Raw genomic sequence first — 72,089 nt, 5'->3', positions numbered from 1 at the left:
TATGTTATTCTGGGGCTTCCCTGTTGAAACCTCATAGAAGCGCAATTCACTGGCTAACTCCTAGGTGGCCACATCCTTTACATGGATGAACAGCAAGATCTTAAGCCAGTGATGGTAAATTGCTCAGTGACCTGTGTTTGTGTCTTTTACCATCATCACTGAACCATAAGCCCCCCTGCCAAGCTTCTTTATGACCTGGAAGTGTTCCTGCAGCTCTGTATGCTGCAGGCTTTGGGATGTTAAGGTCACCAGTCCTTCCAGGATAAGCTCAATATCTGACACATTTGAAGCCATTGTTCACACCTGTAAATGAAGGAACTGTAATTAGTTATATTTAATCAGTAGTTTTTATAAATATATTTATGGGTGGAAACCTATCTTATTTTTTAACATCTGTGTTATGATCATGGAATATTTGTAAATCGGTATCGCTGACCTGAGGGAGAGAGAAAACTCTCAAACGCTTGTCTTATATTGTTAATTGTTTGTCCAAATAAAAAAAGGTTATCACCCAATACTGAAAGTACTCATTATGGGTGGGGACCTTGTAAGTCATGTGACTCACACATTAGCATGCTAGGCATTGTTAAAGAAATGAGGTGTTAATGTAACAGATCTGCAGTGGGACCCCACCATTATCACTGAATTGTGCATATTAAGTATCCATTGATTAATGATATTAGGAGTGGCCCAAACTGTTAATGTTTCTATAGAATGGCTGTTTCTACACACAAATAATATCTGGTAAGACATTTCTTATAATTATACTGTATGCAGGAATCAGATTTTATGGTAAGATCAATTGGATATAATAATTAATAAAAAAAAATATTGAAAAGACAGCCCAATGTTATGATACATTTTGGAACCAGCACAAGGGTTTGTAACAAATTAATTTTTTTATAAGCTTTCAAAATCCTCCATTTATCTTCTTTAGGCAGAGAAGCTAAAACACCAGAATCAGAGACTTGCGGACATTGCAGAATGATGAGGAGACAAATCTATGAAGAGTTCTTATGTTGGTCCAATAGAGTACTACACAATTGTATATAATTGCCGTACTGCTCAGGGTTGTGAAACCGATGCTTTCTATAGGTATGACAATGTTTATGTTGGTTTGTGATTAATCTTGATTTCCTTATTGCCTATGAATTTGTACTTAGTTATGAATATGATCATTGCTGATACCTCCTACCTTCCATGTTCCTGTTTGCTGCTGGTTTTACCATATACAGTACTGCCAGTTTTTATATGAACATTACTATTCACTATAGGTTTTACTATTTCTATTTCTATGTGGAATGTGCTGCCATGTTCTTCATACCGTGCTGTGCAGATGTAACACTAACATGCAAAACAAATATATGATCACCTGCGCTTCATCCATGTAAGGAGCATGTAGCTAGGCGAAAAAATTGGCCATACAATAGTGAAAAACGGAAAGTGAATCCCTGCGCTTCTGCCTAATGGGTTAACAATATATCTGAAAAAAAAATATATACATGATGTGCAAAGCTATGAGATAAAGGAGACTTTTAGTTACATCCTTTGATCAAATAATGCCTGAGCCTACCACCAAACGCCAAGGTAAGTCTCATAGGCAGGTCCCTACACTGACTGCAACTAATGATATGTGAAAATGCCCCAAATGGGGTTAAAATGTCCAAGCATGTGCTTATATATCTTGTGCAGTTAAAAACTGGTTAATACCAGTGAGAACACTTACATGTGACGTGAATGGTGGTAATCCAGGGACCATACTGAGAAAATATCTAGAAAAGGGAGGGGTTAGTCTCCCACAAGTTGCTTATATATGCACTTGCAGGCAATTAGGCCAAATATATGTAGCCCTGATGTAAATTTTCTCTTTCTGGCCCCCCTCCGCGAGTGCCATGCGGTAGCGGGTGCCGCCGGAGGCTTTGACGGACCCGCCGGCACTTCGCGAGGGTGGGGGCTAGAGCAGGGAGCAGAGCGTTGCGAGGTGCAGGCCGGTTGCCGGGGACGCGATCGGGCCGTCGCTAAGGCCGCGATCGCGTTGCCACCGGCCTGGCTGCTTGCAGAGAGTGCGCCGCCATTGCGCGGAGGTTCGCGCATGCGCAGTAGGGCGGAAGCGCGCGATAGGACTCCAGGGATAGGGAGAGGTCGCGCGAGAGTAGGGAAGTGTAGAGGGAGAGTGAGGCGGCCATTAGGGGTTCGCGCATGCGCAAGGGAAGTGCGCACGCGGCCCCAATGCTTTAGGCAGCCCCTGGGAACTACAATTCCCAGGAGGCTTAGGGAGACAGGCATCAGGTGCCTGAGTGTAGCCAATAGGGCTGGAGGAAGCTCAGCCCGGGAATATAGATACATTTCCCGGGCTTTGCAACAGGAGTCAGGCAGAGGAGAAGGAAGGAGTAGGAAGGGTGCAGGGAGCGCGGGGCTCCTGCATCAGGTAAGGGTTCTCCCTAGATTCCCAGGCAGGCCCCAATTCCCGGGTAAAGGGCAGGGGGTAACTGAAGAGGGACGCCTTAACTAGGGAGGTGACCCTTGAGTGTGGAAGGTGCTGGTTTGGCAGTGTCGCAGCGGAGAGAGCTGTGGGCACTGTCAAAGAGGCACAGTGTGCTAGCAGTGTGTTTGCTGCGGGATCCAGGGGCTGTGTGTGATTGCAGCTGTCTGTGAATAGTGTCGCTGTATGTGCTGGGCGCAGTGCATGCAGTGTGTGTGAAGTGTGGATCCCTGCAGGCTGACAGCGTGAGCGGTGTGTCAGCTGCAGGTGCTTTGGGAGTAGCTAGTTAATAGCTAGTAGCAGTTACAGTTAGGACTGGGTAGCTGGGGGAAGGGGGGCAGGTTATGTTCACAGGCCCTAGGAGTTTTCCCCAAGCCATCCCAGGTTGCGGTTCTTCAGGGACAGGCCCTAGGTTAGGGTTGCTGTCACTCTAGCAGTAGTCAGTGATAGGAAGGCGGTTGCTGTTCCCATGCGGTTGGTGTTGCTGTGATCCGGTTGCAGTTCCCGTGAAGCGGTGGGACCCTCGTTGGGGTCCACCGGCAGAGTACCTGGAAAGGATCAGACGGACGTCTGACCCTTTTAGAAGAGAGTTGCGGTCCCGAGCATCGGAGTGCTCGGAAGGTATCTTCAATATTATAAAGTGCACCAACTGGGCCCTAGCTTAACATAGTGACTGCGCAGTCACCCACGACCTTTCGCAGGATTGCGGGACATTGGGTGTGGGGTGATCACAGGACACTGGGTGGGGAATACCAGACATTGGGCTGAGGTGATGCGGATAGAGCATCCGGTTATGTTATGATGTTATGTACTGTGTTATGTGTTATTAAGTAAAGTGTTAGCTATTGTTTTATATCTACGTGTGTTATGGTATTTCTTACTCAGGGCTATCTTTCCTAGCGGGGGATCCTGGGTAAGTGGAGGCGCTGCACCAGGTAACGTTAAGGGTTTCCCCAGGCTCCCAGCTAGCGGATGCTCAGATCTCCTGGAGCCACACAGGTTATGCAGTACCAGTAGTCCTTTAGAGCAGGTGTGTTGCAGGGAAAGGGACCGGTTAGACCACGAGGGGCCAATGTGAGATTGGGTGGGTCGGCCGGTTCACAAAAAGGGTTACATTTGGAGGCGCTGCTGAGAGATCAGACCTGGGGTGCCCTGTACATGTTTTTCTAAATTTGTGTCCTATTTTTGTTCCGCCTTGGGGAAGCCCTCAAGGCGGAGGAAGCCACGTGCTAAGTCCCCGGCCGCGCGGGAAAATGTTGCCAACAGTCATCCAGGACTGGCGGGAAAACCCGAGCCCCGCCCCCACACTTTGAGTGACTTAGTACAGAGCTCGCAACACTCCCTGGAAGAGAGTACTGGATACAGAGAAAATTGCTCGCCGTCGTATGGATCCTGGCAGACCAAGGATGGGAGCGTATCCTTTTTGTTGTGTCCATGTACAATACAAATATTGAGTATCTGGGGTAGTATGGACCTTAATGTTTTGGCGTGCATGGTAAAAATGCGGTTGGAAGACGCGAACGAGGAGGGGTACCTAGACTGTTTTTGTAACCAAGGTGACTGCTCGTCTTGTAATTTGGCTTGGGGGCGTGTATGTGGCTACTGCAGGGTACCGACCCTGCAACCCAAACTGCCGCAGCCTACAGAACGGCCAGTGGGAGGGGACACTGTTGTAGAAATGGAGTGTCCTTCCCCTGAGAAGGAAATAGACTGCCAGGGGTTACACCCCAATGTGTATATGCCCTGGCAAGCGCCAGGAATAGATGAAGTTGTGCTAGCGTGTCCCTGCCTGCAAAAAGCCCATGCCCAGGGAGCTGTCCTGTCGCAGTTACCGCTCGACTTCAAGGACATCGAGTTGGATGGAGAACTGGGTATCCAGTGTTTTATGCCAAATTGTGACTGTCCTAGGGAGGCACTGGAGTGGGGGCCTCAATGTGAGTGTTGCGGGGCCTGGTTCCTACAGCCTATCCTGCCCCAGGCGGCGGAACCAGCCGATGAAGAAGAGGAGGAGCCGGACCTCTCTCCTGAAGTAAGTGATGCGTGTCCCCAGTCTGTTCTACTTCCAGAGGCCGCCGAGGACCCGTGTGTCCAGACCACTGTGGCAGACCCTCTCAAAGGGGATGTGCAAATGGAGGAGCAGGAACCTCTGATGGCGGAACCTGCGGAGGAAGAGGCGCCTGATGGTGCTACCGAGGTGGGTGAAGCCGCTACTGATTTGTCCACTTCAGCCATGGAGGTGGTGGAGGGCCAGTGTGCCCAAATGAACTTTCTAGATGCTGAGCCAGAGCCGCTGAAGGCGGAGCTCCAGATGTCGGAACCCCAGATGTCGGTTCCAGACCCGGTTCCCGAGCAGGAACCACCGAGACCAGAACCACCGATTCCAGAAGGCCAGGGTAAGGTGTTTGTACCCCCGCCCATGTGCGATGATCCTAGCGACCCACCGAGCGTGGTGATGCGCCTGCCGGCGGACCACTCCAGTGAGGTCACCGAAGCGACCGTCTCAACTGATCCAGACCATGATGTGGGCCCGTGTGCCCTGCAACGGCCAGTCCGGCCTACCACCGAGGTACCAGCGGTCCCAGGCGTGGGATCAGTACCTGCCAATACCGACCGGGGTAAGTTGACTGCCCCAGGGGTGTCGGGTGTGAGCTCCCCGGTGATCGTGGAGCCTGGTGACTCCAAAGGTAGGGTCACCCGGGCGATGGGCTCACCCCGTCATCGCGTCCTGGTGGAGGTGTCTCCCCCAGAAGATCTCTGCGGATCGTGGAACGACTCCGACCTCATCAAGGGATCCGGTGTAGCGGACCGGAGCGACCCTTACTCCTGTGAGAGGAGTCTCCAAACGGGCCTACCCGAAGAAGTGGTGCCGTCCGCGGACGAAGTCACCGTTAAAGGGATTGTTGGAGCGGACAAAGACTCTGTTGAGACCGCTCTGGTAGTTGTGGCCTCTCCCAGGTGCGCGATGAAGCGCTATGTTCGCCATGTGGTGGATCGAGGAAAGAGACTGAGCCTCCCTGTCTCCCGTGAGACGAGACCGGAGGAACCGGAAAGGGTCAATACCCCGGACCCCTTACTATTTTTTTTGCGAGGGGGAGAAGGTGGGGTGGCGCAAGGGACAGGTCTAGAGTTCCAAAAGACTCGCAGGAGTCAAGGTGGGATACCCTCACCCAGTCTGTTAGGGGCACTCCACTCTGAGACTCAGCTGGCCTCGGGTATCCATATGAGGATTGATGACAAAATGCATGTTACATGTGATGTGATTTATGCCATGTATTTTCCATTATATAATTCTCTGTACGGTTGCTACCCAAGCGAGGGCGTTGGGATTCTGCGAAGGGGAGAATGTAGCCCTGATGTAAATTTTCTCTTTCTGGCCCCCCTCCGCGAGTGCCGTGCGGTAGCGGGTGCCGCCGGAGGCTTTGACGGACCCGCCGGCACTTCGCGAGGGTGGGGGCCAGAGCAGGGAGCAGAGCGTTGCGAGGCGCAGGCCGGTTGCCGGGGACGCGATCGGGCCGTCGCTAAGGCCGCGATCGCGTTGCCACCGGCCTGGCTGCTTGCAGAGAGTGCGCCGCCATTGCGCGGAGGTTAGCGCATGCGCAGTAGGGCGGAAGCGCGCGATAGGACTCCAGGGATAGGGAGAGGTCGCGCGAGAGTAGGGAAGTGTAGAGGGAGAGTGAGGCGGCCATTAGGGGTTCGCGCATGCGCAAGGGAAGCGCGCACGTGGCCCCAATGCTTTAGGCAGCCCCTGGGAACTACAATTCCCAGGAGGCTTAGGGAGACAGGCATCAGGTGCCTGAGTGTAGCCAATAGGGCTGGAGGAAGCTCAGCCCGGGAATATAGATACATTTCCCGGGCTTTGCAACAGGAGTCAGGCAGAGGAGAAGGAAGGAGTAGGAAGGGTGCAGGGAGCGCGGGGCTCCTGCATCAGGTAAGGGTTCTCCCTAGATTCCCAGGCAGGCCCCAATTCCCGGGTAAAGGGCAGGGGGTAACTGAAGAGGGACGCCTTAACTAGGGAGGTGACCCTTGAGTGTGGAAGGTGCTGGTTTGGCAGTGTCGCAGCGGAGAGAGCTGTGGGCACTGTCAAAGAGGCACAGTGTGCTAGCAGTGTGTTTGCTGCGGGATCCAGGGGCTGTGTGTGATTGCAGCTGTCTGTGAGTAGTGTCGCTGTATGTGCTGGGCGCAGTGCGTGCAGTGTGTGTGAAGTGTGGATCCCTGCAGGCTGACAGCGTGAGCGGTGTGTCAGCTGCAGGTGCTTTGGGAGTAGCTAGTTAATAGCTAGTAGCAGTTACAGTTAGGACTGGGTAGCTGGGGGAAGGGGGGCAGGTTATGTTCACAGGCCCTAGGAGTTTTCCCCAAGCCATCCCAGGTTGCGGTTCTTCAGGGACAGGCCCTAGGTTAGGGTTGCTGTCACTCTAGCAGTAGTCAGTGATAGGAAGGCGGTTGCTGTTCCCATGCGGTTGGTGTTGCTGTGATCCGGTTGCAGTTCCCGTGAAGCGGTGGGACCCTCGTTGGGGTCCACCGGCAGAGTACCTGGAAAGGATCAGACGGACGTCTGACCCTTTTAGAAGAGAGTTGCGGTCCCGAGCATCGGAGTGCTCGGAAGGTATCTTCAATATTATAAAGTGCACCAACTGGGCCCTAGCTTAACATAGTGACTGCGCAGTCACCCACGACCTTTCGCAGGATTGCGGGACATTGGGTGTGGGGTGATCACAGGACACTGGGTGGGGAATACCAGACATTGGGCTGAGGTGATGCGGATAGAGCATCCGGTTATGTTATGATGTTATGTACTGTGTTATGTGTTATTAAGTAAAGTGTTAGCTATTGTTTTATATCTACGTGTGTTATGGTATTTCTTACTCAGGGCTATCTTTCCTAGCGGGGGATCCTGGGTAAGTGGAGGCGCTGCACCAGGTAACGTTAAGGGTTTCCCCAGGCTCCCAGCTAGCGGAGGCTCAGATCTCCTGGAGCCACACAGGTTATGCAGTACCAGTAGTCCTTTAGAGCAGGTGTGTTGCAGGGAAAGGGACCGGTTAGACCACGAGGGGCCAATGTGAGATTGGGTGGGTCGGCCGGTTCACAAAAAGGGTTACATATATTTACACCTTAATAGTGGGGCCCCCATAGGAGCGCGCAGCTAAGAATTAAAATCGGCCTAACAGAAATGCAAAACAAATATATGATCACCTGCACTTCATCCATGCCAGGAGCATGTAGCTAGGTGAAAAAATTGGACATACAATAGTGAAAAACGGAAAGAGAATCCCTGCGCTTCTGCCTAATGGGTTAACAATATATGTGAAATAAATATATATACATGATGTGCAAATGTATGAGATAAAGGAGACTTTTAGTTACATCCTTTGATTAAATAATGCCTTATGCCTAAGCCTGCAACCAAACGCCAAGGTAAGTCTCATAGGCATGATCAAAGGATGTAACTAAAAGTCTCCTTTATCTCATAGATTTGCAGGGGGTGGAGGAGGGAGATAATTACTAAAATACCATGAATAAATTGCCACAGCTGACAGGAGTAAATGATTGGTGCACACTGAAGGAAACCTAGTTGGTAGGTAGGTAAGTATATGTAATACACAGTGGGTGCGCTGCATCCATAATGTGTCAGTAGTAATCTGAAGTGTCAGATAACTGCACACGCTGTAGGATAGGGTGAACCAATGGTAGCAAGCGTGTGAGCAAAGATTTTTGGTGTAGGTAGTTGCATACACATGGAGTTAGTATGTTGTTGGTAAGCCTGGGGTGTGCCTGATCCGTCGGGTGACAGCACCCCACCTGTAACGGATCCTTCTATGTGGGATATCCCCGTTATAGGACCCCATGCAATAAAACACACACTGGTAAAAGTAACAATTTTACTGCATGCACACGAAGAACAATAGTAACAGTCCCACCAACTAGGCCACGCACGGCTGAACCTTCACCGTGCCCTCCAACACCTTGTCCACACCTGGTAAAACAGTCCCCAAAGTCCCGTGGGGCCCTTGGGCACCCAACCACCCTGGTGTCCATGTGACGGGGAAGGAAGGGGTTCAACTTATTTGCTATGCATTACTGTGTTTGCCCTGTCCCAGCCATTTTTATTCTCCATTTGCAGGCCATTCCCTGCCTGCGAGGGTAAAAGACAAGATACATTGCTTGCCATACCCTCTAACCGACACATGGCAGTATAGAAGCCGGCATTTCAATGAGAAATACTAATTCTAGAATGAAAGCACCCAGAAATCTGATTTTTGAGGTGCAAATACAGTGAACCCTACATGCGCGTACATATAATTTTTACAGTTATGACGCAAATAGAACGTGGCGTTTTAATAAAGTGTGTATAAACTGCAGATTGTAAATGTAAGGCAGGAGCTATTTTTTGTAAGTCCAAGCAGGAATTACTTGGACATCCAGCTGTGATATGGGTGACTGAGCTGGGGGTATTTTTATGACGGAGTCTCAAAGGGATCGCTGAATTAGCATCTCCCTGTCTAAAAGAGTGTCAGTTATGAAAAGACCTAGCAGACCCATAATGTATACAAAACTGACATACTGATGCATAGCAGATGTCAGGCTAGTGACCCCTCCGCATCAAAAATCATACTTAGTGGTGCCAAGATATGGGTGTAGCCCAGGTATGCTAAGTGGCATGGGTGTCAACCTGACCCATGCGCCCTGCCCACTGGACAGCCCTTTTGACCAGTCTTATGAACTGTGGGTAACTTGGCTATTCGTGGTTTTTTTGTTCCCACGAGGGGGATTGGATCCACATGTTAAAGATAGCTTTGGGCAGTCTATAACTGTGGCTCCCCAGGTATCCCCAGTGTGATTCCTGAATTTTGATCCATGATGTAAAGATGCAAGTCTTTGTTCCAGCACAGCAGCAACCAGTCCAGGAGTGAAGGGGTTTAATAACAACATAACCACAGGACTTTTAAACCAAGGTTGCATTTCTGGTGCTTGCAAGCAAAGGACAATTTATTTTGTTCCAAGGACAATTTATTTCGTTCCCTTATCCCAGTAAGTGTTGTTTTAAGTGTATTCTGCAGATGTCGTGTGTTTGTCTATTAAGGAAATAAATCACAATTTATTTTGCAACTTGTTCTGTTCAATCAAGTACCCAGAAATATAAATGTGTTGATAAAGTTGGTGTCATCGTGAGAGTCCACAAGTAGCAACCCACCCATTGTGTGAGACAGTGCTGCCTCCACTAACGTGTGTAGCGTTGGTGCACTTGTTGGTACCTGCCATGTGCTCCAACACCCAGTGAAGCAGACAGGAGATAAAGGGGCTGTCCCATCCCACGCCTTAGTCGTCAGCGACGAGTCCGCCTCCACGTTGGGTGGTGTCCACCTGGAGGGTCCCACATATGTAGCTGATGGTCTGACCACCGGAGGCAAGGATGCAGCTGCGTTCTGGCTGTGTCCCTCACACTGGTACAACAGGGGCAGTGTCCCTAACTGATGGGTCTGTCCCTGCAGCAACCACAAGCAGGTCTGATCTAGTGCAGGGGTCACAGATGCCTGCACATATAACCTACCCTCTTCTTGTTCCAGCTCTGACTGCTTGGTGTGGTCCCAGTGCGCAAAATGTATCTCTTTGGAGAGCAGGGGATTCGGGCAGCCCTATTGGCTTTTGCACTACATGTGACTCCAGCCCCAGCGCATCGTGGAACCCTTTGCTTGTAATTGCCACCACAATTGCTGTCCTTCTGCGCATGCGCAAGCACTGTGTAATAGTCGCACAACTTCCATCAATTCTGCACATGCAAAACTCACACTGAGCATGCGTGGCCAACCTCAATATGGTGGCACCCTGCAAGGGGAACCGCCATGTACCTCGACGTCCTGCTCGCAATCCTGAATGCTCCCTGCACTGCCTCAGCCACCTCCCCGCAACGCCGCCTGCAGTCGCTGCACTGATGGGTCCTCCGCCAGCTCCAGTGACGCCTGCATTCCCCGTAGCAACCGGAGGTATGGGGAACCAAGGGGGTGGGGGGGGGGGACAAGGGGGAGCCCATAGGAGGACCTATAACACTTGTATGAATACTATATACAATTGTGTGAGCAAGGATCTCCAATTAGTAGATTTTTGCTGACACTGGTGCTCCTAATATTAAACAGCTGCATTGATAATTGATGAACTGCTGGAACTTCTAAGTAAAAACAAAGGAGACCGCAACTAAACGGTACACTGTATTAGGCAGTGGTGGTAGAGTTCTCTGGTAAAGAAGCCTGCAACCCTAGTAATATGGTGTAAATATATACATGGCCAGGAATAGGCACGTCAGGGGTTAATACATATAGTATAGTCCCTGAATAAAATAGCACAGTGTAACCTGCAAATAGGATAATACCCCCCAAATAGGCTAGTATATTAACATTAAAACCTATTGATAATATGATCACTGTTCAGCATAGGTATAAGCTAATGCCAGACTATAATACTGATGTCTGGGGTGGATACAGTGAACGAGGAGTATGCAGGTAGGCCAGGTACATGTTTAACCAGTTACAAGGTAAAGGGACCATAAGTGCCGTAAATTATATCTCTCCCCCCTTGGAGGGGTGCTCTGTAGGACCGTCGGATGGTAAACAGAAGCATATAATGTGCAGGAGCAGGGCAGCGCGAGCACTCCCATTTGGAGTCTATATCTGCGATCAGAAGTGTCACATGATAAGAAGTAACGACCGCACGTTTCGCGAGGAGAACGCTTTGTCAGGGCCAGTAGGAGGAGGGTGTCCCATAGCACTAGGTGAGTTTAAATAGTGACGTCAATTGATTTTTTTGCCTGCTTTGTGACGGTTGTTGCTAGCCACCTGCTAGTTCCTCACTGATACCCTATGTGCTTTCATAGTGCTTGTGTAGCAATTGGTAAAGGCTATTTTATCCTTCCTGTGCAGTTACACCTGCGGCTGTGCCGGTACGTCCTCCGTCTTGTTGCTTATGCAGCGCAATGGTGATGTGATCAGCTACCGCCCACTGCAACGTCGGAGCCCACAGAGGAAGGCTCCATCATCTCTGCGGACGTCGCCCATACACCACCTGTGAGAGGAGGCTGCTTCTCTAAAGTATCCTGACGATCGGATCCAGCAGCTGACGACACTGTCCCTCTGCGGTAGACGCTTACTCACTGTGGTATCACCATGCTGACTGTTGCATGATATGCTTTAAAGAACTTATTTTTTGTACGCGCAATACTTACCCTTTTTATATCTCCACCAATATAATTTTTAATTTACTGTACTACACCATGAGTCGTGCGCTTGTTTTAATACCTGCCACGGCTGTTGGACCTCGGAGAGTGAGGGGTTAATACCTGCCTGGTAAAGGCCAGGTGATTAACGAGCACAGCTGAAGCCTGTCAGAAAGGCCTTTAAAAAGCTAGACAGCCGGAGCACACTGCCTGCTGCTGGGAAGAGAAAGCTGTGCTGCTGAGGCTGAGTGCAGATCCCAGGTCTGGGTCCCTGAGCAGAAAAAGGGAAACCCACTATTATATATATATATATATATATATTACATTACATTATATTACATATATATATATATATATATATATATATATATGAAGGAAAATTGCAGTAGCGCCACTCGTGAAACACAGTGTTAAATTAACCGTGTAAATATTGTGTATAATATTAATTAAATATAATTAACAATCTGACAATATAAAAAAACCATGAAAGTGAAAAAATTGTTAAAAATGTAAAAAAAATGTTAACAAACGTGCCAATAAAAATAATAACATATAGCAAACAGGGAAAAAAAGGGGGGAGGAGGGGAACAAGAAAAATGGAGGAAAGTCCAACCCTTAGTACAAGTCCAATGGAAGTTCAGGTAAATTTAGAATTGGTGATCAGGGATCCACGGCTGCTCTCAGAAGGACTTTGATAAAGTCACTGTCATGACGAAACGCGTCAGGGCACGCTACCACGACACTACGTCATCACGCAGAGTGCGCTTTACGGCCGGAGAGCGCATGGAGCTGATCTGAGGCTGAAAAAACTCCAAATAGCATTGAGGCAAAGGGACACTGTTTCTGATCATCCTACAATTGCTGGAGGTGAACCGGAGGGACTTTTCAACAGCTGATGTGTTCCAGGACGGTGTGGCCTTGTTGGTGGTGATTATATCACAAATTGCCTTTTTATCTTCCACTTTTGTGAGTGTTCTTAATCCCCTTGTCCATTCTTTTTATTGATTAAAGGTACTGTTTTACACTTTGGGACGTGCGCTCTCTGTTTTTCTCTTGATGTGTGTGTAGCCCTCTTACCCCTTTATGGGAAGAGTCTACGGGTGCTGATATTACCTGTTGGCTCACAGAGACCTGAGCCTCCGCCGCTGAGGCCTGGGGAACACCTGAGCTACTAGATGACAGTGCCTCCACCTGTACGGAATCCCTATTGTTGGGGATAACACCGTGCAGGAACAAATAATAGTACCACACAACATATCAATAACCTTTTACTAATATGATATGCAAGCAGTCTTATACTGTAACAGGATTACCGATATGAAATACCCCATTCCCCCTAGAGATAAAACTGGCCAACGCACCTCGCAGGGCGCAACCCACACCGTGTCTATAATACTGCCCGAGGCCCTTGGCCACTCTACCACATGTGTCCCCAAGTAATACCCCCACCCTTTAGGCGTGATCAGCGGTGTGTGGTACAGTGTTGGTGCACTTGTAGAACGATACCAGCCCGGGGCTCTTGCACCCGGGTATCGCAGAATACACAGGGGACCGTCCTGTTCAACATCTTCATCCGACACCGCGTGGGGTGAATTCCGGCGTGGATAATATCACTGTATAGTCTGTGTTCTCGGTGGCGTTCTGATCCCAGAACCCACCTTGCAGGGAATCAGGGAATGAAGAAACCTACGGGTTTCGAAACGCGTTGGAAGACCTTAGAGCAGTGTTATTCCTAACTTTACTGCCTTACTACGACGAGCACACCCAGTGTAACCGGCGCCAGTATCGGCGTGAAACCCCGCGGTGACGTCACCAACCCGGAAGCGTTCCAACGGAGGGGTGTGAGAGAGGTTCTCAGCTGGTGTGGAGCTTCGTCTAAAGCAGCGATCGAGGACAGAGCTGCAAACGTGTTGATTCACTCTTGGGAGCAAGGACTAATAAAGACTTCCCACTTACCTGGTTGAAAGGAACCAGCCTCCATCCTTATGTGAGGACATCTGATCCGGCTTCCACGTGGTGTTGGGTAACATTATCCCAAAATTGCCTGTTTATTATTACTTTGATGTACGCTTAATACTCACCTTTAATATTCTTTATGTCAATATAATTTTTAATGCACTATGAGCGTCGTGCGCTGTGTTTTTTGTGTTTTCCACATATGTAATAGACCTCCATGTGCTGGGCTGTCTTCCTGAAAGCTGTATGCTGCGGGCGCCCTGTTTGCTGGATAAAAGCCTTTACTTGTTTCACCGACTCCCAAGTCTCCTGGACTTACTTCTGCTTGCATCGCCTACAGGTGCTTTACCTGACATCCGTCTATAAGGCTCCACAGGTAGTGACATACGTCTCGTGACTCTTATGCTGAGGATGTACTTACTGTATACTTGTTACCTGTAGTAAGGGATACATTGGCATAGAGTTAGTAATGCCCCATATCAAATGGGCCTTATCAGGAATACACTTCAGGCTGCTGAATTAGTAACCTGCTACTATATGCCGGGTACCGCATACTTCATCCATACCTATCGGATCAGGATTGCACTAGGAACCTTCCGGTTCTACCGGTCCAAACATACTCCAGAGTTACTATGCTGAGAACTCCTTACTAACAGCATGCTTCCTCTCGTTCAATAGTGAGAACAGTCTCGGACCCGTAGTACTGGCGCTCCCGTAAAGGGGCAAGTTCCTTAACGGAAAACAACAAACGGTGACAGGACACAACTTAATAACCTTAAACTATACACACAAACCTATTTACAGGACTCGCGCTGAGGACCACAGTCTGAACTCTGATGAACCTGTTTCTAGAACATTAGGTGGAACTATATATATCCTTCTATCTCCCAATGGTGACATCACAGTCACGACATACAAGGGAGTGACACTCCTTTCTGCATAGTCATCCTACATTACATGGTGGGGAGGGGAGTAACCTGAGTGAGCCCACCCGGTTATCCCATTAACTCCTTATATAAATAGCAGTCCCCAGAGGGGGGCTCCACTCACATCAGAGTTACCTTAATAATCTTCCATACAGATAGATAACCAACATACAGAATAAGTAACACATTCTTGGTAATAGAGAGGATGTTGCAGTAAATGTAGAGTCCAGCAGGGGGAGACACAAACAATGCAGAATGTAGGAGCTTCCAAGCTACATAATGAACATTAACAGGCAGCAAAGAGATTTTCTGCACTGTCTCCCAGGGGACAATTACTTTCTTACTTCCTGTAATAACTAAACTGGGGCACACACGCGATTGAATAAAATACAGTATTGATAACCCAACTCCCTGTCATCAGGACATTAACAAACCCAGTCACGTTGTTTAGTCTCCCCGCTCCACAGAAAGGCTGTGCTGAAGCATTAATGCACCGGGGTGGGAGTCTGAAACACAAACTGGGTCAGAACCTCACAGTGACAGGGAGTCAGATTGAAGAACATTATACAGTGCAATGCGTCAATGTTAAAAGTGCATAACATGTGCATAACGTGCAAATTAATACATGCGGCAGGCTCCCTATATTTGGGTACTTAGCCTGAATAAAGGGAAGTGAATATTAGAGTGCGTGATGGGGAATATTATGTAATAGAGGCAGCCTAAGGGGGTCCTCTGATTGATCAGATCCGGGAAGCATAAAGAAACACGAGGAACTTATCAGGCGCCTCCTGACAAGAAAATACTCTGTCAATTTGCCATAAATCTATGTATCAAATATCGAGATTAAAGCCCAAATCGGATGCTATACGCCTGTCCCAAGTTTGATAAACACACTCAACCCGTGAGATGATAGAAATGTCCTGGTACGGATATCAGAGTTGACGGTGGCTCTCCAGCTGTCAGTCAGACGGACATCGGACCATGTGAATAAAGATGGCGGAAAGAATACATAGTGTAATACTGTATGATGCGATTGGCTGATGGAAGGAAGGGGAGGGGTGTGGGGGGCACTGGGCAGACAAACAAGGGAAATGGGAAAACAGATGCAAAGCTATATCCCAATTTAATAAAACTCGTGAAATAAAAATCCATTGATAAAAACAGATTGCAGAGAGTCTCAGGCGAAAGTGGAATCCTACTTGCTAGTGGGTGGATATAAACAGGCAGTACGTGCCGGTATCGCTGGCATGGGGACAGGGGAACCGCTGGAGGCAGATTGGCAATACTGGAAATAGCATCTCATGACATTACATTTTCTTGTATACAGCTGCCCCCGAATAACAAAAAGAATGTGACATAATTGACACTGAAAGCAGAAAATATCATTTACATTTCCTACAAATCTCCGATATCTCAAATCTCAATGATTATCTGTGGGTTTCCCTGAATATGAGACGCCGATGCTAACAGACTTCAATAGTCTCATGAATACAAACAGGGGGCCCATCGGGTCATACCTGGAAATTGGGCATAACTGGAATGGCACAGACCCCCCTCCCTCATTATATCTGGCTCTTTAATTGCTTAGAGCTGTATATTTTGATAGTTATTCAGAACCTAGGAAACAAAGCGTGGGGCCGTCCCATCTAACTGCCAAGAATAAGAACTTACCAATATCATTGGCTTCCTTTACCATATTAGATCACACTACGGTGTGTAAACATTAGTGTTTTATTTTCACCAATAACACTTATTCTCGGTCATTTCAGACACTTAAAGTCCTACATCCTTAGGGGTTTGTCTAATGATGACATCATAATCAACTGGTCACTCAGAAAAAGGGAATGTGTTGGGGGTGACTATTTGCCTGTCTTAAAGGTTGTTTTATAAACTCCTGAAACATCCAGAGAAATACTAAGGGAAGTTATGTACCAAAGTCTCCCGGGAACAGCAAAAGAGGGGTAGGACCGAGCAGACGTTTCATCGGTAAAAAAGAGAAATAGACAAGAGAGAGAAACACTCCCTGGGATGAGCACGATAGACCATTTCCAATAAGCATTGCACTCACACGGCCACCAGTCTCTGGCAGTCGCTCCATGACGTACTTCCACTAGCCTCAGGTACCTATTTTTTCATGATATGCATCGACATCCCTTAAACTCTTTTCACACAGAACCCATCACTCATCACCCCCCAGATATATCCCTTCCACGCCATTACAAGACACCAGTGCTATTTCATACCATGCACCTTCTACCCTCAGCACAGCTAACCATGCACAATTATCAGCCACTTCGGACACACTTACTCATGCATCAACAGCCCTGTAAGACCCCAATCTCTTACATATACCTCAGATTACGATCGACAAATGAACACACTTACCTTATTAACATGATGAGACAAAAGTACACATACTTCTCTCCTCTGATGTTGGACAAGACAAACAGTTGGATATTTTCCTTTGCTCAGATAAGTTCCACTTCGGCTCCTACATACAGTGATGTATGGTCATCCATCAGTATTACCTGACCTGCTACTGCACCGACACACTTTATTCGAGCAAATACCCGGTATGTACCTGGCAGATACCTGGAATGCGCCGCCCCTCACCTCTGACAAGCCCCGTTGCATTTGCCTTCCCAGCCTGGGTTCATGCCTGGCTGATGGGCGGCTGATCTGTTAAATGATAATGATTAGGATTTAATAGGCTGCAATGCTTCGCGTGTCTACCAGATGGCATAAATTCATGAATTGTAATGCAGTATATATATATATACTGTTCAGTATTGCAGCCAGCGGGAATAAAATGCTTCAATCCCTGCTTGGAAAATACCTCAATGCACTCGGGCAGAAAACAGTCACAAACCTCAATACACCCGGGTATACCCGAATTCGTGGGACTAGCCGAGCTCGAATAAAGTGTGTCGCCAGTGTATGTCATCCTGCCATTGATCTGGTGCAATTTCAAAATGAGCCACAAAACATCCAGCTGCAGAATGATTGGACAACCTGCTGGAGCAAGAGAGGGTGGAATCACTGCCGTGTAACATGCACAGTTGCTCTTTCTTTATACATGAGCTCAAATTGGATGAGGCGTCATGCTCAGAAATAACACACCTGTCCTCAGTTTGACACTTATCATCTATTTCCATGACAAATGATTCTGCAGAAAGAGTGTCTTCCTCGGCTGAGTCACTGTAGGATTCTTCCATATTAGTGTCCACAGTTAAAATGCTGCTAATCTCTGTCTCCGTGTCATCCAGACTTATTCCACTTGAATGGGGAATATCCGTTTTCCAAGACTCACCAATATAGTTCAAGACTTCTGTAGCTTTTCTCCTCTCTTTAGGATCTATTGCCAATAGGGTACGAAACATTTTCAGTACTGCGGTGGTCAGTCTGTTCCATGGGGATGGTGGGTCAGCAACTATGGGGCTATTTTGCCAGTCTGCAAACCTGCTGTACCTTTGATCTGTGGGAAGAGCCACCCGCCATGGAAACTCACCAGTGAGCAAGCAGAAGAGAACCACTCCAAAAGCCCACACATCAAGGCTGGAATCAGCCTCCAAGGTGTCACACTTTGCGAGTTGACACAGCTCAGGGGACATGTAAGGTACTTTTCCTTTCAGGGGTCTGATAGCAGTTCCTTGGAGATGTGTGAGACCAAAGTCACTCACTTTAATACAGTGACATTCTTTATCAAACACTAGAATGTTGTCGGGTTTAATGTCCCGGTGAACTAGTCCTTTGCTTTCCATAAATTCCAGTGCACTGGAGATCTGAACTGCACATCGCTTTGCTGCAGCTTCTGGGATCCCAACCTGAAATATAAAATGCGTGTCATTAACGGTCAATAACAAGTATTTTCCATATTGTAAGATTTCTGCAATGTTTATCAAAAGTGCAGCTTAAAGGGAAAACAATATTTCCATATTGCTACATATAACAGGTCTCAGTGTAACTGCAATTGTACTTGTAGAACTATTATGGTACGTGACTTCCTACTTACAGGAGCCTGAATGAGTGAGAGGAGATCACCAACTGGTGAGAGCTCCTGGGCAAAGACGAAGTGTTCACAGGTCTGGAAGGCTAGACCATAGCTCCCGATGACATTGGGATGAGATGAGAGGAAGAAGGACACACTGAACTCCATGAGGAAGCCTCTCTGTGTTGTTCTTTTCTTATCCAGGAGTTTCATAGCCATCATCTTATCTGTAATGAGGAGAGGAAGTCGTGCTTAGTTGTGAATACATTAAATGTGCACTCACTGCTTATACTGTGAGCTCGATGTAAGTTTCAATTATGTCTGCAGCATTTGTCCATGTATTGATCCTCACCCCTGTTTTATCAGTGCAGTTCTGTATATTACATTGTAAAGTGCAGAGTACAGCATCAGTGCTATATATGAATAAAGAAGTTTGTGTATACATATATGTATGCATCTTTTATAAAGACCAATGGGGTGCGCTCACTAACTACACCTGGGTAGCAGTTGGGCTTTTAGGAGTGCCAGAGAGCAGTAACTAAGAGGTCCACCTGTACCTGTCAGTGAATCGGACAGGATGGTGAATGGAAGCACTGCCAAAACACTAACACTCATTGCATTATTAATATCTGCTACTATTCCCGGGCCTGACCGAATAGGGGCACTAGTTTGTGGGGTTTTAGGGAGGGCACTGGAGACTTAATCACAGGGTATGGCTGGGAACTTCGTCTTGATGGATGTGGTCCAATCACATATTTTCTAGTCTAACCATCTCTATTAGCTCAAATATTCCCAATATGGTGGGCACGTGTTTCGCCAGATTTGACTTGATACTATCTATGTTATTCATTTGCTTCCCTGGTGAAATCTCTGTCCAACTCACTGGCTAACTCCTAGTGAAGGGGATACTACACAACATGTGGGAGTAAAGCCCTTGGTGGCCACATTTTGTACATGAATGAACAGCAAGATCTTAAGACATGGATGGCAATTTGATCACTCACCTGTGTTTTTGTCCTTTACCATCATCACTGAACCATAAGACCCCCTGCCAAGCTCCTTTATGACATGGAAGTGTTCCTCCAGCTCTGCATGCTGCAGGCTTTGAGATGTTAAGGTCACCAGTCCTTCTAGGATAAGCTCAATATCTGACACATTTGAAGCCATTGTTCACACCTGTAAATCAAGGAACTGTAATTAGTTATATTTAATCAGTAGTTTTTATAAATATCTTAACTTTCTAATACAATAGTATTGCAGTCTGTGTAATCTAACTAATATATCTAAATGAGTTACATTGTAATAACCACCGTGTTTAAAAAAGATCAATGAAAATTAATGTGTCACTATTACCACACAGTTTTGATCTCATAGAAAATAAGAGACCACAAAATACATTATGGTCTGGGATTGTAATAGGAAAAATGTTGTATATTACATGAGAATATTGGATATTTGCTAGTAGCAAAAGTGCCACAAAACTATGAACATTCATCCAGACTACAAAGAGGGAAATTGGAGCGAGGGAGAGAAAAGGGAGAGAGGGAGAAGAGTAAGGAAGGGTGAGAGGATGTGTGTGAAAATGTCACAAATATACAATATACTTAAACATTTTGCTAAAGTTTTTGTGAGCCAAAATTGGGGACATTGGCACATCTCTAGTGACCACGATTCATTCCTCTAAACAGACCTCAGAGCTTCCCTGAGTTCCAGATCTCAGAGCTTCATTCTATGGCCCCTAATCAATATGCTGTGTGGCCATTTGTACAAATGGCCACACAGCATATTGATTAGGGGCCATAGAATGAAATGGGAAATAGTCCATCTGGTCTTATTATAAACACAAAACATTTAATATCAATGTTTTTGCCAATATATAACAAAGCTCATAAATTACTTACCTCTTCTATCAGATGATATAACAAAGCTTGCTGTAGAGATATGACAATCCTTTGTCTGTGGGTCTATATTTTGTGTCTCAGAGTCTGATGGATTCTCCAGCTCAGGGTCCTGCAGAAGAGTCCTCCAGAGGATCACCAGGCACCTGTGAAAGTGAATCTGTAGAGTGGCACTATTTATTTAGACCACTGCATTGTGGGTGGAAACCTTGTAAGTCATGTGACTCACATATTAGCATACTAGGCATTGTTAAAGAAATGAGGTGTTAATGACATCCTTATGGACCAGATCTGCAATGGGACCCCACCCTTATCCCTGAATTGTGCACATTAAGTATCCATTGATTAGTGGTATTAGGAGTAGCCCAAACTGTTAAGGTTTCTATAGAATGGCAGTTTCTACACACAAATAATATCTGGTAAGACATTTCTTATAATTATATACAGGAATCAGATTTTATGGTAAGACCAATTGAATAAAAACAAAAACGAATTAAAAATAGTAAATTGAGAAACCCCAATGTTATGATACATTTTGGAACCAGCACAAGGGTTTATCACAGATGTTATTTTTATAATTTTTCAAAAGCTTAAATCTCTCTTCTTTAGGAGAAAAGGTAAAACAGCAGAATCAGAGACATGTGGACATTGAAGTCTCACGAAGAGCAAAATATATGAAGAATTCTTATGTTTGTTCAATAAAGAGAACTACAACATTTGATATAATTTCTGTACCTACTCAGTGCTTTCAAACTCATATTATTTAATGTGATTAAAAGTTCAAATCTATCATACTGTAGCGTGACGACCCAGAGGAAATTAAAAAAACTAAAGTCAATTAATGTATATGTGTGTGTGTATATATATCTGACAAAGTGGATACTGCCATGAAACGCGTAGGAGTGGTGCTGTGCTGCAATTGTTACGATCGTGGGAAGCGTTACATGAGACCCTCCTGTCCTCCTAAGAGTTTCTAAGAACTTTTGCTAAAATCATCATTTCAGTTTCTGCTTCTGTGATATCAGCTAACGCTGAGACAGCATGAACACAGGACACGAGTGACAGAGACGTTCCGAGAAGTCTGGAGACGGACATTATCCGCAGTTCACAATTAGCTCTATCGTTATATACCCTCTGTAAGGGCTCATCTGTTGTTTCTATTGATCAGAAAGATACTTTTGTAATGTACTTCCCTATGGCAGTTTGTGCTTGTATTTGGTCTTATAGATAACATCCAAGGCTGTGGAGATCCTTTTTGAAGCCGCATCTTCTTAGAAGTTTTTGTTCCTTATATATCATTTTTATATACAATTCAGTTTTGCAATTTTCTTTCCCTTTCCTATCTCCCCTCTCCCCCACCCCTATTTTCTATATATCTTTAGTCACACATTATCGGACCTCATGTGGACACTGTACGAGCACTTTCTCTTTTAAAATGTTGTACCTTAGATAACAGGTTCAGTAGGTTACTTTATGCATTGGACTATTATTGAATACACTGCACTTTCAGTACTGTGGTGGTCAGTCTGTACCATGGGGATGGTGGGTCAGCAACTATGGGGCTATTTTGCCAGTCTGCTAACCTGCTGTACCTTTGTTCTGTGGGAAGAGCCACCCACCATGGAAACTCACCAGCGAACAAGCAGAAGAGAACCACACCAAATGCTCACACATCAAGGCTGGGATCAGCCTCCAAGGTGTCACTGTTTGGGAGTTGACACAGCTCAGGGGACATGCAAGGTATTTTTCCTATGATGGGTCTGATGTCGGTTCCCTTGACATGGGTGAGACCAAAGTCTCTCATTATAATACAGTGATATTCTTTATCAAATACTAGAATGTTTTCAGGTTTAAGAAGTAATGTTTTTGATAAGAAGTATTTTCCACATTGTAAGATTCCTGCAATGTTTATCAAAAGTAAAATATAAGGGAAAACAAAATTTCCATATTGCTACATCTAACAGGTCAAAGTGTAACTGCAATTGTACTTGTAGAACTGTTATGGTACGTGACTTCCTACTTACAGGAGCCTGAATGAGTGAGAGAAGACCAACAGATGAGAGATCATGGGAAAAGACAAAGTGTTCACAGGTCTGGAAGGCTAGACCGTAGCTCCCGATGACATTGTGATGAGATAAGAGGAAGAAGGACACACTGAACTCCATGAGGAAGCTTGTCTGTGGTGTTCTGTTCTTATCCAGGACTTTCAGAACCATCATCTTATCTGTAAGGAGAGGAAAATGTGTCTATGTATTGATGCTGCTGCACACCTGTTTTATCAGTGCTCTACTGTATATTACTTTGTAAAGTGCATAGTACAGCATCAGTGCTGCATAGCAATAAAGGGGTTTATGTATAACTATATGTATGCTGTTTTATAAATACTGCAAAGTGCACTCAGTAACCAGACCTGGGTATCATTTGGGATTTAGGAGTGTGAGAGTAGTCACTAGCAGCTCTACCTGTCAGGGAATCAGACAGGGTGTCAAAAGGAAGTATACCATCTATGTTAGTCTGGGGCTTCCCTGTTGAAACCTCATAGAAGTGCAATTCACTGGCTAACTCCTAGGTGGCCACATCCTTTACATGGATGAACAGCAAGATCTTAAGCCAGTGATGGTAAATTGCTCACTGGCCTGTGTTTTTGTCCTTCACCATCATCACTGAACCATAAGCCCCCCCTGCCAAGCTCCTTTATGACCTGGAAGTGTTCCTGCAGCTCTGCATGCTGCAGGCTTTGGGATGTTAAGGTCACCAGTCCTTCTAGGATAAGCTCAATATCTGACACATTTGAAGCCATTGTTCACACCTATAAATGAAGTAACTGTAATTAGTTATATTTATTCAGTAGTTTTTATAACTATTGTAACGGTTTTTGTGAACCGGCCTGACCCACCCAATCTCACATTGGCCCCTGTGGTCTAACCGGCCCCCATTACAGTGTGGTAGTGTCTGGTGGTGCACCTGTTGGCAACAGGACTCCTGAGTCTCCCGCATGATGGTGTGTGGGGAGGACCCATCCAGACAGGCAGCTGAGGTAGTGTGCTGAGTCTCACCTAGTTCCAGTGCAGCGCCTCCACCTCATCAGGGTCCCTGCGTCCGCATGGGGATGGTCCTGGTGAGGAACTCCTCCGTGGTGCTCCTCTCTGTACATTCACTCCACACATGTACACGAGAGGGTTTGTGATTGAGAACATCTTTATTGCCTGAGTGGGCTAGCTGCCCCTCGCAGTAGATTTCTAGCCACTCATGTTCAGTCAGTGCCTCCCTTTAAAAGGTGTATTTCTCCTTAGATAGGGATTCCCTATCCCCGCAGGGATCTCTGCCCTGTGCCAGGTCCCTGGACACAGTCTCCTCTTCAGTTACTATAACATAACCATCTGCTAGAACTTGTACTAGAACTCTTGTAGGACTCATCCTCCACTTAGCAGAACTCTGGCAGAACTAACTTTTAGACACAGTGCTGTGCCTTATGTACACTCTGGAAGCTGACACACCTCTGACATCACTAACCATGGAGTCAGAGCATGTGACTACTCCCATCCATACACAGGGCACCCCACCAGGGTGTGAGGGCAAACCTCCATAATTACTGCTGGCATGCCCACAACTTACCAGGCCTTACTGTCAGCAGGAGAGATGACTGTAGCCATTTTACATGACCGCTACACTATATTTATGGGTGGAAACCTATCTTATTTTTAAACACCTGTATTAAGATCATGGAATATTTGTAAATCGGTATCGCTGACCTGAGGGAGAGAGAAAACTCTCAAAAGCTTGTCTTATATTATTAATTGTTAGTCCAAATAAAAAAGGTTATCACCCAATACTGAAAGTACTCATTATGGGTGGGGACCTTGTAAGTCATGTGACTCACATATTAGCATACTAGGCATTGTTAAAGAAATGAGGTGTTAATGTAACAGATCTGCAATGGGACCTCACCCGTATCCCTGAATTGTGCCCATTAAGTATCCATTGATTAGTGTTATTAGGAGTAGCCCAAACTGTTAATGTTTCTATAGAATGGCAGTTTCTACACACAAATAATATCTGGTAAGACATTTCTTATAATTATACTGAATACAGGAATCAGGTTTTATGGTAAAATCAATTGGATATAATAATTAATAAAAAAAAATATTGAAAAGACAGCCCAATGTTATGATACATTTTGGAACCAGCACAAGGGTTTGAGACAAATTAATTTATTTATAAACTTCCAAATCTTCAATTTCTCTTCTTTAGGCAGAGAAGGTAAAACACCAGAATCAGAGACTTGTGGACATTGGAGACTGATGAGGAGACAAATCTATGAAGAGTTCTTATGTTGGTCCAATAGAGTGCTACACAATTGTATATAATTGCCGTACTGCTCAGGGGTTGGAAACCGATGCTTTCTATAGTTATGACAATGTTTATGTTGGTTTGTGATATATCCTGATTTCCTTATTGCCTATGAATTTGTGCTCAGCTGTAAATATGATCATTGCTGATACCTCCTACCTTCCATGTTTCTGTTTGCTGCTGGTTTTACCATATACAGTACTGCCAGTTTTTATATGAACATTACTATTCACTATAGTTTTTACCATTTACTATTTCTATTTCTATGTATATGTGGAATGTGCTGCCATGTTCTTCATACAGTGCCGTGCAGATGTAACACTAACATTCCTTATATCAGAGTTATCTTCTTCATCCTTCATAGAAACCAACAGAGTTTCTGCATTTCATATATTCCTTAATCCGGGGCCCTTTTTGATCAGATTAAATGCAGCATTGCCAGCACACCTTCATGTCCACATAAGAACACAACAGTGTCTGGGTTTGTGGGTGGAAACCTTGTAAATCATGAGACTCATATTAGCATACTAGGCATTGTTAACGAAATGAGGTGCTAATGACATCCTTATTGAACAGATCTGCAATGGGACCCCACCCTTATCCCTGAATTGTGCATATTAAGTATCAATTGATTAGTGGTATTAGGAGTAGCCCAAACTGTGAATGTTTCTATAGAATGGCAGTTTCTACACATACATAATTTCTGGTAAGATCTTTCTTATACTTATATACAGGAATCAGATTCTCTGGTAAAATATAAAATTGATGTCAACACTAATAGAAAATAAAATGTAGATAGAAAAAAAGAGAAACACTGAATGTTGTGATTCCTTTTGGTACCAGCATGTGGGTTTGTCAGAGATGTTATTTTTTATATGCTTTCAAATCCTTCAATTTCTTTTTAGGGAGAGAAGGTAAAACACATGTGTGACAGGGTAAATAAAAACCACTAGCTATATGCCTGGCAGACATATGTTTAGTTTGCAGTACAGCAGTGATGAGGTTAACTTCAGCTGGGAAGCTCATGACAATTAGTTGGATCCCAGCTGCCTAATCAAGGTGTGTTAAAAACCCCAGGCTGTACACACATCTAGCCTAGCTGGTCAGGAGACAGGAGTGAGTTACTGAAGAGATTACTGATATAAGGTCTGTTTGCAAAGTACATGGTTGATGAACTGTTGTGTCCTGCATGCTGAAGAGAAACTGCTTTGTTTGCCATGCTGAAGATAAGCTATTTTGTTTTGTCTGCTGAAGAGAAGCTATTTTGTTTTGTGTGCTGTATGTTTTAAGGCTAAATAAATAAACCTTGTCAAGAGACCGCGCGTGTTTAGTTGCGTGTATTTTGCAACAACCTGAATGAGACTTGTGGACATTGAAGTTCCATTTAAGAGCAACATACTGTATACAAATACATCGTATTTTAGTCCAATACAAGTTTGTTACAACTATAGCAGGGCTGGTTTCTGGCTACCAGTCTGCCCTCACTGGCAGGAAGCCCTGGTAAGAGCAGCTTTGCCAGTAGTACTCATGGGGTTTTCCAACTTCCTGCTGTACCCTTGAGTGACAGGGGGAGGAGGTTGAACTAGGCCTGAGTATACCCAATCCTGGCTTAGACCTGGTGCCCTCCTCCTGGCTGTACTTAAGGGGTATTGCCACCCAAATTTAGTAGTGCCTCTCCCCATTTGAGAGAGGCAGGTCACACAACAGCGTGCCTGAGTATTGGGCCTTCTCTGTTCCTCTTCCCCTCGGGGGAGAGTGAGTGTGGACAGTTGCAGGGGCCCTTAACCCATAGTGGTTGCCCAGGGACCATCCTACAGCTGGGTAGCCGACTCAGAGACTGTGTTGGGCAGGCCACTGCCGTGCTTGAGAGTGTGGACCCAATAAAACCATTCCTGTTCATATAATACCTTCTGCCTGGTGTGTGATCTTACTGGGGAAGGAGAGGGAGTATTTCTACTGTAGGCGATCGCCTCCATACATCTGGAGCCTACAGCAGATGAAGGTGCTGCACTGCTAGAGAACCATGTGGGGTATGTACCCCAGAAACCTGTCCTGTGTCCCCACAACCATCGGTGGACGACTCATCCCTCCTGATTACCAACAGGTAGCATGCACCACACAAGCGGTAATGGCAGAATCTCCCATCGGGTTGGGGAAACACCGTTAAACAACCTTTTACATAAGTGTAGCACACTTTCCCCCACCCCCTGGGAGATGTGTGGCTACAGTGTGTCTTCAGATGCAATACCTGCGGCTCACAGGAGGCCTGAGCCTCTGCTGCTGGGAACCTGGATCGATGCTCAGAAGAGCCTCCACCTGTACGGGAAGTATGTAGAATAACCCTGTTACAGGACGAGAGAGAGAGCGCGAGCGAGAGATCTCTAAGGCACAGTCATGGACCTGTTGCTGCGTGGGAGTGAACATGGTGTTTGTATGATTTACAATTTTGTCTGCTGAGTAGGGCACCCCAGGTCTGAGATCTCAGCAGCGCCTGCAATTGTAGCGCACTTTCACCACCCCTTGGGAGATTTGTGGCTACGGTGTGTGTAAGGTGCAATACCTGCAGCTCACAGGAGGCCTGAGCCTCCGCTGCTGGGAACCTAGGGTGTACCTGGATCGATGCTCTGAAGCGCCTCCACCTGTACGGGATTCTAGTATGTAGAAAAACCCCATTACAGGACCCACATACAATAAACCACACACTTAGTGAAAAGATAATAGTTTTACTGCATGAACTTAATAGATATTCCGGTTTAACCTGGTCACGCACGACCATATATCACCTTCAATTGTACTGTCCCACACCTAAGGGGCGCTCGGGCACTCAACCACCCCTGTGTCCACAAGGTAATACCTCACCCTTTGTGTGGTACAGCGCTGCCTGCTAAAGTGTTTGTTGGTGCATGTGTTGAGTTGGGTACCTGCTGGGTGCTCCCACACCCGGGCGCGCTGCTGCGGCAAGATGGGATCCACGGATCTGTTGACGAACCACGACGCCTCCGCCTCTACGTTGGGTGGTATCCCATCTGGACTGTTCCACCATGAGCAATGTCTCTTTGTACAGAGGGGTTATCTGGTCCCAGACCACATCCTGCCTGTGTCCCTCACTCTGGTACTACACAGGTAGTGTCCCTATCTATGGACCTGTCTCTGCAGCAACCACAAGCTGATGGGAGTAGGGGCCTAGCTGGGACCTAGAGGGTCTCTGGCCTAAAGCAGGGTCACAGACACCTGCACACACACACACCTTGATGAAGTCCCTACGGGATGAAACGCGTTGGTGCGTTTGCTTTTGTCATCTCCATTGTGTTCTGATGAATTAAAATCCTTTTACTTTTTATCTGGAGTTGCCCTCAAATTATTCTCTTCTGGACAATGTTTTTGCTGTGCTCCTTTGCTCTACAATACTCAATTGCTGATTCTACTCTATAGGACTGCACGCTCTGGAACCTTGGACTCATTCCAGAGACCCCCAGGGGCAGGTAATGGGCCTTGGCCCTTACCTTTGACTGTAAATTTGGGGATGTCCATGCTCTATAGGGGGTTAATATACAAAGGCCCCTGGTTGCGGTAGTCAAGCGGACACCGCTAGGTCATTTGTCCCCTGGATATATGTTAATGGACTGTAAAGCACTTTGATTGGTTCCAGTATGGTTATTATGGCCTGGATTTTGTATGATCAGAGTACACACTTATATTGAGCACCATTATTCCAAAAAACCACATACACCCTACTCTGATGGCATCCCAACTATGACTGGCGTGGCTTACAGCATGCCAAAAGTATCTATCTTGAGAGCAGAATAAAACAAAGAGAGATACCGGCGCCTGATAAGTCAAATTAGGTGGAATCCTGGATATCCAGTTGAAATAGTTCAAGCTCCAAAATGATCAGCAACCTGTCGATCTTGGGATGACCAGATGGAACCTCATTCATAAGGAGTGGAACATGAAATGAAACAAAAGATATTTAGTGCAACACAGCTATGATAATTCATACAGACATGAACTCACAGGACCTTCTAACAACACAAACAGGACTGACAAACACATACATGACTAACAAACACAAGAGCAAAGCTATAGATAAAAATTAGTTTAATATAACTAGAATAGATAAGATGTTGGACATTAACAGGAAAGCCAATCCGGGTTGGGTAAAACCTGAGTGAAACTCACAGGACGGCAGAAGGTTAAAGGCAATGTGCTTCAGCCAGACTGGTGAGATCTATCGTCCACGTGTAGAGGATTCGCAGAGTGTCCAGATCACCGTATGCTCTTCTGTGTGTCCTGGTTCCCTGAATCTGGAAGTGACGTCTCCGGTGTACTTCTCCAAGTCCCGTATCAAGCCGGGACCGGTAGTGACGTCACCGGACGTGGTGTCACAAGCGGGCGGAGCCTTTTGACGAAGCTGAAAGGAACGGCGATCCTAACTCCTCTGCTGCTCTTCACCGAGTTGTAATATTCTGCACAAGACCTACTTAACCTTCAAAGTCCTTCATGTCCAACAGTAAATAAAATAGCCCTACGCGTTTCGTGTGCGTGCGCACACTTCTTCAGGGGTTAAAAAGTGATGTCAGTGATGCCCGGTATATATACTCCCACTCTCATTCTGATTGGCCTGTCAATCAGGGCAGTCTTAAAGCAATACCTACTTGGCAAAAATAGAAATCACTGAGCATTTGATAAGCTTTGCATAATACATATACAGAAAACAACAATAACCTTACACATTAACTAAACATAAAAAAACATAAGTGTAATACATAAAATATAATAAAAATATACATGATGGCATAAACAATCGTACAAAGGCAGTATAGTATAATGCCAAAACAGTTATATACTGGAAAGGAAAGCAAAGAATCACAGAAATGCTCCTAGCTCAAAATCTATATTAAGGCCTTTCGGGGAAAGTGTTGGTACGGAACCTCTGGATGCGGATGTCATCACTTCCGGTATTCGGTGAGACGCATTAGTGACACGCACGCCAGCACAGAGGGAGAGCTGAGACAAGCCTCATCCGGTTGCAGAGATCCATTATTTGCGATCTAAATGCTTTTTTAAACGAGTTTATTGGATTTTATCTACTTATATTAAATGTTTTGTACAGTCTGCACTATGTCCAGTATCATCTTATACTAAGGTCCATTGTGGAGAGTACCGGTCTGGTGACATCCCGTTTGCACGGATTGCAGCCATCCCTTAAAGATACCTTTACGTGCCTTTATCCATCTCACGTTTGTGCGTATTCTGCGTATATCTGAGTTAGCATTATTTTCCACGTCATTGACTATACAATATTGCACTATGAGTACCTGTTTTTGTTTCCACATGGTTTGCGCTTCCTGATGATCCCAATTTTCCACTTGCCATGAGGATTGAGAGAGCAATCCTACACCGGGTTATAGCTGCATCCGATATATGTGTGTTTGTATAAGTATCACTATTATTTTCATTGAGTTGATTTTTCACTTCACTGTTAAGTATCACTTTGATGTATAGAGCGCCACGTTTGGTTAAGCCCTTTCCACAAACTCATAAATCCAGTATGCCTCACGCATACTAGATCTTTGTAACCTATTCCCACCTCTTGGGCTAGCTGGAATAGCCTCAATGGCCTGACATTTCAGTCCATTGGGGTTTTTGTTATGATGAGTGAGGAAATGGTGGGATACACTATGAGTGACTAGTCCCTTTTTGATGTTGTATATGTGTTCATATACTCTCCTTTGGTATGTTCTGCCGGTCCTTCCCACATATTGTAGGCCACAAGGACATTGGAGTAAATATATGACGTAACACGTATGGCAATTAATACATGACCTGATAGGATAATCCTTCTGTGTAACATTTGACTTAAACTTTCTTGCACTACTGCTATATGCACATGCCATACATTTAGAGCATTTAAAAAAGCCTTTATCTTTCTTATCACTATGCTGTTTCAGATAATTGAGTGGACAGCTAGGGGCCAATTTAGATTTTAAATTTGTGGCCCTAGTAAATATGATAGTCGGTTTTACAGGAAGAATTTCTGCCAAGGTATTGTCCCTCAAGAGAATTGGCCAATGTTTATTAATGATCCGTTTAATCTTGGGCGCCATTTCATTATATTGGGTTATGAATGGCACTTTGTCCAGAAACGTATTTTTTTAATCTTTTTTCTTATATATAAGAAGATCATCTCTTTTCAGACTGGTTACCTGTTCTATCACTTCATCCAAAAGATGCTCAGGGTAATTTCTGTCGATGAACTTGCACTTCAGTTCCTCGGCCTGAGACGAAAACTCCCTAATATCAGAGCCGTCTCAGGCGGAGGAACTGGCCCTTTGGGATATTTTTTATCCACAGTGGATCATGTGAACTGTCGGCTCTTAAATAGGTGTTAGCCTGCACTGGCTTGAAGAATGTTTTAGTGTACAGAGTGTTATTAGTGACATAAATATTTAAATCTAAAAAATCAATGTGTTCTGTGCTGGATTTAAAAGTGAATTGAAGATTTCTATCATTATTGTTTAAATAAGAGAAAAAAGTTTCTAACTGTGTTTCACCGCCAGACCAGATGAAAAACACGTCAGTAACGTTTCCAGAGCACCAGGTTTGCCCCAAGAGGACAGTTGTTCCAAATAAAATCTTCTTCCCAACTGTCCATAAAAAGATTGGCATAACTTGGGGAAAACCTGGTGCCCTTGGCGGTTCCACATACCTGATTATAAAACTGAGAATTAAAAGTAAAATAATTATGTGTCAAAATAAAACGAATGCTCTCAACCAAAAATGTTATACTGGTAACCGCAGATGTAACATCACTGTATACGGTCATTGATTACGAGTTGGGCTGAGAGCATTCGTGTTGGTTCCGCCGCAGGGACTCTCCGTCTCTCCGGTCTCCCGACTCCTCGATCGCTGCGTCGATCGCCCGCTCCTCTTGGACTTGGGCGTCCGACCTCCACTGCTCGAGCGCCGGGGCACGATCATCTCCTTCGCCACTCCACCGGAAGTGATGTTCGGATACGCACGTGTACATAGTTACATAGTTACATAGTAGATGAGGTTGAAAAAAGACGTACATCCATCAAGTTCAACCTATGCTAAATTTAGACAACAGATACTTTATCCTATATCTATACTTACTTATTGATCCAGAGGAAGGCAAACAAAAAACCCCATTAAGGGGAAAAATTAATTCCTTCCTGACTCCAAGAATTGGCAATCGGATTAATCCCTGGATCAACATCCTTCCCATGTATACTTATTTGGTATATCCCTGTATACCTTTCCCATCTAAAAAGATGTCCAACCTTTTTTGAACAAATCTATTGTATCTGCCATCACAGTCTCCATGGGTAATGAAAAAAGACACTTTAAAAACGTTTAATTACACATCAGGGTAAAAGAGTCTGGCGGATCCTCTGATGTGTAATTAAACGTTTTTTCTACACCACCACGACCTGCTGCGGGTTTTCATTCGGCTGCGCGCCGTTCCTGCCTCCTACGGGGGGAGTGTCTTTTTGCTGTTCAACTCTATTGGCTGCACGCCGGACAGCTGCCTTACCTGTGTTCCAGGACTACGGGGGATTCACCCGACATTAGCACAGAGAAGCCGGCTGATGGTCTGCGGATCACCGGTGTTTTCATTATCTTCACTGCTTGCTTATCATCACTCCTACAACCGTGAGTCTACTTATGCAATATACTGGTGCTCTGTGGAGAGCTATTTGCTTATTTTGAAAGACTGTGATCTATCGGTTTGTTCTTGGAGAGTAGCCAGCTTTTTTCAGTTCATTATTCTCAAGATGCAGCTGTCTTTTGGCACTAATTAGCGCCTGGTTAGTTAACCCTTTGGTTACCTGGTATTCATCCATGGGTAATGAATTCCACATTTTAACTGCCCTTACTGTAAAGAACCCTTTTGTTTGTTGCTGGTGAAATTTCCTTTCCTCCAACCTCAAGGGATGTCCCGAGTCCTTTGTACTGCCCATGGGATGAATAGTTATTTTGAAAGCTACTTGTATTGTCCCCGAATATATTTGTATATAGTTATCATATCCCCTCTTAGACACCTCTTGTCTAATGTAAATAAATCTAATTTAGCTAGCCACCCCTCATAAGTTAGATTGTCCATCCCCTTTATTAATTTGGTGGCTCTTCTCTGCACACTCTAGTTCCATAATGTCTTTTCTTAGGATTGGGGCCCAAAATTGTATTCCATATTCAAGGTGAGGTCTTACTACTGCTTTGTAAAGGGGCATAATTATATTTACTTCCCTTCCATCCATTGCCCGTTTGATGCAAGATAAGATCTTGTTTGCCTTTGCAGCTACTGCATGACTTTGGGCACTATTGCTAAGCCTGCAGTCTACAAGCACTCCTAAATCCTTCTCTATCAAGGATTCCCCCAATTTATCTCCATTTAATTTGTAAGTCGTCTTTTTATTCTTGCATCCCAAATGCACAACCTTACATTTATCTGTGTTAAACCTCATCTGCCATTTACCTGCCCACGTTTCCAGTCTCTCCAAGTCCTTCTGAAGAGAAATTACATCCTGCTCTGATTCTATTACCTTACACAATTTAGTATCATCAGCAAAGATGGAGACTTTGCTCTCGATCCCAACCTCAAGGTCATTAATAAACAAGTTAAAAAGCAGGGGTCCCAGTACCGATCGCTGAGGTACTCCCCTCACGACTTTAGCCCAACCTGAAAAAGTTCCATTTATGACAACCCTCTGTTGTCTGTCCTTTAACCAGTTTTCAATCCAGGTGCATATATTATTACTGAGTCCAATTTTCTTTATTTTGTACACCAACCTCTTGTGTGAAACCGTATCAAAAGCCTTTGCAAAATCTAAGTAGACCACATCAACTGCATTACCCTGGTCTAAATTCCTACTTACCTCCTCAAAGAAACAAATAAAGGTTAGTTTGGCAAGATCTATCCTTCATAAATCCATGCTGACTATTACTAATAATTTTGTTTTCCAGTAGGTATTCCTGAATATTATCCCGTATTAAACCTTCAAGATGTTTCCCTACTATTGAAGTCAGGCTTACAGGTCTGTAATTTCCCGGTTGTGATCTAGCTCCCTTTTTAAATATACGCACCACATCTGCTTTACGCCAATCTTGTGGTACTGAGCCTGTGGAAATGGAGTCCTTGAATATTAAATATAATGGTTTGGCTATTACTGAGCTTAACTCCTTGAGAACTCTTGGATGTATGACATTGGTGCCTTATTTACTTTAATTTTTTCATGTTGCTTATGAACTTCTTCCTCAGTTAACAAATTGTTCATTAATATGGAGGTTATGGCTTCCTCCTGCGGCACTACTATTGAACTTGATTCTTCCCTGGAAAACACAGAGACAAAGAATTCGTTTAATACCTCAGCTTTTTCATTATCACCAATTATCTGCCTACTATCTCACACTGAAAGGGTCCTATATTTTCTTTTCTCATTTTTTTGTTATTAAGGTACTTAAAGAACTTTTTAGGGTTGACCTTACTTACTTATTGCAATCCTTTTTTCATTATCCATTTTTGTTAATTTGATTGCCCTTTTGCAATTTTTGTTACATTCCTTATAATTCTTTTACGATGTCTCTGTCCCTTCTGACTTAAAGAATCTAAACGCCTTGCTCATCTTGTCCATTTCCTCCCCTACCTGTTTATTTAGCCACATTGGTTTTGACTTATTTCTTTTATACTTATTACCCAAGGGTATGCACTGATAAGTGTGCTTTTCTAACAATGTTTTAAAGACTGCCCATTTATCTTCTACATTTTTCCCTGCAAAAACATCATCCCATTGTATTACTACTAGATTAGACCTCAGTTTATTCAAATCTGCCTTTCTAAAGTTTAAGGTCTTTGTTGAACCCAAGAAATCTGTTTTTTGATCATTTATTTCAAATGAGACCATGTTATGATCACTGTTACCCAAATGTTCCAGGACTTGAATATTTGTTATTACTTCTACATTGTTTGATATGACCAAATCCAGTATTGCCCCTCTCCTGGTTGGTTCCTCAATAATTTGGATCATACAATTGTCTTTAAGCACCCCCAAAAACCTGTTTCCTTTTGTTGTACAACATACACATAGTGACTAGTCGCTCACCTAATAGTACCGTATAAAAAACTTGGTGCATAGGGAATAAACCATTATCAACACTTGAACAAGTGACCACTAGGGGTCACCTAAATCCCTATATATTGCACTCTAAAGTTACAGTGTCCCTATCAGACACTGTGATAAGTGGGTATTGTATATAAATATAGGACCAAAAGAAGGGTCCAATCCCCTATAATAGCAGACTCAAGGTCTAATTTAAAACCAAAAATAACAACATTTTATTCAACTATATTTAACAAACCAACATACATATACAAATACATACAGGATAAAATCCTCAGGTGGAGAGGACGGTGGAGCCGGGAGATAAGCAGGTGTATAATAAACCGTAGATTAAGTGTTTGGACTAATGTCCACTTAGTAATGAGGTAAATAACACAGTAATCATAGGTCGCTGGTCAAGGCATATGCGGGGAATAATTATCCAATTTGCCCAAACCGCAAAGAGCAAAACTCGTATGGATGTCACTGATGTAGCATGCCGTGGCACATAGAAAATATCCCAAAGTGCCTGCAGTATTCTCTCTACTCGGACGTTAATGTTATTGCATGTGCTGCGATTTCACCAAAGGAACCGTGGAAGTATCCAAAAGAGTCTGCAGTACTATCTCTGCTTAAACGCTAGTGTAGTTATATGTGCTGCGACTATACCAAGGGAAAAAAACGTGGAAATCGGTCGGATCCAGCGCTGTGTTACCTCGTGTGTATTCCCCCTTACCCAACCGTCCCTTCTGGTGTATGTCACGGGTCCGACGTCACCATGCCCCGACGTACGTTTCACGTGCTAGGCACGCTTCTTCAAGGGGAGGAGTCACAAAACTTGAATGTGGAAGCCGCAATTCGAGTCTGAAACTAGGGGAGGAACCGCCGTGTCAACCAATGGAAATACAGGTAAGCTTCCGCCTTATACGGGCATGAATACATAGCGGGGAGATAAGGGTAATGTACAAGGAGTGTTTGAGGGGTTCAATTAATCCCCGATATAAATCAAAACATTATTATCTGCAAATATCCACAATATAAAAGGCTGAGTACACCAAGAGATGGTCAAGCAGACATATGAATCTGACAGGATAGCTCATATGTACAAGAGACATATAAAGGCTATAGCTGACTTTTCAAGCCACAGTCAGATAGAACAGGTAGGTGTATCGGTAAGTTTAGGCAATGGATTACTTCTCTTATAACTAGTATTGAGAGCTTTGTCCACAGATGGTCTGGCTCACCAGAGGAACTAGATAGTTTCCAAGTATATATGAACAACAATCCATTCAATTTAAAATTTTCATTTGTTTCAAGTAATATTTCTTTAGAGTTTCTAGATTTAGTTATATATATTTGTAACAACACCATTCATACTAAAACTCATTTCAAAAAGGTTCAGGCTAACAATTATCTACACGCCAACAGCCATCACAACCCTGCGTGGATCGATAACATCCCCAAAGGCCAATTCATCAGACTCAAAAAAAACAGTTCAACACCAGAAGCATTTCAAACACAAGCACAGGACCTTAGAGATAGATTTATCGATAGAAATTATTCATCTAATCATCTTGATAGAGTCATCTCTGAGGTCGAAGCAATAGACAGATCAACCCTTCTTAAGTGCAAACCCAAATCATCCAATACACATACTCAATTACCATTCATTACACAATTCAACCAGATGGCACCAGGAATTAAGAAGATTATTCAAAAATATTGGCCAATCCTGAGAAAAGACCCTGACCTATCTAAAATACTTCCACCAAAACCCAAAATAATATTCACTAAAGCACCAAATATAGGCCAAAAGTTGGCCCCTAGTTGTCCACTCAGATTCAACAGTCGATTCCAAACAAATACAAACAAAAATTTTACGAAAGGGTATTATACATGTAATACATGCACAGCATGTAGATTCAGTTCTAAACAATTAACTTTCACATCCACTCAAACTTCCAAACAATATACCATACAACAACACATCACATGTAAGAGCACGAATATTATTTATCTCCTTGAATGTCCTTGCGGTCTGCAGTATGTGGGTATGACCACTAGACCGATTAAACGTCGGTTCTATGAACATATTTACAACATTAAAAGAGGTCTAGATACACATAGGGTATCGAGCCATTTCCTCCAAGTGCATGACAAAGACCCTAGAGGTTTAAAATGTGTAGCGATAGAGGCTGTTATGACCAATTGGCGTGGTGGAAATAGGGGAGGGGTATTAGGTAAAAGAGAATCCTTTTGGATTTATGAACTGAAAACACTCACCCCTCTCGGGCTCAACATTGAATTCGACCTGAAACCTTTCCTTCTGGATAGATGAAGCATCTATCTCCATAAACGGATTATCTTATCTCCATTATACAGGGCTCTGGTATTAAACAACAGTACACATGCTTGAGTTTATTAATTTACATTTATATTACAATTTAATTTTTTGTAATATCACTGGAGAGCTTCACCATTTTATCTAAATATCACGTATAAGTTATATTTTTAATAGGTTATATGATTAGCATTACGTTGCAATTAATATTGTAATAAGCTATACATATCCCCACCATCACAGCTTACACAATTATATGCACTCTAATAAATTCACTTATATATTCACTATTGCACCATTGCTTCTCATATATCATATGATATATTCTTCACTCACACTTGATATAAATCACTACTTAAATATTTATATATTATTTTATACAAATCATATTTATACACATCCTATTTACTCCCATACCTACATAGCATAATCACATCCATCTACCCACTACATAGGCACATATTACTTTACACCAATTTTATATGGTCTACTGTTGAAGTTATTTTTAACTCTACTCAACATACTTCTCATATAGGGTACACAATTGTTGTTTATCATTATCAATGATGTTCCTGAAATTAGGCTATATATCTTTTATGTTCTATTGTCTTTATTTGTTGTAACTATTATTATTTTTATGCTTTCAGATAGTGTATATTTATTATTTATTGATTATGTATCCCATGTCATTTCATGTTTTGTGTCTGTTTTTGTGTTCATGTTTATGTTCGAGACGCTGAGAGTCCCAAAGCACACATCTGCGCATGATCAAGTTTATTTTGATGTACTGCACCTTTAACACGGGACTATATATATCGGGACACACAGGGACTACTTTTTTATACTACGTTTACCCCTGAGGAAGAAAGCAAGACTTTCGAAACGCGTAGGGTGTTTCTGAGAGGACCCCCACACTCGGTGGTGAAGCCTGTCCCCCTTGGAACTTGCTAGCTGATGCCCGCAGGCTGTCGAATCCGGGCGTATATCCATCCGCGTTTGCACCAGCTCCGTTTGGCGCGCTTTCAGTAGCCTGAGCAGGAAGGAATTACTACCTCCAGCAGACACGCGAATCATCCGTGTCCACGGCGAATAGAGGCGGATGCCACAAACAGAGGGAGCAAGCACCATCCACGGAGGAGGATACACGTGTAAGCCCAGCAGTCCGTTGCAGCAGCAGCCATCCATAGAGGGGATACTCTTATATATCCACTGCTTGATACCTTCCTACTTTTGGTAAGCAGGTACCCCCACCTGAGTTGGAGTGTCCAATCAGTTTCTATTTTATGTATTTTATGTCATTTTAATATGCAAATACAACTGTATGCTCATTTGCATGTCTTAGGCAGGTCTGCAATCCCACCTTTCCCCATTATCACCCAGCATACAGCACTTCCACTGCAGCAAGGGATTCTGGGAAATGACATGCAAATGAGCACACAGTGTCACTTTTTGCCTCAAAAACCATTTTTAACATGGTTCCCTATAGGCTTAAGCTTGCTGCATGGTCACAGCTTTGAGCACAGCCGGGGTTAAGGTGCATACCCAGAAAACCACCCACAGACAGCTGTTTCGACCTTGATGGGTCTCATCAGTGTGGGGTTGATTGTAATTTTAATGATATACTTTATTAAATGTGTTTGTAATTAGTCACCTGTTGTTCTCAGCGTCCGTCTCATGTTATATGTTTGTATGTATGCTTAATAGTATTACACTATGTTGTGATTTTTTCCTTACATGTTTACCCATCTCATGTGGAGCATCCATTCCTAGGAGAAACATCCACGCCACTGGTTGTATATTTTTATTACTATATACTATATATTTACACATTACTAGTGCAGAGCGCCATTGATATATATTTTTTGCACTGTTCTATACCTGACTGGGGTTCAGGGATATATCACAGGCTGCCTGCTCATTAGGATATAGCGCTACCTATTTGTTCTCCTTCCTTTGAGATGACCTTAGTGTCCAGACCCTCTCTCAGCAAAATCATAAGTTCATCTTGAAAGATGTTTGTTGGATCTGTTTGTAGGACCTTATAACACTTTTTGTCCAAAAGTAGTCTAAGACATTCTGTAACGTAGGATTCCTTATCCAGGACAACTAGGTTTCCATCTTTGTCACAGGGTTTTATGACAACGGTGTCATCCTTTTCAAGATCCAGTAATGCTTTGTATTCACTAAATTTGAGATTATAATTGGTCTGTCTAAGTGACAGGGTTTCCAAGTTCTGTGTAACAAGTTTAGTGAATACATCAACGTTGGTACATGTTTCAATCGGTGGAGTGAATCTAGATCGACTACGTAGGTCGGTGAAAGGGCCTTCGCCAAGAGGTCTTTCGTTCTCCTGTAGAAGGCTATTCATAGTAGTCAGAAAAGCATGATCTCTATGGTCAAATTGCTCGAAGGGGGTATCCTGATTCATCAAGATTTGACGTCGCCTAAAAAACGTATGTAGGGAAAGTTGCCGAGAAAAAAGATTAAGATCTTTAATACATTCAAAGACATTAAATTTATAGGTAGGGCAGAAGGTAAGGCCTTTTAAACGGACTGTCATGTGATCATTGTCCAACTTTCTTGGACAGATTGATCACCTGTAGCGCCGTTTCCGGCTTCTCCTGTATGCCTCCTCCTGCTCTGGTCCTTGTACGCCCAGATGGCCCTGTCCCTGAGATAGTCCTCCCACCCCTCTCCTGGTCTTCCTGGTCCTGGGGCAATATATTGGGGGCCAGGGAGATCCAAAAAATTAGGATTGGAGGTACTAGGTGTAGCATAACGTCCCTCCTGCCTAGTGTTCATATTCCCAGGTGGATGGGTATGTGTATCGGTTTCTAGGTCGCTTGCTGATGCTTCCCATTCGGTAGAAGAATCAGCCACTCTAGCTTCTGCTTTTTTGAGGTTTTTCTTAATTTTATATCGAAAGATCTTATCTTCCATAAAATCAAAAAATCTCTGGTGTATTTATTATGTTTTCTCTCTTTGATTTCTTTGGTAAATCTCTCAGTATGTGCTTGGAGTTTATTTTCCAAGGTGTTGAATTCTGTGTCTGTTTTCCATGTGTCCATATTCGATAGTAATATGTCTATTTCCTCATTCACTTTTGCCAGTCTAGTATTCTCATACTCTACAAGCTGTTTCATAAGTTCCCGTGAACAGTTCAAAAGTGTTTTTTCCCATTTTTTAATAAAGGTTTGATCCTCACTTTGGTGAGAGGGGGGAATATACAGTCTAAGGCCCCTTGGTACGAGGTCAGCTCTAATGTAGTTGTTAAGACTTGCCACCTCCCACCATATTTTGATCCGACGGGTCCTCTGCCAGCTCCGGCAGCGACCTAGCCACACTTGTATGAATACTATATACAATCATGTGAGCAAGTATCTCCAATTAGTAGATCTTTGCTGACACTGGTGCTCCTAATATTAAACAGCTGCATTGATAACTGATGAACTGCTGGAACTTCTAAGTAAAAACAAAGGAGACGGCAACTAAACGGTACACTGTATTAGGCAGTGGTGGCAGAGTTCTCTGGTAAAGAAGCCTGCAACCCTAGTATTATGGTGTAAATATATACAGTCAGGAATAGGCACCTCAGGGGTTAATACATATACAGTGGCGACCAACTTTATTCTAACTCGGCTAGCTCCGCGAATTTAAGATTATCCCGGTTATGTGCGGTTTTGTGTCGTTTTCGCCCGGAGTGTATTGCGTTATTTTCGTGCCGTGATTTAAGCATTTTATTCCCGCTGTCTACAATTCTGCAATGCCGTGTAAAAACGCATGGGGGCGTTTGCGAGCTGTTATCTTTGAAGTCTAATACCTTCGCGGTTCAACCTACAGTACACAGTCTGTGCGTGCGCGCGCAGTAATAGTAAAATTGCATATTTAATTTATATTAAAGTACAGTACTGTACATGCTCGGACCCTGTTGGGGTGAAGTGAGGGGGTTCCTAACATCTGGGGGCAAAATGAATTTTATTTCTAGGTGCCCTAGAACAGAAGTTCCCACGCCAATTGGCCGAGATCTTGACCGAGGCCCTAAGTAGTTCCCACGCCAATTGGGCGAATATAATTTAAAATAACCCGTTCTGTGGGTCTGAGCGGGTTGAAATTCGCCTGGTCCTCATGCGGAAGGACCCTTGCCATAGTGGCAAAATATCAGCCTTGCACAACCCCCGGAACCGGAGATACCAAAATATAGTTTAAAAGCACATTACCAAAGTGGCTTTTTTTCTGCCATGCAAGTCAATGGCAGAAACCTGAACTTTAACATTACCCTGACTCCGTTCTGTTGCCACGAGAGGGTCGCAATTTGCCATGCAATCCTGCCGCAACTAGGACTACAGTGTTGTTGCTAGCCACCTGCTAGTTCCTCACTGACACCCTATGTGCTTTCATAGTGCTTGTGTAGCAATTGGTAGGAGCTATTTTATCATTCCTGTGCAGTTACACCTGCGGCTGTGCCGGTACGTCCTCCGTCTTGTTGCTTATGCAGTGCAATGGTGATGTGATCAGCTACCGCCCACTGCAACGTCGGAGCCCACACAGGAAGGCTCCATTATCTCCGTGGACGTCGCCCATACACCACCTGTGAGAGGAGGCTGCTTCACTAAAGTATCCTGACGATCGGATCCAGCAGTTGACGATACTGTCCCTCTGCGGTAGACGCTTACCGACTGTGGTGACACCATGCTGATTGTTGCATGATATGCTTTAAAGAACTTATTTTTTGTACGCACGATACTTGCACTTTTTATATCTCCACCAATATAATTTTTAATTTACTACACGGTGAGTCGTGCGCTGGTTTTAATACCTGCCAAGGCTGTTGGACCTTAGAGAGTGAGGGGTTAATACATGCCTGGGACGCCAGTGAGAGGGCTCCGGTCGCCATCTTGAAACTACCGATTGAGTCTCCAGTCCTACTGCCTGATATTATCCTGCATCTTGTGAGTAGGGCAACGATTTTAACCCCCCCCCCCGGATTGGTGTCTGCCAGCTATCCTCCAGAACCCTACATTAGTTGTCAATAAATAGCTTTTTTTATTATTTTTCAGTCTGGCTTGTGTTGTTGTTAGTCTGTCATGTCTGTTTTGTGTTGTTAGTGTTAAATGTTTTTATGTCCGCATTGACTGACTTACTGCACCATATTCCATTTTCTTTTATTTCCACATATTGCACCGCATCTTGGAGAGAATCCACAGTCCGTTTGCACACCATTTGATCATCCAAGGACTACATTTGGACTTTCAATCGTATGGTTTGGACTATTTATTATTGTCACACTTGGCACCGACATTTTCCTTTATCTCCTATAACACACAGAAATATCGCTCAACACTAAAATAAATTGTGTCCAGAACACCTGTTAATAAGTCATGTATTGTGAGACTAAACAGTGGTGCTAAAGGTTAAATAGATATGAAGACAACAAGGGGAAAGCAACCTTTAAATAGCATGGAAGTGTAACAAAAAGAATTTTATTAAGGTGAAAAGAATTTTATTAAGGTGATTAAAACAGGGGATGAAAATATAAAAGGAGAGGGGGGCTCAACACTACCTAGACATTATGGACCTGGAGGCAAGGGTCTAAATGAAGATCCAAAGCAAGACATATACAGGGTACAGGTGGCTTTGTCTAAGCATTGTCTAAGATCTTGTGACCACATGTAAAAATATAATGCCATATAATTTGATGCAATGGTTACATGTTATGGGTACACAAGTAATAGAGGTAACAGCATAAAAAATACGTCACCACTCAGTAGGTAGATGTCACAGACAAGGTAGGTCAAAACTCCATGTCAGATGGAAAAAGGTAGGGGCCCCCCTCAGCAAGACTCCCACTCCAATGCGTTTCGAGGGGAAACTGTCTTCTTCTGGGAGTGGTGAGGGGAGAAATGGGCTAGCATTTATAGCAAAGATCATTACAGCAAAAATCGCGCCAAAATTACACGAATTGCAGGCAGCTGTGAGAGAAGGAAGTGTTTGCAGCTATGGCAGTGTCATGGGGTCTGTTTGGTAAAGGTTGCTCATCTCATTGGGCTATAATGGTCACATGTACACACTTGGGTCAACCCCTATGTAAATCGGGTGATGACACATGTGATGTCATCGCGTCACGAGCGTTATAGCACATAGGCAAGTTATCCCCACCCACTGGAGCCTCTAACAGCTACAAGTGTGGGAAAAAGTGGCAAAGATGTCACTCGCAAGAGACTAGCTGTAATGTCCTTGCTTGCCGAGTCTAAGGGGGAAGCGCATGACGTCATCACTTTGTGTATACATGCAGTTGTCATGACAACCTTGTGGATAGAAAAAACTGGCAATCATACCCCAAATACACGTGAAAAAACACTCTAGGGGGCCCCAGGCAATGGATAAAAGAATCTGCTGCTGGTAAGAACATTAGAAAGCATGCTGTGCTGAGTTTAAAATGCAAATAAAGATGGTTATAAGTGCAACAAACAGCAATGTGTTATAAGTTTATAGCGGAGTCTGAAAGGGTATATACTCAAAAAAGGTTGTATGCCATTGCGTAAGGGTACCCCAATAAAGTGTGGTGGCTACAATATCAGCCACAGTACATTCCTACTCCAAAGTAGGAGAAAGTACAATAAGCCATGTTGGATAAGCCATATGCCTGTGCATTAGTGACCTGATTTGAGATATATACGAGCAATGATCTACATCTTTGATTGACTCAGCATGATATATGCAGTTCAGTCATAAAAGCAGGTAAGTACAAAAACATATCCACTTTGCTGAACGTTAACCTGCAACAGATATGATATATAACGATAATGCCTGGTTACTAAAGTCTAATCCAGCTGTCGTCACATTATTATATAAAGCTGCACCACAACCAAAATGACACAATTGCATAGACCTAGTGTGTGTCACAAGATGAGACAATCTGTGACTCTAAAAGAGGATGCTGGCCAAAATTTTTTTTTTCCTAAAGCATTTTCAACCGTATAATACGGACATTGTAGAACTGGAAAAGTCCTGGAAGGAGCATCACTGAAGGTGAAACAATCGGTGTGCAAAATTATTGCAATGACTGGAATCCATAAGGAGTGTTCTTGTCCTCGGCTGGATGGACAAATGATAGTTGTAATAATGAAGCAATTCCCATGAGTACTCCAGATTTAAAAGGAATCGTCACAATGCCTCTTATCTTGGTTTCGGTATGCATGAATAATATCCACGACTCTTCTTAATGTTGAAAGATGATCTCCATACAGCAAACACGGATCTTCAGTTTAGGACAGGGATGCTGGTTCACAGTATGGACATGTGTGGGAGGAAAAGTGGGAAACCACGCATTAGAAAACAGACAGGCCAAAGTGTTAAAAAAACAGATCAAACCAGAGGGGCAATAATTATAGAAACATAGCAAATCCAAGATAGTCATTGAGACCACGTGGTATCATGGTGCCCAACTGCACGATCCATCTGCACTCCCTCCTTAACAGAGCCTTTTCAAGGTCGCCACCCCGGGCACCGAGAGAGACCCTGTCGAAGGCAAATGCAGAAAGGACCGCACAGTCAGACCCATGACAGCGCAAAAAGTGACGCGCAACTGAGCTGATCTTCTTGCATGAATCTACATCTCTTTGCGCATTTTTGATGTTACGGGTATGTTCCAACACGCGAAAGCGGAATTCTCTTGTGGTCATGCCAACATATGCAAGGCCACAAGGACATTCAAGATGATATACTACTCCCTTGCTTTTACAGTTGATAAACGAGAGTATCTTGTATGTGTGTGTTTTATTAGAATTCATGAATGTAGATGTTTGGTGCATGTGTCTACATGCTGAACACATGCCACATTTGTAGAAGCCCGGTTTACGATGTTGGGACAGAAAGGTAGGGTTAGTTTGAGGCACATACTGCTGCGGCCAAGTTTATTCGAGCATTTGCCTGTTCTCAACCGCAGCAGTAACCTGGCGCGCGCCAGAGGGTGCCGGGCGCATGCCGAAGACACGGATGAGCGCTCTCCGATCGCGGCTTTCTCCCTCCCGCTGCCGGGTCCGCCGGGTCCCCCGGAACCCCCTGCCGCCGTCCCCCACATCGCGGGACACCAGGGCTCCCTCGGGGAGCCCTGGACGCGCGTGCAGGGGGCGCAGGCACTCGATGACGCGTGACCGCGCGTCGATGACGCGCGGCACGCCGAGGGAGTGCGGCTAGCATGCCGGGGCATCCCCAAGCTTGCGGAGCTAGCCGCACTCAAATAAAATGTGCCGCCTCTGTAATGACTGTGTGTTAATTTATCCCCTAAATTCGGGGAACGCCTGCTTGTCAGGCTCGCGCGGTCGCCAAGTGTGTTCCTGAGTTCAGGATCTATCATAAGGGTCCCCCAATGTTTCTGAAGTATACCCCTAAGGTCTGACCATTGGCGGTTGAAAGTGTGGGATCACAGGCTAACTCAGAGTAACATGCTGTGTCTTGTAATTGTCTGTATGCCTCCCTTTCATACATACTCTGGGGCCATATAACTACATTGCCCCCCTTATCAGATTGTTTAATGACTACAGAGGGGAACTGCTGTAATTCCCTGATGGAAAGCCACTCATCCTTACCCAAATTCTGTGTCCCACAAGATGGCGGTAACTTCAGGATCTCCTCTGTTACTGCTGCGGCGAAGACCTCGACAACTGAGCAACTCTGGATCGGTGGACAAAATGTTGACGTCGGTTTTGTCCGTAACAGGATGTCCTTAGTAGAGGTGGTAATTAAATCCTGTTCGTCTAGGAGTGCATCCATGCTGTCTAATGTCTCTATTTCTTCGGTATCCCACATCACCTTAATAAAATTCTTTTTGTTACACTTTCATTTATGTCCGTGTGCTATTTAAAGGTTGCTTTCCCCTTGTTGTCTTCATATATATATATGTATGTAGCCCTCTTACCCCTTTATGGGAAGTCTACGGGTGCTGATATTACCTGTTGGCTCACAGAGACCTGAGCCTCCGCCACTGGAGCCTGGGGAACCCCTGAGCTACTAGATGACAGCGCCTCGTGCAGGAACAAATAATAGTACCACACAACATATAACAATAACCTTTTACTAATATGATATGCAAGTAGTCTTATACTGTAACAGGATTACCGATATGAAATACCCCTTCCCCCTAGAGATAAAACTGGCCAACGCACCTCGCAGGGCGCAACCCACACCGTGTCCATAATACTGTCCGCAGCCCTTGACCACTCTACCACATAAGTGTCCCCAAGTAATACCCCCACCCTTTAGGCGTGATCAGCGGTGTGTGGTACAGTGTTGGTGCACTTGTAGAAAGATACCTGCCCGGGGCTCCTGCAGCCGGGTATTGCAGAATACACAGGGGACCGTCCTGTCCAACGTCTTCATCCGACACCGTGTGGGGTGAATTCTGGCGTGGATAATATCACCGTATAGTCTGTGTCCTTGGTGGCGTTCTGATCCAAGAACCTACCTTGCAGGGCTGCGCTGCATAGCACTGTGTCCCTAACTACCAAATAGATAATGGGGCAGAGTCCCTACCTAAGGGCCTGTCATGGGGCTTGTAATTCCCCAGGCAGAGCCCCTGTGTAATGGCTGCCGCTCCTACTGTGCCACTGCCCAATTGCGCCTCGCGCGCCTGCACTGCGCATGCGCGGCACCTCGCGCATGCACGACAACTAAAAAGGCGGCGGCTGGAGAAGAAAGCCACCGGAGCCTCCGGCGAGTCATTCGCCGCTTCCTGCACCCGCCGCAATTCTGCCTGCTCCTTTCCCTGCCTCCATTACTGAGCGCTAAGGGCAGGAAACAGATGGGCACAGGGGGAACCCATGCCACATAGGTAAATACACTTTCATGTACTGGTCTGTCTTCCTGAAAGATGTAGGCTGCTGGCGCCCTGTTTGGCTGGATAAAAGCCTTTACTTGTTTCACCAACTCCCAAGTCTCCTGGACTTACTTCTGCTTGCATCGCCTACAGGTGCTTTACCTGACATCCGTCTATAAGGCTCCACAGGTAGTGACATACGTCTCGTGACTCTTATGCTGAGGATGTACTTACTGTACACTTGTTACCTGTAGTAAGGGATACATTGGCATAGAGTTAGTAATGCCCCATATGAAATGGGCCTTATCAGGAATACACTTCAGGCTGCTGAATTAGTAAAATGCTACTATATGCCGGGTACCACATACTTCATCCATACCTATCGGATCAGGATTGCACTAGGAACCTTCCGGTTCTGCCGGTCCAAAAATACTCCAGAGTTACTATGCTGAGAATTCATTACTAACAGCATGCTTCCTCTCGTTCAATAGTGAGAACAGTCTCGGACCCGTAGTACTGGCGCTTCTGTAAAGGGGCAAGTTCCTTAACGGAAAACAACAAACGGTGACAGGACACAACTTAATAACCTTAAACTATACACACAAACCTATTTACAGGACTCACGCTGAGGACCACAGTCTGAACTCTGATGAACATGTTTCTAGAACATTAGGTGGAACTATATATATCCTTCTATCTCCCAATGGTGACATCACAGTCACAAGACATACAAGGGAGTGACCCTCCATTCTGCATAGTCATCCTACATCACATGGTGGGGAGGGGAGTAACCTGAGTGAGCCCACCCGGTTATCCCATTAACTCCTTATATAATTAGCAGTCCCCAGAGGGGGGCTCCACTCACATCAGAGTTACCTTAATAATCTTCCATACAGATAGATAAACAACATACAGAATAAGTAACACATTCTTGGTAATAGAGAGGATGCTGCTGTAAATGTAGAGTCCAGCAGGGGGAGACACAAACATTGCAGAATGTAGGAGCTTCCAAGCTACATAATGAAACATTAACAGGCAGCAAAGAGATTTACTGCACTGTCACCCAGGAGACAATTACTTTCTGTATCAACTAAACTGGGGCACACACGCGATTGAATAAAATACAGTATTGATAACCCAACTCCCTGTCATCATGACATTAACAAACCCAGTCACTTTGTTTAGTCTCCCCGCTCAACAGAAAGGCTGTGCTGAAGCATTAATGCACCGGGGTTAGAGTCTGAAACACAAACTGGGTCAGAACCTCACAGTGACAGGGAGTCAGATTGAAGAACAATATACAGTGCAATGCGTCAATGTTAAAAGTGCATAACATGTGCATAACGTGCAAATTAATACATGCGGCAGGCTCCCTATATTTGGGTACTTAGCCTGAATAAAGGGAAGTGAATATTAGAGTGCGTGATGGGGAATATTATGTAATAGAGGCAGCCTAAGGGGGTCCTCTGATTGATCAGATCCGGGAAGCATAAAGAAACACAAGGAACTTATCAGGCGTCTCCTGACAAGAAAAATATTCTGTCAATTTGCCATAAATCTATGTATCAAATATCGAGATTAAAGCCCAAATCGGATGCTATACGCCTGTCCCAAGTTTGATAAACACACTCAACCCGTGAGATGATAGAAATGTCCTGGTACGGATATCAGAGGTGACGGTGGCTCTCCAGCTGTCAGTAAGATGGACATTTGACCATGTGAATAAAGATGGCGGAAAGAATACATAGTGTAATACTGTATGATGTGATTGGCTGATGGAAGGAAGGGGAGGGGTGTGGGGGCACTGGGCAGACAAACAAGGGAAATGGGAAAACAGATGCAAAGCTATATCCCAATTTAATAAAACTTGTGAAATAAAAATCCATTGATAAAAACAGATTGCAGAGAGCCTCAGGCGAAAGTGGAATCCTACTCGCTGGTGGGTGGATATAAACAGGCAGTACGTGCCGGTATCGCTGGCATGGGGACAGGGGAACCGCTGGAGGCAGATTGGCAATACTGGAAATAGCATCTCATGACATTACATTTTCTTGTATACAGCTGCCACCGAATAACAAAAAGAAAGTGACATAATTGACACAAAGTAAAAAATATCATTTACATTTCCTACAAATCTCCGATATCTCAAATCTCAATGATTATCTGTGGGTTTCCCTGAATATGAGACGCCGATGCTAACAGACTTCAATAGTCTCATGAATACAAACAGGGGCCCCATCGGGTCATACCTGGAAATTGGGCATAACTGGAATGGCACAGATCCCCCTCCCTCATTAAATCTGGCTCTTTAATTGCTTAGAGCTGTATATTTTGATAGTTATTCAGAACCTAGGAAACAAAGCGTGGAGCCGTCCCATCTAACTGCCAAGAATAAGAACTTACCAATATCATTGGCTTCCTTTACCATATTAGATCACGCTTGGTGTAAACATTAGTGTTTTATTTTCACCAAACACAAATTCTCGGTCATTTCAGACACTTAAAGTCCTACATCCTTAGGGGTTTGTCTAATGATGACATCATAATCACCTTGTCACTCAGAAAAAGGGAATGAGTAGGGGGTGACTATTTTCCTGTCGTAAAGGAGGTTTTATAAACTCCTGAAACATCCAGAGAAATACTAAGGGAAGTTATGTACCAAAGTCTCCCGGGAACAGCAAAAGTGGGGTAGGACCGAGCAGACGTTTCATCGGTAAAAAAGCCAAAAGGGAGATCGAGGAGAAATAAACAAGAGAGAGAAACACTCCCTGGCATGAGCACGATAGACACTTTCCAATAAGCATTGCACTCACACGGCCAGCTGTCTCTAGCAGTCGCTCATTCACTTACTTCCACCAGCCTCAGGTACCTATTTTTTCATGATACGCATCTCCATCCCTTAAAAACATTTCTCACAGACCCCATGACTCATCACCCTCCAGATATATCCCTTCCACGCCATTACAAGACACCAGTGCTATTTCATACCATGCACCTTCTACCCTCAGCACATCTAACCATGCACAATTATCAGCCACTTCTAACACACTTACTCATGCATCAACAGCCCTGCAAGACCCCAATCTCTTACATGTACATCAGATTACGATCGACAAATGAACACCTTACCTTATTCATGTGATGAGACAAAAGTACACATACTTCTCTCCTCTGATGTTGGACAAGACAGACAGTTGGATAATTTCCTTTGCTCAGATAAGTTCCACTTCGGCTCCTACATACAGTGATGTATGGTCATCCATCAGTATTACCTGACCTGCTATGTCATCCTGCCATTGATCTGGTGCAATCTCAAAATGAGCCACAAAACATCCAGCTGCAGAATGAAAGGACAACCTGCTGGAGCAAGAGAGAGTGGAATCACTGCCGTGTAACATGCACAGTTGCTCTTTCTTTACACATTAGCTCAAATTGGATGAGGCGTCATGCTCAGAAATAACACACCTGTCCTCAGTTTGACACTTATCATCTATTTCCATGACAAATGATTCTGCAGAAAGAGTGTCTTCCTCGGCTGAGTCACTGTAGGATTCTTCCATATTAGTGTCCACAGTTAAAATGCTGCTAATCTCTGTCTCCGTGTCATCCAGACATATTCCACTTGAATGGGGAATATCTGTTTTCCAAGACTCACCCGTATAGTTCAAGACTTCTGTAGCTTTTCTCCTCTCTTTAGGATCTATTGCCAATAGGGTACGAAACATTTTCAGTACTGTGGTGGTCAGTCTGTTCCATGGGGATGGTGGGTCAGCAACTATGGGGCTATTTTGCCAGTCTGCAAACCTGCTGTACCTTTGATCTGTGGGAAGAGCCACCCGCCATGGAAACTCACCAGTGAGCAAGCAGAAGAGAACCACTCCAAAAGCCCAAACATCAATACTGCAATCAGCCTCCAAGGTGTCACTCTTTGCGAGTTGACACAGCTCAGGGGACATGTAAGGTACTTTTCCTTTCAGGGGTCTGATAGCAGTTCCTTGGAGATGTGTGAGACCAAAGTCACTCACTTTAATACAGTGACATTCTTTATCAAACACTAGAATGTTGTCGGGTTTAATGTCCCGGTGAACTAGTCCTTTGCTTTCCATAAATTCCAGTGCACTGGAGATCTGAACTGCACATCGCTTTGCTGCAGCTTCTGGGATCCCAACCTGAAATATAAAATGCGTGTCATTAACGGTCAATAAAAAGTATTTTCCATATTGTAAGATTTCTGCAATGTTTATCAAAAGTGCAGCTTAAAGGGAAAACAACATTTCCATATTGCTACATCTAACAGGTCTCAGTGTAACTGCAATTGTACTTGTAGAACTATTATGGTACGTGACTTCCTACTTACAGGAGCCTGAATGAGTGAGAGGAGATCACCAACTGGTGAGAGCTCCTGGGCAAAGACGAAGTGTTCACAGGTCTGGAAGGCTAGACCATAGCTCCCGATGACATTGGGATGAGATGAGAGGAAGAAGGACACACTGAACTCCATGAGGAAGCCTCTCTGTGTTGTTCTTTTCTTATCCAGGAGTTTCAAAGCCATCATCTTATCTGTAAGGAGGAGAGGAAATCGTGGTTAGTTGTGAATACATTAAATGTGCACTCACTGCTTATACTGTGAGCTCGATGTAAGTTTCAATTATGTCTGCAGCATTTGTCCATGTATTGATCCTCACACCTGTTTATCAGTGCGGTTCTGTATATTACATTGTAAAGTGCAGAGTACAGCATCAGTGCTATATATGAATAAAGAAGTTTGTGCATAAATATATGTATGCATCTTTTATAAAGACCAATGGGGAGCGCTCACTAACTACACCTGGGTAGCAGTTGGGCTTTTAGGAGTGCCAGAGAGCTGTCACTAAGAGGTCCACCTGTACCTGTCAGTGAATCGGACAGGATGGTGAATGGAAGCATTGCCAAAATACTAACACTCATTGCATTATTAATATCTGCTACTTTTCCCAGGCCTGACCGAATAGGGGCACTAGTTTGTGGGGTTTTAGGGAGGAGCACTGGAGACTTACTCACAGGGTATGGCTGGGAACTTCGTCTTAATGGATGTGGTCCAATCACATATTTTCTAGTCTAACCATCTCTATTAGCTCAAATATTACCAATATGGTGGGCACGTGTTTCGCCAAATTTGACTTGATACTATCTATTTTATTCATTTGCTTCCCTGGTGAAACCTCTGTCCAACTCACTGGCTAACTCCTAGTGAAGGGGATACTACACAACATGTGGGAGTTAAGCCCTTGGTGGCCACATTTTGTACGTGAATGAACAGCAAGATCTTAAGACATGGATGGTAATTTGATCACTCACCTGTGTTTTTGTCCTTTACCATCATCACTGAACCATAAGACCCCCTGCCAAGCTCCTTTATGACATGGAAGTGTTCCTCCAGCTCTGTATGCTGCAGGCTTTGGGATGTTAAGGTCACCAGTCCTTCTAGGATAAGCTCAATATCTGACACATTTGAAGCCATTGTTCACACCTGTAAATAAAGGAATTGTAATTAGTTATATTTAATCAGTAGTTTTTATAAATATCTTAACTTTCTAATACAATAGTATTGCAGTCTGTGTAATCTAACTAATATATCTAAATGAGTTACATTGTAATAACCACTGTGTTTAAAAAATATTAATGAAAATGAATGTGTCCCTATTACCACACAGTTTTGATCTCATAGAAAATAAGAGACCACAAAATACATTATGGTCTGGGATTGTAATAGGAAAAATGTTGTATATTACGTGAGAATATTGGATATTTGCTAGTAGCAAAAGTGTCACAAAACTATCAACATTCATCCAGACTACAAAGAGTGAAATTGGAGCGAGGGAGAGAAAAGGGAGAGAGGGAGAAGAGTAAGGAAGGGTGAGAGGATGTGTGTGAAAATGTCACAAATATACAATATACTTAAACATTTTGCTAAAGTTTTTGTGAGCCAAAATTGGGGACATTTGCACATCTCTAGTGACCACGATTCATTCCTCTAAACAGATCTCAGAGCCTCTCTGACAAGTACAAATGACCACACAGCATATTGATTAGGGGCCATAGAATGAAATGGGAAATAGTCCATCTGGTCTTATTACAAACACAAAACATTTAATATCAATGTTTTTGCCAATATATAACAAAGCTCGTAAATCAGTTACCTCTTCTTTCAGATGATATAACAAAGCTTGCTGTAGAGATATGACAATCCTTTGACTGTGGGTCTATAATTTGTGTCTCAGAGTCTGATGGATTCTCCAGCTCAGGGTCCTGCAGAAGAGTCCTCCAGAGGATCACCAGGCACTTGTGAAAGTGAATCTGTAGAGTGGCACTATTTATTTAGACCACTGCATTGTGGGTGGAAACCTTGTAAGTCATGTGACTCACATATTAGCATACTAGGCATTGTTAAATAATTAGGTGTTAATGTAACAGATCTACAGTGGGACCCCACCCTTATCCCTGAATTGTGCACATTAAGTATCCATTGATTAGTGGTATTAGGAGTAGCCCAAACTGTTAATGTTTCTATAGAATGGCAGTTTCTACACACAAATAATATCTGGTAAGACATTTCTCATAATTATCTACAGGAATCAGATGTTATGGTAAGACCAATTGAATAAAAACAAAAACGAATTACAAATAGTAAATTGAGAAACCCCAATGTTATGATACATTTTGGAACCAGCACAAGGGTTTATCTCAGATGTTATTTTTATAATTTTTCAAGCTTAAATCTCTCTTCTTTAGGAGAGAAGGTAAAACAGCAGAATCAGAGACATGTGGACATTGAAGTCTCACGAAGAGCAAAATATATGAAGAATTCTTATGTTTGTTCAATAAAGAGAACTACAACATTTGATATAATTTCTGTACCTACTCAGTGCTTTCAAACTCATATTATTTAATGTGATTAAAAGTTCATATCTATCATACTGTAGCGTGACGATCCAGAGGAAATTAAAAAGACTAAAGTCAATTAATGTATATGTGTGAGTGTGTATATATATATATATCTGACAAAGTGGATACTGCCACGAAACGCGTAGGAGTGGTGCTGTGCTGCAATTGTTACGATCGTGGGAAGCGTTACATGAGACCCTCCTGTCCTACTAAGAGTTTCTAAGAACTTTTGCTAAAATCATCACTTCAGTTTCCGCTTCTGTGATATCAGCTAACGCTGAGACAGCATGAACACAGGACGCGAGTGACAGAGACGTTCCGAGAAGTCTGGAGACGGACATCATCCGCAGTTCACAATTAGCTCTATCGTTATATACCCTCTGTAAGGGCTCATCTGTTGTTTCTATTGATCAGAAAGATACTTTTGTAACGTACTTCCCTATGGCAGTTTGTGCTTGTATTTGGTCTTATAGATAACATCCAAGGCTGTGGAGATCCTTTTTGAAGCCGCATCTTCCTAGAAGTTTTTGTTCCTTATATATCATTTTTATATACAATTCAGTTTTGCAATTTCTTTCCTTTTCCTATCTCCCCTCTCACCCACCCCTATTTTCTATATATCTTTAGTCCCACATTATCGGACCTCATGTGGACACTGTACGAGCACTTTCTCTTTTAAAATGTTGTACCTTAGATAACAGGTTCAGTAGGTTACTTTATGCATTGGACTATTATTGAATACAATACAGTTTCAGTTCTGTGATGGTCAGTCTGTACCATGGGGATGGTGGGTCAGCAACTATGGGGCTATTTTGCCAGTCTGCAAACCTGCTGTACCTTTGTTCTGTGGGAAGAGCCACCCGCCATGGAAACTCACCAGCGAACAAGCAGAAGAGAACCACACCAAAAGCCCACACATCAAGGCTGGAATCAGCCTCCAAGGTGTCACTGTTTGGGAGTTGACACAGCTCAGGGGACATGCAAGGTATTTTTCCTATGATGGGTCTGATGTCGGTTCCCTTGACATGGGTGAGACCAAAGTCTCTCATTATAATACAGTGATATTCTTTATCAAATACTAGAATGTTTTCAGGTTTAAGAAGTAATGTTTTTGATAAGAAGTATTTTCCACATTGTAAGATTCCTGCAATGTTTATCAAAAGTAAAATATAAGGGAAAACAACATTTCCATATTGCTGCATCTAACAGGTCTCAGTGTAACTGCAATTGTACTTGTAGAACTATTATGGTACGTGACTTTCTACTTACAGGAGCCTGAATGAGTGAGAGAAGACCAACAGGTGAGAGATCGTGGGAAAAGACAAAGTGTTCACAGGTCTGGAAGGCTAGACCATAGCTCCCGGTGATTTTGTGATGAGATGAGAGGAAGAAGGACACACTGAACTCCATGAAGAAGATTCTCTGTGGTGTTCTGTTCTTATCCAGGACTTTCAGAACCACCATCTTATCTGTAAGGAGAGGAAAATGTGTCTATGTATTGATTCTGCTGCACACCTGTTTTATCAGTGCTGTACTGTATATTACTTTGTAAAGTGCATAGTACAGCATCAGTGCTGCATAGCAATAAAGGGGTTTATGTATAACTATATGTATGCCGTTTTATAAAAACTCAAAGTGCACTCAGTAACCAGACCTGGGTATCATTTGGGATTTAGAAGTATGAGAGAGCAGTCACTAGCAGCTCTACCTGTCAGGGAATCAGACAGGATGGCAAAAGGAAGTATACCATCTATGTTATTCTGGGGCTTCCCTGTTGAAACCTCATAGAAGCGCAATTCACTGGCTAACTCCTAGGTGGCCACATCCTTTACATGGATGAACAGCAAGATCTTAAGCCAGTGATGGTAAATTGCTCAGTGACCTGTGTTTTTGTCCTTCACCATCATCACTGAACCATAAGCCCCCCCTGCCAAGCTCCTTTATGACCTGGAAGTGTTCCTGCAGCTCTGCATGCTGCAAGCTTTGGGATGTTAAGGTCACCAGTCCTTCTAGGATAAGCTCAATATCTGACACATTTGAAGCCATTGTTCACACCTGTAAATGAAGGAACTGTAATTAGTTATATTTATTCAGTAGTTTTTATAACTATATTTATGGGTGGAAACCTATCTTATTTTTAAACACCTGTATTAAGATCATGGAATATTTGTAAATCGGTATCGCTGACCTGAGGGAGAGAGAAAACTCTCAAACGCTTGTCTTATATTATTAATTGTTAGTCCAAATAAAAAAGGTATCACCCAATACTGAAAGTACTCATTATGGGTGGGATTCTTGTAAGTCATGTGACTCATATATTAGCATACTAGGCATTGTTAAAGAAGTGAGGTGTTAATGTAACAGATCTGCAGTGGGACCCCACCCGTATCCCTGAATTGTGCACATTAAGTATCCATTGATTAGTGGTATTAGGAGTGGCCCAAACTGTTAATGTTTCTATAGAATGGCAGTTTCTACACACAAATAATATCTAGTAAGACATTTCTTATAATTATACTGAATACAGGAATCAGATTTTATGGTAAAATCAATTGGATATAATAATTAACAAAAACAAATATTGAAAAGACAGCCCAATGTTATGATACATTTTGGAACCAGCACAAGGGTTTGTAACAAATCCATTTTGTATAAGCTTTCAAAATCTTCAATTTCTCTTCTTTAGGCAGAGAAGGTAAAACACCAGAATCAGAGATTTGTGGACATTGGAGACTGACGAAGAAACAAAACTATGAAGAGTTCTTATGTTGGTTCAATAGAGTGCTACACAATTGTATATAATTGCCATACTACTCAGGGTTGGAAACCGATGCTTTCTATAGTTATGACAATGTTTATGTTGGTTTGTGATATATCTTGATTTCCTTATTGCCTATGAATTTGTGCTCAGCTGTAAATATGATCATTGCTGATACCTCCTACCTTCCATGTTTCTGTTTGCTGCTGGTTTTACCATATACAGTACTGCCAGTTTTTATATGAACATTACTATTCACTATAGTTTTTACCATTTACTATTTCTATTTCTATGTATATGTGGAATGTGCTGCCATGTTCTTCATACAATGCTGTGCAGATGTAACACTAACATTCCTTATATCAGAGATATCTTCTTCATCCTTCATAGAAACCAACAGAGTTTCTGCATTTCATATATTCCTTAATCCGGGGCCCTTTTTGATCAGATTAAATGCAGTATTGCCAAGACACCTTCATGTCCACATGAGAACACAATAGTGTCTGGGTTTGTGGGTGGAAACCTTGTAAATCATGTGACTCATATTAGCATACAAGGCATTGTTAAAGAAATGAGGTGCTAATGACATCCTTATTGAACAGATCTGCAATGGGACCCCACCCTTATCCCTGAATTGTGCATATTAAGTATCCATTGATTAGTGGTATTAGGAGTAGCCCAAACTGTTAATGTTTCTATAGAATGGCAGTTTCTACACATACATAATTTCTGGTAAGATCTTTCTTATACTTATATACAGGAATCAGATTTTCTGGTAAAATATAAAATTGATGTCAACACTAATAGAAAATAAAATGTAGATAGAAAAAAAGAGAAACACTGAATGTTGTGATTCCTTTTGGTACCAGCATGTGGGTTTGTCAGAGATGTTATTTTTTATATGCTTTCAAATCCTTCAATTTCTTTTTAGGGAGAGAAGGTAAAACACATGTGTGACAGGGTAAATAAAAACCACCAGCTATATGCCTGGCAGACATATGTTTAGTCTGCAGTACAGCAGTGTTGAGGTTAACTTCAGCTGGGAAGCTCATGACAATTAGTTGGATCCCAGCTGCTTAATCAAGGTGTGTTAAAAACCCCAGGCTATACACACATCTAGCCTAGTTGGTCAAGAGACAGGAGAAGAGATTACTGATATAAGGTCTGTTTGCAAAGTACATGGTTGATGAACTGTTGTGTCCTGCATGCTGAAGAGAAACTGCTTTGTTTGTCATGCTGAAGATAAGCTATTTTGTTTTGTCTGCTGAAGAGAAGCTATTTTGTTTTGTGTGCTGTATGTTTTAAGGCTAAATAAATAAGCCTTGTCAAGAGACCGCGCGTGTGTAGTTGCGTGTATTCTGCAACAACCTGAATGAGACTTGTGGACATTGAAGGTTTATTTAAGAGCAACATACTGTATACAAATACATCTTATTTTAGTCCAATACAAGTTTGTTACAACTATAGCAGGGCTGGTTTCTGGCTACCAGTCTGCCCTTACTGGCTGGAAGCCCTGGTAAGAGCAGCTTTGCCAGTAGTACTCATGGGGTTTTCCAACTTCCTGCTGTACCCTTGAGTGACAGGGGGAGGAGGTGGAACTAGGCCTGAGTATACCCAATCCTGGCTCAGACCTGGTGCCCTCTTCCTGGCTGTACTTAAGGGGTATTGCCACCCAAATTTAGTAGTGCCTCTCCCCATTTGAGAGAGGCAGGTAACACAGCAGCGTGCCTGAGTATTGGGCCTTCTCTGTTCCTCTTCCCCTCAGGGGAGAGTGAGTGTGGACAGTTGCAGGGGCCCTTAACCCGTAGTGGTTGCCCAGGGACCATCCTACAGCTGGGTAGCCGACTCAGAGACTGTGTTGGGCAGGCCACTGCCGTGCTTGTGAGTGTGGACCCAATAAAACCATTCCTGTTCATATACCTTCTGCCTGGTGTGTGATCTTACTGGGGAAGGAGAGGGAGTATTTCTACTGTAGGCGATCGCCTCCATACATCTGGAGCCTACAGCAGATGGAGGTGCTGCACTGCTAGAGAACCATGTGGGGTATGTACCCCAGAAACCTGTCCTGTGTCCCCACAACCATCGGTGGACGACTCATCCCTCCTGATTACCAACAGGTAGCATGCACCACACAAGCGGTAATGGCAGAATCTCCCATCGGGTTGGGGAAACACCGTTAAACAACCTTTTACATAAGTGTAGCACACTTTCCCCCACCAACTGGGAGATGTGTGGCTACGGTGTGTCTTAAGGTGCAATACCTGTGGCTCACAGGAGGCCTGAGCCTCCGCTGCTGGGAACCTGGATCGATGCTCAGAAGAGCCTCCACCTGTACGGGAAGTATGACGAGAGAGAGAGCACGCGAGAGAGAGAGAGCGTGAGCGAGAGAGAGAGCGCGAGAGAGAGAGAGCGCGAGATCTCTAAGGCACAGTCATGGACCTGTTGCTGCGTGGGAGTGAACATGGTGTTTGTATGATTTACAATTTTGTCTGCTGAGTAGGGCACCCCAGGTCTGAGATCTCAGCAGCGCCTGCAATTGTAGCGCACTAGTGACATCCATACGAGTTTTGCTCTGTGCGGTTTGGGCAAATTGGATATTTATTCCCCGCATATGCCTTGACCAGCGACCTATGATTACTGTGTTATTTACCTTATTACTAAGTGGACATTAGTCCAAACACTTAAGCTACGGTTTATTATACACCTGCTTATCTCCCGGCTCCACCGTCCTTTCCACCTGAGGATTTTATCCTGTATGTATTTGTATATGTATGTTGGTTTGTTAAATATAGTTTAATAAAATTTTGTTATTTTTGGTTTTAAATTAGCACTTGAGTCTGCTATTATAGGGGATTGGACCCTTCTTTTGGTCCTATATTTATATACAATACCCACTTAGCACAGTGTCTGATAGGGACACTGTAACTTTAGAGTGCAATATATAGGGCTTTAGGTGACCCCTAGTGGTCACTTGTTCAAGTGTTGATTCCTTTTGTTGTATGCTAATCTCATTGCCCCATTCTATGTCTGGATAATTAAAATCCCCCATTATGCAAACATGACCCAGTTTTGATGCCTTCTCCATTTGCAAAAGTATTTTAGCCTCCTCAATCTCACAGATATTTGGTGATTTATAGCATATTCCCACAAACATTTTCTTAATACTTTTTCCACCACTGCTAATTTCTATCCACAAAGTCTCTACATTTTCATCATTCCCTTCATAAACATCATCGCTTATAATAGGTTTTAGATCCGGTTTAACATATAGACATACTCCATCTTCCCTTCTATTTGTTCGATCCTTCCGAAAAAGTGAATAACCCTCTAAATTAACTGTCTAGTCATGAGTTTCATCCCACCATGTTTCAGTAATGCCTATGATATCATACTGCTCCCTTGCAGCTATTAATTCAAGCTCCCCCATTTTATCTGTCAGGCTTCTTGCATTAGCAAGCATGCATTTCAGTTTTTTTTCAGTCTGTACTATTATCTTAACGTGCAAAAAACTAACTAAGCCCTGATTACGTCAGCGCTTGACCTATTTGCTGCTAGTGTGCTAGTGTTAAACTATTACAGTGTTATATAAATACATACAATATTACAATTGTGATTGTGCTGTGATTGGTAGCTGCCGAGGTTTCCCACAGTACAAGTTATTTCCGTAACTTGTGTTGGACAAATGGTAATGGAAAAGAAGGATACCTGGCGCTGAAAAAGACACTTAGTCCATGTGGTACACAGTTCTTATATTGTCCAATTTCTTGATGAGAGATGGTGACAACGTTCTTGTCTGCTACGCTTCTCAATTATCCCCCTAATAAAGGTTAGAATAAAAGCACAACATAGCGCTGTATGCCTGGACTGGAAGGTCTGAACTGAACTTGGTGTAGAGTGTCTACTTACAAGATGTCTCTTGTCAGAATACGGTTGAGAGAATCTGTGCTTTAACCTCTTCTTCTCCTCTGCTGTCACGAATCCCACGTGCAGTAGTTCAATCTCCTTCACCTTAGAATTTCTCAGATGACCGGTGAGTTTCAACCCAGTAGAGGAGAAAGTATAGAGATAGTGCAGATAGTATAACAATTTTATTAAAAAAACGGCTACAACAGCCAAAAGAACACTCACATGTGAATGCTGTAATAAAATAACATTAGGACTCCGTCCGCTACTTGTAATGGAGTCCCCTAAGTGCCGCAAAACATCTGAGCGTTAGTACCGACCCTCTGCAGTGGGTTCTGTAACAGGATCCACCGACAGAGGAGTCTCCTGGTCACTAAGGCAACGCGCAAGGTGTGACGTCAGCAGGACCAGTGCCGGAGTACACCACGAGCAGCAGCAGGAGCTAGCACTGGAGCACCTGTACCGGAACCCACTGCATAAGTGAATGATAACACATAATATATATATATATATATATATACCAGAAAAATAGATATATAAGAGGTGAAATTGACAGAATGTAGGATTGTGCTCTACTGAACGGAACCGCCCCAAAGGGGTCAAAACGGTACCTCTAACAAGTTAACCATCTACCTGGATCCCACTACCCACGACAGTCAGAAAAGGAGTGAATATATGTTGACCCAATAAAATGTTGAAAAATGTATAGTGTATATATAGGAATGTGCTCATCTCTTTGAGACCGCCCAAAAGGTCAATACGGTCTCATGCAGTAACAAATTAAGAGGATGCCCTGCTCTATGAATAAAGAATACAACTACACTGGCGACACACTTTATTCGAGCTTGGCTAGTCCCACGATTACGGGTATACCCGGGTGTATTGAGGTTTGTGACTGTTTTCTGCCCGAGTGCATTGAGGTATTTTCCAAGCAGGGATTGAAGCATTTTATTACCGCTGGCTGCAATACTGCACAGTATATATATATATACTGCATTACAATTCATGAATTTATGCCATCTGGTAGACACGCGAAGCTTTGCAGCCTATTAAATCCTAATCATTATCATTTAACAGATCAGCCGCCCATCAGCCAGGCATGAACCCAGGCTGGGAAGGCAAATGCAACGAGGCTTGTCAGAGGTGAGGAGCGGCGCATTCCAGGTATCTGCCAGGTACATACCGGGTATTTGCTCGAATAAAGTGTGTCGGTGCAGTATTTAATAATACAAATGAGGGAAGGGGAGGGCAGGAGGGGGGGGAGAAGGATATGAAATTGTGTATAGTAATGAATTATAGAAATGGTGAAAACAGGAAACCCTCATTGAAGCCTTGGGGGGATTGGGTATTGAGAATGTAAATCCACCGGCATTCACTTTGGCGTAGTTTCCGATCCCAATCCCCTTTCCTTGGACCCCACGGTATATGTTCAATTCCTATAAAAGTAAGGACAGACGAGTCACCTTGATGTTGATTCCTCACATGTCGAGACACTGGAGTGTCTGTTTCATTGCGAATTGATCCTAGATGTTCCAACACCCTGATCTTAAGTTGTCTATGAGTTTCACCTACATATTGCTTACCACACTTACAGGAAATAAGATAGACCACCCCGGTGGTCAAGCAATTAATGAAACTTTTGATTGGAAAAACCTTGGTGGTAGTGGAATCTGTAAATGTTTTAGTGACCATCATAGTGGTATATGCTTTACATCGTCCACATGTGTAAAAGCCACAGGGTTTGGGGCCAAGCCATGTCCGATTAAATTTGGTTTGATAATGGCTGTGTACTAGACGGTCTCTAAGGTTTTTGGGCCTACGACCTACCATATCCGGAAAATTTATAAGAACTTGTGATAAATCTGTATCCTATGTGAGAATATGCCAATGTTTCTGTAGGGTTTGTCTGATGGATCCCCACTGGTCATTATATGTACCAATAAACCTAATGGTGGTATCAATGTTGGGTTGGGTACGTTGACCTTTCGTGAGGAGTGTGGACCTATCAGTGTTAAGGGCCTTATAGTATGCTTTCTTGATAACTGCTTTGTTATAGCCTCGTTCACTGAATCTGTCTGTCATGTCACGTGATTGTTGTTTGTATTCTTTGATGTTTGAGCAGTTCCTTCTAAGACGCAGAAATTGTCCTGTTGGGATACTGTTTATCATGTGTGGTGGATGATGACTGTCCGCCTTTAACAGGCTATTTGTCGAAGTGGTTTTTCTAAAGATGGTGGATTCAAGTTTGCCATTCTCACCTTTCATGATAGTCAGGTCCAAGAAATTGATTTTGTCCCTGTGTGCCATCAAACGTTAATTTCAAATTATGATTATTTTGGTTCAGTTTATGTATAAACTGTTGTAGTGTAGTCAATGTCCCACTCCATAGTAGAAAGATATCATCTATGTATCTTGACCATAGATCAATATGGCCAATGTACATGTCATACTCCTCCATGAACACCACAGCCTCCTCCCACCATCCTAAATATAGGTTTGCGTAGGTGGGGGCGCACGTGGTGCCCATGGCTGTACCTTGTATTTGATGGTAAATTTTCTGATCGAAGAGAAAATAGTTTTTGGTAAGGACTAGTTCAAGTAATCGAAGAATAAACTGATTGTGTGTCCGACAGTTCTCATCTCGTACTCTAAGAAAAAAACTCTACTGCTTTAATACCTGCTTGATGTGGGATGCTGGTGTAAAGACTTTCAATGTCAATACCTTGCATCCATGTGTCAGCATGTACAATTACATCATCAATACGGAGAAGTACATCCTTAGTGTCTTTAAGGTATGATGGTAGTGTACCTACATAGGGTCTTAAAAATCGATCCAGGTATGCACTCGCATTAGAGGTGATGTTATTAATACCTGAAACGATTGGTCTCCCTGGCGGGGGGATCTTATCTTTATGTATTTTGGGAAGGTGGTAACAAGTTGCCAAAGTGTTTTTTTTTACCAAGATGAAATTATATTCTTCCTTTGAGATGACCCTCTCTCAGCAGAATCATAAGTTCATCTTGAAAGATGTTTGTTGGATCTGTTTGTAGGACCTTATAACACTTTTTGTCCAAAAGTAGTCTAAGACATTCTGTAACGTAGGATTCCTTATCCAGGACAACTAGGTTTCCACCTTTGTCAGAAGGTTTTATGACAACGGTGTCATCCTTTTCAAGATCCAGTAATGCTTTGTATTCACTAAATTTGAGATTATAATTGGTCTGTCTAAGTGACAGGGTTTCCAAGTTCTGTGTAACAAGTTTAGCGAATACATCAACGTTGGTACATGTTTCAATCGGGGGAGTGAATCTTGATCGACTACGTAGGTCGGTGAAAGGGCCTTCGCCAAGAGGTCTTTCGTTCTCCTGTAGAAGGCTATTCATAGTAGTCAGAAAAGCATGATCTCTATGGTCAAATTGCTCGAAGGGGGTATCCTGATTCATCAAGATTTGACGACGCCTAAAAAACTTATGTAGGGAAAGTTTCCGAGAAAAAAGATTAAGATCTTTAATACATTCAAAGACATTAAATTTATAGGTAGGGCAGAAGGTAAGGCCTTTTAACAGGACTGTCATGTGATCATTGTCCAAAACTTTCTTGGACAGATTGATCACCTGTAGCGCCGTTTCCGGCTTCTCCTGTATGGGCTCCTCGTGCCCTGGTCCTTGTATGCCCAGATGGCCCTGTCCCTGAGATAGTCCTCCCACCCCTCTCCTGGTCTTCCTGGTCCTGGGGCGATATATTGGGGGCCAGGGAGATCCAAAAAATTAGGATTGGAGGTACTAGGTGTAGCATAACGTCCCTCCTGCCTAGTGTTCATACTCCCAGGTGGATGGGTATGTGTATCGGTTTCTAGGTCGCTTGCTGATGCTTCCCATTCGGTAGAAGAATCAGTCACTCTAGCTTCTGCTTTTTTGAGGTTTTTCTTAATTTTATATCGAAAGATCTTATCTTCCATAAAATCAAAAAAATCTCTGGTGTATTTATTATGTTTTCTCTCTTTGATCTCTTTGGTAAATCTCTCAGTATGTGCTTGGAGTTTATTTTCCAAGGTGTTGAATTCTGTGTCTGTTTTCCATGTGTCCATATTGGATAGTAATATGTCTATTTCCTCATTCACTTTGGCCAGTCTAGTATTCTCATACTCTACAAGCTGTTTCATAAGTTCCCGTGAACAGTTCAAAAGTGTTTTTTCCCATTTTTTAATAAAGCTTTGATCCTCACTTTGGTGAGAGGTGGGAATATACAGTCTAAGGCCCCTTGGTACGAGGTCAGCTCTAATGTAGTTGTTAAGACTTGCCACCTCTCACCATATTTTGATCCTTGAGCTGTAAGTTTTCTCAAGATCAGCAAAATATTTATTAATGTCCTCAGGAGAGACATTGGTTGGGTTGGGTTGGGTAAAGCCAAATTAGAGAAAAGATGTGTAGCTTCATCATTCCAACTGTCAAAATCTGGTTTGGACAGAAGAAAGATAATAAATGTGTATCGAGAGTGATACACCAAAGAATCCCCTTTAGATAGGCGCACTGCAGACCTGAAAATAAAGACGGTCAGGGGTAGGATGTAGTGTGTATAAATAAAAAACTTTATTAAATATTTGTGTATAAATAAAAACTTTATTGAATATTAGTGTAATAATGTACACAAAACAGTATATAGTGCTGTACTATACACTGACTAATAATAGACTGCTGTAGGTCTATGTCAACCTCCGTCAAGCGTCTCACTGTGCTCCCATTAGTTCTGTCTCCCTTGAAGTGTGAAAATCTAGGCAGATGCTCTAAATGTCAATAATCTAGATGGGTTATTGTAACCCTATGACATATTGGTAGGTATAGGCTCTACCGAGACTAACAGAGAAGTTCACGCAGCACATCAACGTAATGTGCACACTGCGCATGCGTCATGTAAGTTAAAACAGTAGAGTCTGTTTATATGCGAGTTGCGCATGCGCCGGGGCAGTGCGTGAAGTAAATGTTTGGACGGCCCGTATAAGGTTGGTAACGGGTAAAGGGAGTACTGGGTGTCGAGGAAATGTTCAATAGTGATTACACATAGTGACACACAGAGCGTAGTGCCTATGGATCACTATAGATCGTAGTTTGATATGAACCCAGTATATATGCGTATTCTTTGTACATTGGTGCGTTCATGTGTCAAAGTTTGTGCTGTATCTGGTATAGTGTGCGTCTCAAACGGGCGTAGGTACGAGGATGCTGTGCACCTTTAGTAGCAGGAGTAGTGAAAAATAGTAAACGCAGGTCTGGGCTGCTTGGTAATATTTTCAACGGGGTTTTTTGGTGCCCATGTGACCGCAGAGCTGCTCACTCGTAAACTGCTGCAATTGAGAAAAATGGTATAGCACACGAGACCTAGGTAGTCAGAGCAGCCGTGTCTATACAGGGCTGCATGGAAAAAACATGCACGGTAGTATTTAAAGCAGGCAGGCTATTTTGATAGTGAATAGCAAGTGCTGCCCTGTAGCAGCACTAACACCTCTTTAAATGGGTGTATCAAATGAAAGTTAGACACAGGTCAGCGCACTAGAGGAGCTAGTAGAGATAGCTGGCGTGGTAAGGTATGAATCATACAGCTAAAGACCCGACATGCTGCATGTTTCGTCACTTCCTGTGACTTCATCCGGGGTGGGCGTTGCTTTGTTCCCGGTCGCTTCTTTATACCCTGTAGTTGCCATAGCGATCATGGGACACCAAATGCTGTAATGTGGTGATGCATGAGTACTGCATCCTAAACTGACCTAAGTTATTGTATGTAATACAAGTAAGAATTAACTTTGCTGGATTTCAAAAAATTGGGTTGGTGGTGACAACACTAAAATGAGTTGAAATGTGACTGTGATCTGACATAGGTTCATAGGAAAGAGTTAAAGACAAAACCTTCGTTTAAGCCAGATGGATAGTGGGTATTGAGCAGATAAATCCACCTGGCCTCCCGTTGCAGGAGTTTCTTATCCCAAATCCCCCCTGCGAATGCTGGGGGGAACATGGTCTATGCCTTGAAAGTTAAGCGTATCAAGTTTCCCTGCATGGTGGTCCCTAACATGACGGGAGACCGGGGTGTCCAAAGCATTCCTGATAGATCCTATATGTTCCAGGATGCGTCTCCGGAGTTCTCGCTTTGTCTTGCCAACATACTTTTTTCCACATAGACAAGTTATCAAATAGATAATTCCACTGCTCTTGCAGTTGATAAACTGTTTTATGGTGTATGTTTTATTGTTGTCAGTATTTGTAAAGGTCTTGCTTTCCTTAACATAGCCACAAGCTTTGCAGTGATGGCACTTATATGATCCTTTGACGCTCAACCAAGTTGTACTTTTTCTGTTGTTTCCCAGCGTAAAGTGGCTGTGCACCAACAAATCTTTAATATTTGGTGCCCTTCTCCAGACAATTGATGGATGGCTTCTAAGTACCTTCTTCAGATCTTCGTCGTTCGTCAGGATAGGCCAATGCTTGGTAAGTATCCTGTGGATATCTCTCCACTGATTGTGGTAAGTGGCTATGCATCTGATCTCACTCATTTTCTTGCTGTCATCCGGTGATGGAGATTTTAGTAAATCAATACGTGGTGTGTTGATTGCACGATGATACGCCGTCTTGAGTTGGCGATTAGAGTATCCCCTAGCTAGGAAGTTATCCCGCATTTTTGTGCTTTCTTCTTTAAATGCCATGATATCTGTGCAGTTGCGTCTGATGCGCAAGAATTGTCCTGTGGGGATACCTCGTATGAGGGGTTGAGGATGAAAACTGTCGGCTCTAAGGTAACTATTAGTGGCAGTCTCTTTCTTGTGGTTCGTTGTGGAGAGATAACCATCCTCATTGATAGTGATTCTTAAGTCCAAAAAGGTAATGCTGTTAGGGCTACTTTCCGATGTCAACTTAAGGTTGTGTTCGTTGAGGTTAAGTATTTTCAGAAAGATTTCCAAATCATTCCTTGTGCCCTTCCAAAGTAGTAGGATATCGTCTATGTAGCGTAGCCACAAATCTATGTGTTCTGTGTACATAGACATTCCTTCTGAAAAGACACTGATGGCCTCCCACCAGCCTAGGTATAAATTGGCGTAGGTGGGGGCACATGTTGTACCCATGGCTGTTCCTTGGATTTGTAAATAATATTTGGAATCAAATAAAAAGTAATTGTGTTCCAATACAAACTCTAAAAGCTCGACAATGAAGGCATTATGTTCAGTGTATACACAGCTACGTGATGATAAAAAGTATGCTACCGCCATGAGACCGAACTCGTGTTTTATGCTGGTATACAGTGACTCCACATCGAAGCTTACCAGCAAAGTACCCTGCGTGACTTGTATTCCTTCAAGTCTGTTAAGGACATCCTTGGTGTCCTGGACGAAGGAAGGTAGTGATGTAACAAATCCTCTGAGTACTTTGTCTATATATATACTGATAGGTTCGGTAAGTGAGCCGATGCCCGCTACTATAGGTCGTCCAGGTGGTTTTTTAATGTTTTTATGGACCTTAGGGATGGTATAAAAAGTTGCTATAGTAGGGTCTTTTTGCATCATGAAGTCATGTTCGTTTTTTGATATAACTTTCATCTCCAAACCTTTACGTAATATATTGCCCAAAGTTTTTTGAAATGGTACTGTTGGGTCACCAGAGAGAGTCCTGTAGCATTTTTTATCCTTGAGCAATCTCAAGTTTTCCCTTCTGTAGTCCTCTGTTTTTTGTATCACTAAATTTCCTCCCTTGTCGGCCGGCTTTATAGTGATTTCCTTTAAATCTTTTATTTCTTTTAGTGCCTTTTGTTCTTCTTGGTTCAAATTACTCTGTATCTTGGTCTCTTTCAGGGATTCCAAATCCTTAGTAACCAAGTTAAGGAATGTAGAGATGTTGGCGCAGCTGTCCTGGTGCGGTGTAAATCGGCTTTTAGGTTTCAGTGTTGTGTGGGGTCCATCTCCAGGATCTTTGTCCCCATCTTCCAGGAGGTTGATCAAGTTGACTAGATGTTCTTTATCTTGGGTTTGCAGAAATTCTTCATATAGATTAGGTATCGCATTTCTTCCTCGTCTCTTGAAGAATTTGTGCAGGAGCATTTTGCGTGCGAAGAGGTTTATATCTTTAATGGTCTCAAAAAGGTCAAATTTATTGGAGGGAACGTAGGATAAACCTTTTTCTAGGAGGCTGAGTTGAGCCTCCGTAAGGGTTATTTCAGAGAGATTTATGATTTCACTCTTGTTGTTACATAGGTTCTCCCTGTTTAGTGTCTTCTTTTTCTCTGCCTCCTGTATCCTGACCATCTTCCTCTTCCTCTTCCTCTCCAATACCCCTCCTCTTCTAGTCTTTCTGGGCCATAATCTATTGCCTCCTGGGCCTGGCCTAAAAAATGTTCAGGGTTGTGACTCTCCCCTTGTGCCGGGGTTTTATCCCTTTGTGATTTTGATCTCGTTGTTATCCTGTTTTGATATCCACTACTGTCTTCAGTCTCTGACATTTCCCAGTCAGTGGACGAGTCACTATGATCCTGTATTTTGGCCCTTTCGGCTTGGAAATGGTGCTTATAAATTTTGCCACTCTTGTAATCCCCACTATCTCTCAGGAATTTTACGCGCTTGCGTTCTTTAATTCCTTTCACGTAGTTGTCAGTTGTTTTCTGAAGGATGTTTTCATATTTCTCAAACTGGGGTGATTCCTTCCATTGGACTGCCTCCTTTTTGTTTCTCTCTATGTCAATGTTAACCTTTTTGAGTTCAGCCAGTTCGTTCTCAACTAATAGAATCATTAAATCATGTGAACATTTTGTTATGGTCTCATCCCATTTTTTAATGAATGTCTCCTGTAAATTATGGTATGATGGAGAGAGATTAACTCTCAAACCCCTCGGTATCATCTTACTTTTTTGATATTTTTGGAGGCTGCACACCTCCCACCATAGGCGTGATTGTTTTTTATAAAGATGTTCTAGGTTTTGAAAATACGTCCTGATGTTACTAACGGTGGGTTCTTCTCTAGACATTGGGTTTATTGAAAAAATGTTTTCTGAGTCAGCCTCCCAATCGTTGAAATCCATAGTGCGTGAAAGAAAACCTGCCATTTTTTATGATTGTCTCAGGTTTATAATAAGTGTAGCTGAAAGAGGGGAGCTGAGGTGAAAAACAGGTAGAGAAACCAGTTGGTGAAGGGAGAACTATAGAAAGGGACCTCGCTCATGGAATTATCTATTTGATAACTTGTCTATGTGGAAAAAAGTATGTTGGCAAGACAAAGCGAGAACTCCGGAGACGCATCCTGGAACATATAGGATCTATCAGGAATGCTTTGGACACCCCGGTCTCCCGTCATGTTAGGGACCACCATGCAGGGAAACTTGATACGCTTAACTTTCAAGGCATAGACCATGTTCCCCCCAGCATTCGCAGGGGGAATTGGGATAAGAAACTCCTGCAACGGGAGGCCAGGTGGATTTATCTGCTCAATACCCACTATCCATCTGGCTTAAACGAAGGTTTTGTCTTTAACTCTTTCCTATGAACCTATGTCAGATCACAGTCACATTTCAACTCATTTTAGTGTTGTCACCACCAACCCAATTTTTTGAAATCCAGCAAAGTTAATTCTTACTTGTATTACATACAATAACTTAGGTCAGTTTAGGATGCAGTACTCATGCATCACCACATTACAGCATTTGGTGTCCCATGATCGCTATGGCAACTACAGGGTATAAAGAAGCGACCGGGAACAAAGCAACGCCCACCCCGGATGAAGTCACAGGAAGTGACGAAACATGCAGCATGTCGGGTCTTTAGCTGTATGATTCATACCTTACCACGCCAGCTATCTCTACTAGCTCCTCTAGTGCGCTGACCTGTGTCTAACTTTCATTTGATACACCCATTTAAAGAGGTGTTAGTGCTGCTACAGGGCAGCACTTGCTATTCACTATCAAAATAGCCTGCCTGCTTTAAATACTACCGTGCATGTTTTTTCCATGCAGCCCTGTATAGACACGGCTGCTCTGACTACCTAGGTCTCGTGTGCTATACCATTTTTCTCAATTGCAGCAGTTTACGAGTGAGCAGCTCTGCGGTCACATGGGCACCAAAAAACCCCGTTGAAAATATTACCAAGCAGCCCAGACCTGCGTTTACTATTTTTCACTACTCCTGCTACTAAAGGTGCACAGCATCCTCGTACCTACGCCCGTTTGAGACGCACACTATACCAGATACAGCACAAACTTTGACACATGAACGCACCAATGTACAAAGAATACGCATATATACTGGGTTCATATCAAACTACGATCTATAGTGATCCATAGGCACTACGCTCTGTGTGTCACTATGTGTAATCACTATTGAACATTTCCTCGACACCCAGTACTCCCTTTACCCGTTACCAACCTTATACGGGCCGTCCAAACATTTACTTCACGCACTGCCCCGGCGCATGCGCAACTCGCATATAAACAGACTCTACTGTTTTAACTTACATGACGCATGCGCAGTGTGCACATTACGTTGATGTGCTGCGTGAACTTCTCTGTTAGTCTCGGTAGAGCCTATACCTACCAATATGTCATAGGGTTACAATAACCCATCTAGATTATTGACATTTAGAGCATCTGCCTAGATTTTCACACTTCAAGGGAGACAGAACTAATGGGAGCACAGTGAGACGCTTGACGGAGGTTGACATAGACCTACAGCAGTCTATTATTAGTCAGTGTATAGTACAGCACTATATACTGTTTTGTGTACATTATTACACTAATATTCAATAAAGTTTTTATTTATACACAAATATTTAATAAAGTTTTTTATTTATACACACTACATCCTACCCCTGACCGTCTTTATTTTCAGGTCTGCAGTGCGCCTATCTAAAGGGGATTCTTTGGTGTATCACTCTCGATACACATTTATTATCTATCTAGCCCATCCCCAGGCAGCACGCCTCTACCTTCTAGGGGTCTGAGCGAGGTCCCTTTCTATAGTTCTCCCTTCACCAACTGGTTTCTCTACCTGTTTTTCACCTCAGCTCCCCTCTTTCAGCTACACTTATTATAAACCTGAGACAATCATAAAAAATGGCAGGTTTTCTTTCACGCACTATGGATTTCAACGATTGGGAGGCTGACTCAGAAAACATTTTTTCAATAAACCCAATGTCTAGAGAAGAACCCACCGTTAGTAACATCAGGACGTATTTTCAAAACCTAGAACATCTTTATAAAAAACAATCACGCCTATGGTGGGAGGTGTGCAGCCTCCAAAAATATCAAAAAAGTAAGATGATACCGAGGGGTTTGAGAGTTAATCTCTCTCCATCATACCATAATTTACAGGAGACATTCATTAAAAAATGGGATGAGACCATAACAAAATGTTCACATGATTTAATGATTCTATTAGTTGAGAACGAACTGGCTGAACTCA

General features: G+C 43.4%; 2 protein-coding genes across 2 annotated transcripts; both read right to left on the bottom strand.

Annotated features, from left to right (window-relative positions):
- Positions 1 to 14,270: 14,270 nt before the first annotated feature.
- LOC142489008 (serine/threonine-protein kinase SBK1-like) lies at positions 14,271 to 19,721 on the bottom strand. Its single transcript, XM_075589624.1, has 4 exons — positions 19,559 to 19,721; positions 18,579 to 18,781; positions 17,687 to 18,390; positions 14,271 to 14,370 (listed from the first exon to the last, which is right to left on the bottom strand). The coding sequence occupies exons 1-4, from the start codon at positions 19,719 to 19,721 to the stop codon at positions 14,271 to 14,273; spliced, it is 1,170 nt and encodes a 389-aa protein (XP_075445739.1).
- A 20,377-nt stretch (positions 19,722 to 40,098) lies between these two features.
- On the bottom strand, positions 40,099 to 52,578 carry LOC142488122 (serine/threonine-protein kinase SBK1-like). Its single transcript, XM_075588753.1, has 5 exons — positions 52,416 to 52,578; positions 51,436 to 51,638; positions 50,544 to 51,247; positions 50,351 to 50,435; positions 40,099 to 40,398 (listed from the first exon to the last, which is right to left on the bottom strand). Exons 1-5 carry the CDS (start codon positions 52,576 to 52,578, stop codon positions 40,099 to 40,101), a joined length of 1,455 nt encoding a protein of 484 aa, XP_075444868.1.
- Between the last annotated feature and the right edge of the window lie 19,511 nt (positions 52,579 to 72,089).

The sequence above is a fragment of the Ascaphus truei genome, chromosome 1 (assembly GCF_040206685.1).
Source record: "Ascaphus truei isolate aAscTru1 chromosome 1, aAscTru1.hap1, whole genome shotgun sequence".
NCBI classification, from domain to species: domain Eukaryota; kingdom Metazoa; phylum Chordata; class Amphibia; order Anura; family Ascaphidae; genus Ascaphus; species Ascaphus truei.
The sequence above is the reverse complement of the archived record's forward strand: the minus strand, read 5'-3'. Positions and strand labels throughout refer to the sequence as shown.

Bases quoted from the DNA above. Each gene is read 5' to 3' on its own strand.
- LOC142488122 (XM_075588753.1), bottom strand. From the start codon at position 52,578: ATGGCTTCAAATGTGTCAGATATTGAGCTTATCCTAGAAGGACTGGTG. The intron at 51,639-52,415 runs GTGAGTGATCAA...TCCTCCTTACAG, and splicing joins GGTAAAGGACAAAAACACAG to ATAAGATGATGGCTTTGAAA. The intron at 51,248-51,435 runs GTAAGTAGGAAG...TTTATATTTCAG, and splicing joins TCTCACTCATTCAGGCTCCT to GTTGGGATCCCAGAAGCTGC.
- LOC142489008 (XM_075589624.1), bottom strand. From the start codon at position 19,721: ATGGCTTCAAATGTGTCAGATATTGAGCTTATCCTAGAAGGACTGGTG. The intron at 18,391-18,578 runs GTAAGTAGGAAG...TTTATATTTCAG, and splicing joins TCTCACTCATTCAGGCTCCT to GTTGGGATCCCAGAAGCTGC. The intron at 14,371-17,686 runs GTGTGTTATTTC...TTTTCCGTTAAG, and splicing joins AAGTGTCAAACTGAGGACAG to GAACTTGCCCCTTTACGGGA.